The 72089-nt window shown below is 40.2% G+C and overlaps 1 long non-coding RNA gene across 1 annotated transcript; it reads right to left on the bottom strand.

The window, feature by feature from the left end:
* Positions 1–39379: 39379 nt before the first annotated feature.
* Positions 39380–69021, bottom strand: LOC138850458 (uncharacterized). The gene is made up of 2 exons (XR_011390224.1): positions 68540–69021; positions 39380–39637 (listed from the first exon to the last, which is right to left on the bottom strand). It is a non-coding gene; the product is annotated as an uncharacterized lncRNA (long non-coding RNA).
* Between the last annotated feature and the right edge of the window lie 3068 nt (positions 69022–72089).

The following is a 72089-nucleotide window of genomic DNA, read 5'->3' as shown; positions in this document are numbered from 1 at the left end:
ATAAAGTATTACATTGTACATCAACAGTAAGACAAGGGCTGATCAAGTCACTGTTTGTTGTAGTATCCATTTCACTTCACCATGTTTCCCTTTTGGTGCTCGGTTAGTTGTCACCAATCAGGGAGAACATATGATATTTGTCCCTTTGGGACTTGCTTAATTCACTGAGCATGATGTTTTCCAGATTCCTCCATTTTGTTGCAAATGACAAGATTTAGTTTTTTTGACTGCTGGATAGTATTCTATGGAATACATGCCCCATAATTTCTTTATCCAGTCTACTGTTGATGGGCATTTGGGTTGATTCCAGGTTCTAGCTATTGTGAATTGAGCTGAAATAAGAATTCATCTATTTTTAACACATGCCTTTCAAATATGAGTTTGAAACCCTAAAATTTAACCACTAGAGTTCCACTTCATTAGTGTGTGGTTGAAGATGAATTCTTTTGCATCATGCATTTTGTCTTGTGAGTGAAGCGATTACTCAGGAAACATACAAATCATTCCTCTTATTTCTTTTTATATCTCAAAGAAACATTTTATTTAATGAGTACCAATCTCATCAGTACAACTTTAGGAATATAGTGATTCTTCTCACTATGCTGCCCTCCCTCCTCCACTCTCACCCCACTCCTCTTCCCTTGCTCATTCCAAGTTCCATTATCCTTTAAGATACATTTTTATTTAACTTTATACATAGAAGACCAACTTTTACAAAGTAGATTTCAACAATTTACACACACGAACAAACACACACTGACAAACACACACACAAACTGAGAACCAGTTTTACAGTTAATTCTCATAATACAATTCATTGGGACAGAAGTCCTTTATGAAGAGTATGTGCACAGTGACTCCTGTTGTTAATTTAACAAATAACACTCTTATGTATGATATCAGTGATCACCCAAAACTCTTGTCATGAGCTGCCTAGGTTATAGAAGCTACAAAGGCTATAGTAGCCTTTGTATCCAAAATCTGTGTCAGTATCTAGACAAGTCCACAAGCAAAGTTGAAGTACTCTCCACCTGTCAGACAAAAGTACATCCTTCTTTTATGGCCACTTATTTCCACTGGGGTCTCTCTCACAAGATCCTTTATGTAGAACATTTTTTACCACATTGTCTTGGCTTTTCATGCTTGAATTGCTCTCATGCAACTTTAACCTGACCAGAATGCCTTATGGGCTGATTCTGAGGACAGAGTGTTTTTTAATGTGATTCTCATTCTATGTTTCTTCTCTGTGTACTGCTTCCCATGTTGGAATATTCTCTCCTTTTTAATTCTGTTTATTTTGACCAGACATTTCATATTATTTATATGATCCATTTAACATGTAATCCTATCTTTATTATCAATTTACCACTTAATATGTTCACTTTAAAAATTTTTACTATCCAGTTTGATGGGATTTGAGGTCCCATACCAAGATTTTAAACTGTACCTTTAGATGTAATCTGTAGAAAAGTATGCAGGACAATAGAGCTTCACAGTTACAAAATTCCTCCTTCCTGTGTTATTCCAAACATTATGCTTAATGAGATTTATTTTCAATTGACTTTATAACCCTCCACTGTGATACGGCATTGACTAAACAAGTTCAGAGTTGGTGAACTCAAGGGGCTCCCATAGCCTAGACATCACTTTTCAGTTAAAATTTGAACACCTAAGAATAGGTGGTCTTCCCAGGCCAAAGAAAATGAACACACCACCAGTAAGTTGTTTATTTTTGTTTGCATTATATTGTGATATAGCAGATTTATGAGTGTATTTTATTAAAATTGTGAAATAAATATTTGACAACATAAAATTATGATTATAAAGCATTAGAAATATCAAGCCTGATATCAAATTTGTTTCTAGTCTCTGTGCTGCTATAACAGTAACATGTTTATCATGTTATTCAAATTGGAACATAGAATCCCCTAAATTTTTGTAAAACATAAAGTCTGAATTTGTATTTATTGGTCTTATCGATGATATAGTAGAGGTGGTTTAGTACCAACATAGTTATATACACTGAACTAGTAAAAGGTTGGGGCCAGCACTGTGGCACAGTGGGTTAATGCCCTGGCCTCAAGTGCTGGCATCTCAAATGGGTGCCGGTTTGAGACCTGGCTGTTCCACTTCTTTTTGGTTTTTTTTTGTTTGGTTGTTTAAACTTTTATTTAGTAAAAAAGTACAGCTTATGGATTACAATGGCTTCCACCCCCCATAACTTCCCTCCCAAATGCAACTCTCCCATCTCCCGCTCCCTCTCCCATTCCATTCACATCAAGATTCATTTTCAATTCTCTTTATATAGGAGATCAATTTGGCATATATTAAGTAAAGATTTCAACAGTTTGCACCCACATAGAAACACAAAGTGAAAAATACTGTTTGAGTACTAGTTATAGCATTAAATCACAATGTACAGCACATTAAGGACAGAGATCCTACATGGGGAGTAAGTGCACAGTGATTCCTTTTGTTGACTTAACAAATTGACACTCTTGTTTATGGAGTCAGTAATCTCCTTAGGCTCTTGTCATGAGCTGCCAAGGCTATGGAATCGTTTTGAGTTCTTCAACTCCGATCTTATTTAGACAAGGTCATAGTCAAAGTGGAAGTTCACTCCTACCTTAAGAGAAATGTACCTCTTCTTTGATGGCCTGTTCTTTCTACTGGGATCTCACTAGAGGAGATCTTTCATTTAGGTCCTTTTTTTTTTTTGCTAGAGTGTCTTGGCTTTCCATGCCTAAAATACTCTCATGGGCTCTTCAGCCAGATCCAAATGCCTTATGGGCTGATTGTGAGGCCAGAGTGCTATTTAGGACATCTGCCATTCTATGAGTCTGTTGTGTATCCCGCTTCCCATATTGCATCATTCTCTCCCTTTTTTATTCTATCAGTTAGTATTAGCAGACATTATTCTTTTTTTTAACTTTTATTAAATATATATAAAATCCAAAGTTCAGCTTATGGAGTACAATGACTTCCCCCTCAATGACTTCCCTCCCACGCACAATCCTCCCCTTTCCTGCTCCCTCTCCCCTTCCATTCACATTAAGATTCATTTTCAATTCTCTTTATATACAGAAGGTCAGTTTAGCATATATTAAGTAAAGGTTTCAACAGTTTGCACCCACACAGAAACACAAAGTGAAAAATACTGTTTGAGTACTAGTTATAGCATTAAATCCCACTGTACATCACTGTACACACTGTGTGTCTCACTCCCATGTTGGATTGTTCTCTCCCTTTTTTATTCTATCAGCTAGTATTTGCAGACACTAGTCTTGTTTCTGTGATCCCTTGGGCTCTTAGTCCTATCATTATGATCAATTGTGAACTGAAGTTGATCACTTGGACTAGTGAGATGGCATTGGTACATGTCATCTTGATGGGATTGAATTGGAATAACCTGGTATGTTTCTAACTCTACCGTTTGAGGTAAGTCAGCTTGAGCATGTCCCAAATTGCACATCTCTTCCCTCTCTTATTCCCACTCTTATATTTAACAGCAATCACTTTTCAGTTAAGTTTCAACACTTAAGAATAACTGTGTATTGATTACAGTATTCAACCAAAAGTATTAAGTAGAACAAACAAAAAATTACTAAGAAGGATAATGTATTAAGTTGTTCATCAACAGTCAGGGTAAGCGCTGATCAAGTCACCGTTTCTCATAGTGTTCATTTCAGTTTAACAGGTTTCCTTTTTGGTGCTCAGTTAGTTGTCACCAATCAGGGAGAACATATGATATTTGTCCCTTTGGGACTGGCTTATTTCACTCCGCATAATGTTTTCCAAATTCGTAACAGGGATCACTATTCAGTTGAAATTCAAACACCTAAGAATAATTGTGTGTTAATTACAGAGTTCAACCAATTGTACTAGAACAGAAAAATACTAACATGGATAAAGTATTACATTGTACATCAAAAGACAGGACAACAGCTGATCAAGTCACTGTTTCTCATCGTGTCCATTTTACTTCAACAGGTTTCCCCTTTGGTGTTCAGTTATTTGTCGCCAATCAGGGAGAACATATAATATTTGTCCCTTTGGGACTGGCTTAGTTCACTCAGCATAATGTTTTCCAGACTCCTCCATCTTGTTGCAAATGACTGGGTTTCATTGTTTTTGACTGCTGGATAGTATTCTATAGAGTATATGGCCCATAATTTCTTTATCCATTCTACTTTTGATGGGCATTTGGGTTGGTTCCAGGTCTTAGCTATTGTGAATTGATTGAGCTGCAATAAACATTAATGTGCAGACAGCTTGTTTGTTTGCCAATCTCATTTCCTTTGGGTAAATTCCAAGGAGTGGGATGGCTGGGTTGAATGGTAGGGTTATATTCAGGTTTCTGAGGAATCTCCAGACTGACTTCCATAGTGGCTTCACCAGTTTGCATTGCCACCAACAGTGGGTTAGTGTCCCTTTTTACTCACATCCTCTCCAGAATCTTTTGTTGGTAGATTTCTGAATGTGAACCATGCTAACCTGGGTAAGGTGAAACCTCATTGTGGTTTTGATTTGCATTTCCCTGATTGCTAGTGATCTTGAACATTTTTTCATGTGCCTGTTGGCCATTTGGATTTCTCTTTGAAAAATGTCTATTGAGGTCCTGGGCCCATCTCTTAAGTTGGTTGTTTGTTTTGATGTTGTGGCGTTTCTTGATCTCATTGTTGATTCTGGCTATCAACCCTTTATGTGTTGCATAGTTTGCAAATATTTTTCCCATTCTGTCAGTTGGCTCTTCACTCTCCTGACTGTTTCTTTTGAAGTACAAAAACTTCTTAATTTGATGCAATCCCAATAGTTGATTTTGGCTTTGACTACCTGTGCTTCTGGGGTATTTTCCAAGAAGTCTTTGCCAGTACCTATATCTTGCAGGGTTTCTCCAATGCTTTCTAATAATTTGATGGTGTCAGGTCATAGATTTAAGTCTTTAATCCATGTTGAGTGAATTTTTGTGTAAGGTGAAAGGTAGGCGTCTTGATTCATGCTTCTACCTGTGGAAATCCAATTTTCACAGCACCATTTATTGAATAGACTGTCCTTACTCCAGGGATTGGTTTTGGATCCTTGATCAAATATAAGTTTTCTGTAGATGTTGATTGATTTCTAGTGTTTCTATTTTGTTCCATTGCTCTATCTATCTGTTTCTGTATCAGTACCATGCTGTTTTGATAACAACTGCCCTGTGGTATGTCCTTACATCTGGTATTGTGATGCCTCCAGCTTTGTTTTGGTTGTACAAGATTGCTTTAGCTATTTGAGGTCTCCTGTGTCTCCATATGCATTTCAGCATCATTTTTTCCAGATCTGAGAAGAATGTCCTTGGTATCTTGATTGGAATTGCATTGAATGTATAAAGTGCTTTTGGGAGAATGGACATTTTGATGATGTTGATTCTTCTAATCCATGAGCATGGAAGATTTTTCCATTTTTTGGTATCCTCTTCCGTATCTTTCTTTAAGGTTTTGTAATTTTCATCGTAGAGTTCTTTAACGTCCTTGGTTAAGTTTATTCCAAGGTATTTGATTGTTTCTGTAGCTATTGTGAATGGGATTGATCTTAGAAGTTCTTCCTCAGCCGTGTCATTGCTTGTGTATATATAGGCTGTTGATTTTTGTGCATTGAATTTATACCCTGCTACTTTGCCAAACTCTTCTATGAGTTCCAATAGTCTCTTAGTAGAGTTCTTTGGGTCCCCTAAATAAAGAATCATGTCATCTGCAAAGAGGGATAGTTTGAGTTCTTCCTTCCCAATTTGTATCCCTTTAATTTCTTTTTCTTGCCTAATAGCTCTGGCTAGAACCTCCAGAACTATATTGAATAGCAGTGGTGAGAGTGGGCATCCCTGTCTGGTACCAGATCTCAGTGGAAATGCTTCCAACTTTTCCCCATTCAATAGGATGTTGGCTGTGGGTTTTTCATAGATTGCTCTGATTGTATTGAGGAATGTTCCTTCCAAACCCAGTTTGCTTAGAGTTTTCATCATGAACGGGTGTTGTATTTTATCAAATGCTTTCTGGGCATCTAATGAGATAATCATATGGTTTTTCTTCTGCAGTCTGTTAATGTGGTGTATCACATTGATTGTCTAGCACACATTAAACCATCCCTGCATACCAGGGAAAAATCCCACTTGGTCTGGGTGGATGATCTTTCTGATGTGTTGTTGCATTCTATTGGCGAGAATTTTATTGAGGATTTTTGCATCTATGCTCATCAGGGATATTGGTCTGTAATTCTCTTTCAGTGCTGCATCTTTTTCCGGCTTAGGAATTAAGGTGATGCTGGCTTCATAGAAAGAATTTGGGAGGATTCTCTCTTCTTCGATTGTTCTGAATAGTTTGAGAAGAATTGGAGTTAGTTCTTCTTTAAATGTCTGGTAGAATTCAGCAGTGAATCCATCTGGTCCTGGGCTTTTCTTTGTTGGGAGGGCCTTTATTACTGTTTCAATTTCTGTCTCAGTTATGGGTCTGTTTAGGTTTTTGATGTCTTCCTGGTTCAATTTAGGTAGGTTGCATGTGTCCAGGAATCTATCCATTTCTGATAGGTTTCCCTGTTTGCTGGCATACAAGTCCTTGTAGTAATTTCTGATGATTCTTTTTATTTCTGTGGTGTCTGTTGTTACATTTCCTTTTTCATCTCTGATTTTATTGATTTGGGTCTTTTCTCTTCTTTTTTGAGTTAGTTGGGCCAATGGGGTGTCAATTTTGTTTATTTTTTCAAAAAACCAGCTCCTCATTTGGCTGATTTTTTGGAATGTTTTTCTTGATTCAATCCTGTTAATTTCTTCTCTGATTTTAATTATTTCTCTTCTGCTACTAGATTTGGGTCTGGTTTGCTGCAGATTTTCTAGATCCATGAGATGTATTAAATGCTCATCTATTTGGTGCCTTTCCAATTTCTTGATGTAGGCACCTATTGATATAAACTTTCCTCTTAACCCTGCTTTTGCTGCATCCAATAAGTTTTGGTATGTTGTGCTGTTATCCTCATTTACTTCCAGAAAATTTTTGATTTCTCTTTTAATTTCTTCTATGACCCATTGTTCATTCAGGAGCATGTTGTTCAATCTCCCTGTGTTTGCATACGCTCTAGGGATTCCCGAGTTGCTAATTTCCAACTTCATTTCTTTATGGTTTGAGAAACTGCATGGTATGAATCTAATTCTTTTGAATTTGCTGAGACTTGCTTTATGGCCTAGTATGTGGTCAATCCTAGAGAAGGTTCCATGTACTGCTGAGAAGAATGTAAATGCTTTCTGTGTAGGATGAAGAGTTCTGTATATATCTGTTAGATCCATTTGGGCTATGGTGTCGTTTAAACCTACTGTCTCCTTGTTGATCTTCTGTCCTGTTGATCTGTCTATTTCTGAGAGTGGAGTATTGAAGTCCCCCAGTACAATTGTAATGGGGTCTAAATCTCCCTTTAAGTCCCTTAACAAATCTTTTAAATAAACCTGTGCCCAGTAATTAGGTGCATATATGTTGATAATCATTGTATCTTCCCGTTGAATTGATCCCTTGATCATTATTTAGTGCCCTTCTTTGTCTCTCTTAACAGTTTTTGTGGTAAAGTTTACGTTCTCTGATATTAAGATGGCTACATCCACTCTTTTTTCATTTCTGTTGGCACGGTATATCTTTTCCAGCCTTTCACTTTCAGTCTGTATGCATCTTTGCTGGAAAGATGTGTTTTTGTAAGCAGCAAATAGATGGGTTTTATTCCTTTACCCAGTCAGCCAATCGGTGTCTTTTAACTGGACAGTTCAGGTCATTAACGTTCAATGTGACTATTGCTAAGTAGTAACTTTGCCCTGCCATTTGCCAAAGATATTTGAACTTCCTGTGGTCTTTTGCTGTGAAGTTTCCTTCCTTTACCTTCTTTCATATTGATGACCGTGTTTGTGTGTTTCTGTGTGTAACGCATCTTTAAGCATCTGTTGCAGGGCTGGACGAGTGGCGACAAATTCTTTCAATTTCTGTTTGCTATGAAAAGTCTTTATTTCACCTTCATTCACAAATGATAGCTTTGCAGGATATAATATTCTGGGCTGGCAGTTTTTCTCTCTTAGTACCTGGGCTATATCTCGCCATTCCCTCCTAGCTTGTAGGGTTTCTGATGAGAAGTCAGCTGTGAGTCTGATTGGAGATCCTCGGAGAGTAATCTGACATTTCTCTCTTGCACATTTTAGGATCTTTTCTTTATGTTTCACTGTGGTGAGTTCTATTAGCTTCCTGTACTAGGATGTCTCTGTCCTTCTCCAAACCTGGGAAATTTTCTGCTAGTATCTCACTAAAAAGGCCTTCTAATCCTTTCTCCCTCTCCATGTCTTTAGGAACTCTTAGAACTCGAATTTTTGGTTTTTTAATAGTATCTTGAAGATTCCAACAATATTTTTAGATTTCTAATTTCCTCTTCTTTTCTTTGGTCTAACTGTATATTTTCCTGTGCTCTGTCTTCTAAGTCCAATATTCTCTCTTCGCTTCACCCATTCTGTTTTTAAGGCTCTCTAATGTGTTTGTCATTTGATCAATTGTATTCTTCATTTCATTATGATTTCTCATCACTTTTGCAGTTTCATGTTCTACTAGTTGTTTCATTTCATTTTGATTCCTCCTTAATATTTCATTTTCACGAGAGAGATTTTCTATCTTGTCCATTAAGGATTTCTGTAGTTCAAGAATTTGTTTTTGAGAACTTCTTAATGTTGTTATCAATTTTTTGAGATTCGCTTCTTGCATTTCTTCTATCTCATCATCTTCATAATCTTGAATTGGGGTGTCTATTTCATTTGGGGGTGTCATAGTGTCTTCCTTGTTCTTGTTACCTCAGTTTCTGCCTTTGTTGTTTGGCATATTGGAGATATTTGGTTTCTTCTCGTTATACTGTGACTCTAGATTAAGTGGACTGTCTGCTTTTGATGGATCCTTAGAGGCTGTCATGGGTGTGGCCAGAGAGTTCTGTTTGGTTCTTTGGGGATAAAGGTGTGCCAAAGGTGACTCACCCAGATTGTTCTCTCACTTGCTCACTCTCTCTCACTCTCTCTCTCTCTCTTTTTTTTTTCTGACTCAGTTGGGAAGTAATTCCACACAGCTGAGTGGAATTGGGTGTAGTTGATGTATGAAATCTGGCACCTGTGGGTATTTGTCTGGTTACCCCTGGGACCACACAAAGAGTTTATGCAGCCCTCAGTGTGGTCTCAAATTTCTCAATAGTCTCTCCCCAGTTTGCCCAAGTTACCCAGTTTGTGTACTTGGTGAGTTCTCTTGCCCTCCCCTCAGATTTTCAGTCTCAGTTTGTTAGCTCCTCACTTTAACTAACTAGGTCTTAACCTCCTGTTATTTCTCCCCACTAGAGTCAGGTTTTTCTGCTTGGCTAATGGCCAGCGCCGCTTTCCATATGTAAAATGGTGCCAGCTCTTTGTCTTGCTTGGCTTTGTAAGGTGAGTGGAGAGAGAAGTTAATGTCCGTGCCGGTTCCCCTTATTTGCTTGTTTTTTCTCTCCTCCAGTCTGCCTGGTGAGCTTTCCCCAGTGGGGCTTTCATTCCCTGTAGGCTTTTTTTGCCTTTCCCCGAAATGTCTTGGGTTACTGAGGTTTTTATCTCACCTCCCCTTCCAGCGCTAGCACGCAGACTCTGCGGTGTGGCTTCTGCAGCAGTGCGGCTTCTTGGTCTCGGTTTCAGCTTCTGCTTCTGTGGTGGCGCAGCTCCCGTGGCTCAGCTTCCATGTGGTGGGAGACCTTGCTCTCCTCGTAGGTCCTCCGTGTCACCTCCACTGGATCTGGGAGAGTTTCCTCTGCAATTTTTCCCTGAGCCTTTTCCTGTGGCTACAGTAACTCCACTTTTATTAAACTGTCTTTTCCCGGACTATCGGTGCGTGCCCTCACTATTCCACCATCTTGGCTCTGCCTGTTTGTTTTTTTGACAGGCAGAGTTAGACAGTGAGCATGGCTGATTCAAAGCCAGGAGCCAAGTGCCCATATGGGATGCTGGCACTGCAAGCTGGAACTTTAACCCACTGTGCCACAGTGCTAGTCCTGGATCTTTTTAAAATATTTATTTTTCAACATTTTTTCTCCTTACTTGCTAGTATAGCATTCTCCCTTGGTGCTGCTGCTCTCTGTGGACTTGTCCTCCTCAGCCTCTGACTAGAGCACAGCCACCTCTCCAATGCTGACATCCTCTGACACATGTTTCACTCTTCTGTTCTCTCTAAACTGCAGACTCTTGGGCAACCTAACTCTCATGCATAAACTTGCATAGACACACACACCTGAGGACTCCAGAGTCTTGGATTTCAGGTTTTAATTAACTTTCATTTTCAGAGGACTGATGAAAAAAACAAGTCTGGAAGCCAGGGTGTAGCCTTGTGGTTCAGACGCCTGTGTCCCACATTGGAGTTTCTGGGTTTGATTCCTGATCCCAGCCCCTGCCTCCAACTTCCTGATCATGCAGACCCTGGGAGCTAGCAAGTGATGGCTCAGATGATTGGGTTCCCTGCTCCTGGGCAAGCCCTGGCCACTGTGGACATTTCAGCAGTGAACTAGACGGTGAATACCACTTCTCTGTCTACTTGTTCATTTCTTTGCATCTCAAATTAAAAAACAAAACGAGTATGTTTGTATCATCCATTAAAATAACTTCCTCGTTGGAAAAAAGTAGTTTCATTGTTAAATTTGGGGAAAAATAATGCTTCTTGGTTGTAAATGATATTTGAATAATGCATAACTGTAAATCAGACTTCCATAGTGAATAAGGAAGAGAAAGGTGGAAGCAATAATTTTTACTTCTGGGTTTGGTACTTGTCATGTAACCTTCAAAAATTCCTTTAAACTCATGGGACCTGAGTGTCCTTAAAATTACAGGCTCATCTAGTTTAGGCAGGTGGTGTAAGGGGAGGTGGCAAGAAGCTGAGAGCTTTCCTTGTTTCTGTGTCAACAGAGCTAAGTGACATTAGCAAGTCATTTGACCCCTCTGGATCTTCCTCCCTTGTGAGATAAGATTGTCTTTATAGTTAAAGGATTTATTCTACACAGTCCTATCTTATGGTAAGGTTCACATGACTGTGAAGTGTTTTATAAACTGGCAGTGTAATAATCGGGTTGACACTGAAGATGAAATGTTAAATAGCATAGAACTTCTAAGGCTTGTAGTTTTATTAGGAGCTACACAGAAACATTTAAGTTCATGGGCATTTTGAAATTTAAAAACAGAATCATTGAATCATTGTTCAGAATCAGTATAGTTACTAAAATTCTTATTTATAATCACTGAGATTGGTAGTGTAATTACTGATAGCATACTCCTAGTGTTGTATATTTTAGTTTATACAATACTTAGACTATATAAAATATAGGTAGCATGGGAAGTGGGATACACAGCAGTCTCGTAGAATGGCAGATGTCCTAAACAGCACTCTGGACTCAGAATCAGCCCTTAAGGCACTTGGATCTGGCTGAAGAGCCCATGAGAGTATTTTAGGCATGGAAAGCCACTCTGGCAAAAAAGAAAAAAAAAGGACCTAAATAAAAGATCTCTGTGAGTGAGATCCCAGTAGAAAGAATGGGCCATCAAAGAAGGAGGTACCTTTTTCTGAAGGGAGGAGAGAACTTCCACTTTGACTATGACCTTGTCTAAATAAGATCGAAGTCAGTGAACTCAAGAGGCTTCCATAGCCTTGGGAACTCATGACTAGAGCCTAAGGAGATTACTGATGCCATAAACAAGAGTGTCAAATTGTTAAGTCAACAACTGGAATCACTGTGTGCTTGCTCCTTATGTGGGATCTCTGTCCTTAATGTGTTGTCCAATGTGAAGTAATGCTATAACTAGTACTCAAACAGTATTTTACACTTTATGTTCTGTGTGGTGCAAACTGATGAAATCTTTACTTAATATATACTATATCGATCTTCTGTGTATAAAGATAATTGAAAATGAATCTTGATGTGAATGGAATGGGAGAGGGAGTGGGAGTGGGAGATGGGAGGGGTGTGGGTGGGAGGAAAGTTATGGGGGGGAAGCCTTTGTAATCCATAAACTGTACTTTGGAAAATTATATTTACTAAATAAAGTTTTAAAAATTAAAAAATAAAAAATAAATTAAAAATATAGGTAGCAATATTTAATGCTTCTCTTACTTTTACTGGATTGGATTATAGCATACGTTAATAAACCTTTTTTAAAGATTTATTTATTTATTTGAAAGACAGAATTATAGAGAGAGACACATAAATAGACAGAGATGTTCTGTCTGCTGTTTTACTCCCCAAGTGGCTGCAAGCAGCTGGAGCTGGGCTAATCCAAAGCCAGGTGCTTCTTCCAGGTCTCCCACATGGATTCAGGGGCCCAAGTATTTGGGCCATCTCCTGCTGCTTTCCCAGGCACATTAGCAGGTAACTAGATTAGAAGCAGAGCAGCTGGGACATGAACCAGTGCCCATAAGGTATGCCAGCACTGCAGGTGGTGGCTTTACCTTATATGCCACAGCACCAGCTACAGCCTATTCATTTTAAATTAACTAAATATTATCCACTGTTCAGCCTCCAGGGTTTGGCTTGGCCCAGCCTCTGCTGTTGTGGACATTTGGGGAGTGAACCAGAGGTTGAAAGATCTCTCTTCTTATGTCTCTCCCTATCTAACCTTGCCTTTCAAATAAATAAATGAGTCTTTGAAATAAAAATACATACATACACACACACACACACACACACACACACACATGGTACCAACACAGTGGGTAAAGCCATGGCCTGCTGTGCCAGCATCTCATATGGGTGCTGATTCAAGTCCCAGCTGCTCCACTTCCAATCTATCTCCCTGCTAATGTGCCAGGGAAAGCGTCAGAAGGTGGCCCAAGTGCTTGAACAACTACATACATATGGGAGGCCTGGAAGAAGCGCCTGGCTTTAGCTTGGCTCAGCTGAGGCCAATTTGGGAAGTGAACCAGCAGATGGAAGATCTGTCCCTACCCCTTCTCTGTAACTCTGCCTTTCAAATAAATAACAGATTTTAAAATTGGGGGAAAAGGGCAGTTCTGTTGCCTTCCCTTTACCTAGAGTAACATAATCAAAATCTGTTAGGCAAATGAATAAGGGAAATTCTGAGATCATGTATTGACCACAGAAGAGAATGGATTCCCTGTACATTTTCTGGAAGCCCATGCTAGTTGGAACCAAGGGAAGGATAACAAAAAGGGGAGGCCTATATCCCTCTTATTTGTCTTCTTTGTTCATTGGAGCAGTGGAGAGTTGAGTACTGTAACATTGGTGTTTGTCTCCATACATTCACTTCTATTTAGCTGGTTCTTTTTTTGCATTTCTTTTTTATTTATTTTAAGAGATTTATTTGAAAGGCATAGAGACAGGGGTCTTCCATCTGCTGGTTTGATCCCCCAATGTTTGGGTGAGGCTGAAGACCCACGCGCCCCCGCCCAGGTCTCCTACGTGGTGTGGGGTCCAAGCGCCTGTCCATCACCGCTGCACTCATTGGCTGGAGTGGGACAGGAAGTGGGATGGCAGGGACTCGAACTGGCACCCATGATGTGGGCCCTGCAGGCTGTGGTTGCACCCCCATGCCACGGCACCAACCTTGATAAACCTTTCTTTAAAGTGGAATTAGGGGTAAAAATGGTCTGAGGTACACATGCGGTTCCATTGTGAGAGGGGCTGAGGCCCCGTGGGTGCCCGGGGGCCAACAGGAACACCTGCAGCCTTGGCCCGCAGGTCCTGTGCATCTCCCCTCTGCTTCTGCCCCACCCACGGGCCAGGCCCAGGACCCAGTGGTGCCTCAGGGATTTCTGCCCTGAACTGGTCACTTTAGGTCACTTTGTGATCCCTGACCTCTGCCCAAGGAAGGAAGCAGGAAGTGGCCCAGCAGGCTTCCCCTGACCTCTGGAGCCCCGTGTTGCAGTGCCGGCCCATGACCCGGGGAGCCCGCGACCATTCTGGGCCAGCCATTGGGACCTGCGACCCCTGATCCTGGGCCCCAACCCCTTCGACGTCACCACCGCAGCCTGCTATTTAGCTGGTTCTTAATCCTCAAGAAGGGATTTAGGTCAATGTTCCATTCTCATCAAAGACCTTGATGTTTAATAAAAGATTCTGTTAGTAATTTTAACCCTGGGTCATTCTAAAGATGTGCTGTGACTTAGGTTTAGAAAAGAGCATCTTCCTTGCCACCCTCATCTCAGCTCTGGGGGCTGTCAGTTCTCCCTGCACAGATTCAGTAATGCATGCTTCTTCTCTACTACAAAGATCTTATGTTGGTCATATTTCCAGTTACCAAAATCAAATCAACTCACACCTGGACTCTGAGTATTCAATGACATTATTTATCAAAATAAATGTATTCAAATATTCAAAGACCACTTCAAAGCTTAGCTGCCTTCAAAAGTTTTTGGCACTTGGAACAGCCACTGTGGTTTTCTACACACGAGCACTCACTATTTTAAATACCATTTAACAATTCAAACATCACTTCTGGTTCAGCAATACACAACAATAGAATGGATGATTCTACATAATAAACAAGTTACATTAGTTTGGACTTAAAACCTAGAACTAAAACCATGTGGTAACATGGATGGATTTAAGGAAAGATGTAGAGCTAGGTAGCTAAGGCCACAGAATCCCAGACCTATTGATTTTAAGTGAGTCTAGATCAACAGCATTCCATTGCATTATCTTCCATCTCAGAGTCCTGCTTTTCCAGCGAGACCCACCCCACTCAGACCACATATTTCCTGCCTGTGTCTTCACGGTGTTGGAAGCTGTTCTGATACAGGTATCTCCTGGAGAGTCACCAGCTTCCTAATTTACTACCTGAACTGGAATCAACAGTTGTGAGGGATGTTTTTCAAACACCCAGGCTGAATTGAATGTCAGTCTCTGGCAGTCAAAATCTTCTGCCTTAGGAAACAGAACATGTACTCTACTCTGGGGCTCCTTTTTCTTCTCATGGGGTTCTGTGGTGATCTGTGGTTTTCAACACAAGTCCTGGTAGCATTCTGACTCAAAAGAAAGACCAGGGATAAGAGTTCTTTCTGGGGGCTGGTGCTGTGGCATAGCAAGTTACACTGCTGCCTGCAGCACTAACATCCCACATGGATGCCAGTTTGACTCCCAGCTGCTCTACTTCTTCCCCAGCTCTTTGCTGGGTAAAGCAGCAGAGAATGGCCCAAGCACTTGGTCCTCTGCCCCCACATGGGAGACCTGGAGGAAGGGAGTGAACCTCTGTCTTTCCCTCTTTTTTTCTCTCTGTAACTCTGCCTTGCAAATAAATACAACTTCAAAAAGTTATTCTCCATCAAGCAATACACCCTTTTCCAGGCAGCTGTAAAGCTGGGAGTTGTAGTTTCTTGTATATTTTGGATAATAAGAGTTTTGGTTTGAAAGCATGTTCATCTGAAACAAATATCACTCATTATCCTTTGTTAGAGAAGGGGGCTCTGCTCTTTGAAAGTGAAAATCAGAAGCTGTAATGTGTGATGAGCTTCACCTTCCAGGTAGGGGGATACTTATTTGAAAGCCAGGACACCAGGAGAGGAAGCTTTTCAGATTCCCTGGCCCTTGCTTTAGTCTTATGCCTTTACTTCTTCTGTTGCTTCTTGATGTCAAGAGTGTACACTTTATGCTGAAATGAGGAATTGTGTCTTACCTCTTTTGGGCCTTTTTCTAAGAAGAGTGCATATATTTATCTTGGATATAAGGATAGCTTCTGGGGTGAGTGGATTTTTTTGGAAGTTTTCACAAGCCAGCCAGTAGCCTATATTTTCTTCACAGAATTCAGTTTTTAGAAAAGCCTCCAATACAGCCAGACCATCTGTAGGTAGGGAAGAGAAGGTAGGGTAGAAAAAGAAAAAGAAACATGAGGAATATGAGGAAGCTAATGATCAAATAATCCCTGTGCTTTTCTAGTACTAGGATTAGCTATTCTCTAGTTTTTACTCAATCCTGTAATCCTGCGGATTTAGCTCTTTAAAGACAAAGGTGCCAGTAGGCAAAATACTTAAGTTGGTTCCATACTACTAAAACATAAATACTTCAGTTTGTTTTAATGCCAAAAATGTATTTACAGGAGAGGCATAAATCCTCAGGGAACTAAGTCTCTTGCAAACACTGCATGCAATGAAAAGCATCCTCAGCCTCAACCAAGAGCACTGCCATTGCAGAGCTGAAGGGTGATTTATCTTCCCCACCAGGTGTGAATATGCTGAGGAATAAATGGAGATAAACAGAACTTCTAGGTTAAGTCAAATTCTCCTTGGTGAGCTGCTCATTTGAGGACACAGCCTTTCTGCACTCTTGTGATACTTGCAATGGATTAAATTCAAGTCTAATTCACATTTGCTGGCCAGCAGCTCCTGGAATCTTCTGACCACAACAGTGCTTCCTTCAGGGAAGGTCTGCAAGAGCAGTTCTCTAATGAGTTGTGCTCAGAGCAGTTGCCCTCCCAGCTCAGCAGAGAGCTGTTCAGATTGCAAACACAGGAATCTCAACTTACTTGATGAAAGCTTGCTACCTGCTTTTCTTGCCAATTGTGGCCTTCCCAGGAATGGTGGAGTTTTGCCATAGGTAGCTCAACCCAGTCTTCAATACTCCTAATCTTAAAAAAAAAGACAATTCACTAAGTGGTCATCCTTGAATACACTACTGAGCCTGAATGCATTTTTACCAAATAAAGTCACCTAATAGCTATAAACCAAAAGCCAACAACAGGCTTACCCACCTAATATTACACTCAGTCCCAAAGTACTGAGCAGTTTCATCAGTTCCTCAGAATGTAACTACGCTGTGAGGACTAAAGATAGGACTGCCCAAATTTTAATTATCAATACACTGCACAGCTAATAAAGCAGATGCTGTCTCTGGCCCACAAAAGGAGACAGTTTCCCTGCAAGGTTTACCACAATCGGGAGACATTTTGCTCCTGATGGAACCCGCAGCGGGACTGCCTTGAGCTGGCTCCTCTGCTTCCCTTTCCACCTTCAGTCCTGGATGGGCCAGAGACCACTCACAGGAGGTGCCATCAGTCACCCGTGTCCCCCTGTCCACCTGCAACACTCCTGGGAGGCAGATGCCACAGAACAGTGATTTGTTCCATGATTGTCACTGTGTGAGATCAGCCCATCATGAGAAAATGACCATGGACTCGAATGAGATATCAACGGCAGAAGCACTGCCCCCGGCAGCAGTGCAGGAGGGTGGATGATGGAAGCACAGCACAGCCAGGATCTCTAGGGACCCCGCAGGACTCTGCTGCCCTGGATGCCTATAGCAGGCAGCTGCAAAAGGGCCCAGTGCGCCTCCAGAGCCCTCCTACCAAGCCCTTCCCCCTGTTTGCCCATGCAGACCACACAGATGCTGCATCAGTGAGCAAATCAGCACCGCACACTTGGTTTTCCTGCTAAGACTCGGCCTTCATTGCTTCCCGAAGTGCAGCACGTTCTGCAAGCCTCAGCCAGCAGGGCTGGCAGGAGAGGTGGGTGGTCACACTCACCAGGTCTGTCTCTTCTTCTCCTGCCCCTCCTGACTCTTGGGTCACCACCTGCATTCTAGCCCCAAGGTACAAAATGGACAAGAACCTAACACCACCCACGTCACCCGCACACACTGCAACTACCATATGCCCACCAATGACCACCACCTTTATAGCCAGCCCGGCATGGGGCGCATCTGGCAGCCCGGTCCTGCCCCAGGGCAGTGAGGATTGGCCCAAGGCCCCCCGCCAGGTCGAGCCTGAGCTGCCCTGCAGCAGATTCTGGAAGCAAGGGAGCTGCTGATGGCTGAGGCCCTGACTCAGAGCACACTTAGGGAGACCCCATGCCCGGCAAGGGCACTGGGGCCCTGGACTTTCCCAGGCTGCAGTCCTAGGGTGGAGGCTGGCTCGGCCCTTCTTCCCCCAGCCCTGCCTGCAGGTGGAGTGGGGTTCCTATGGGGGCATCTTCCTTTGTGGGAGAGCGGGTGAACCCCAAATGCCATGACTCCCGGTGCTGGGTGCTGGCCTGCAGCCTTCCAGGAGGGAGTAGGAGACAGTGACTTTGTGGGGAGGTGACACTTGAGCTGGGCCTGTATTTTGGTTTAGCTCTGGATGCACATCCCAGTGCGCCTGGACCTGCAGGGCTGCTGCAGGCCTCCTGGAGGCTCTGGGAGCCGGGCGTCCTGGTGGCAAGGGCAGGAGGGCAGGAGGTCAAGGCGCTGAGCTCCTGTTGGGTGCACCAGGCACTTTGGAGCTGTTCAGAGTAAGGAGTCAAGGTCACCTCCTGAACCACTCCTGGTCCCAAACTCCTGGTTTGGGGTTTGCCAGAACCCTGAATTAGGGGTGTGGTGGGGGTGGTAGTGGTTGGCTTCAATGCACTTTATTTGTGAATTCTTCAAATACAGCTTCTCCCTACTCCTGCAGGCTTTCAGGTGATTGACAGGACAGTGTCCCTCAGCTGCAAAGTGACTGAATTTTGGAAACTACGTCCAGAACTTCACAGTGTGTATTCAGTTGGTCATCCTTCAGGCCTGCAGGTGGACAGCAAGAGCAACAGTAAGATATTAATCACTATAGACACTCTCCTTTCTTTCCGGTAGACCCACCAAAAGAGAATGGGAGATGAGTACTTGAACATTGGAACCAGTCACCATGCTAAGGTGAGCTGCCAGTACTTGGAGCTTAGGAGTGGACATGGAGAGCAAAACATGCATTGCTACTAAAGAGGACAGTTAGGTATTTTACTGTGAAAAGGGAAATCATTTAGATGTGAGCAAGACACCTTAAGAAAAGGTTTGCATATTTATTTTTGTTTATTTGCAAGCAGAGAGAGCCCTTCCATTTACTGCTCATTCCTCAAATGTCTGCATCAACCAGAGCTGGGTCAGGCTGAAGCCAGGAACTCAGTGTGGGTCTCCCACATAGGTGGCAGGGACTCAAGTACTTGAGCCATCAGCTGCTGCCTCCCAGGGTTCTGTTAGCAGGAAGCCAGAAGCAGAAGCAGGGCTAGGGCTTGAGCCCTGGGCATTCTGACTGGGATGTGGAAGGCTTTACCACTATGCCAAACACATGCTCCAGTAAGGTGTTTCAACACGTTTGCAAAATTTAAGAATGTGGTTTTAAATATATGCTCTTCATCTTAAAAATTTGCATAATCTTATATTCAGTTTCATATGATTCAATACTTATTATTAAATACAAGTAACATTTAGACACATGCTTTACTCACCAATACAAACCTCAGTAATTTTTTCACTTAGAACCTTGAATATTAGCATTCATTCAGACTGAAGTTCACTCATAGGCTGGGAATTCTGACAAAGAGACAGTAGGGAAAAAAATCTAGATGTGTATCTGATACCTAATAAGATTCTGAACCTGACTGATAGAATCTGAGTAACTGTTCAGAGAGTCACTTCATACCTATCCCCTCAGTAATGAGAAGACTGTGTCCTTTGGCCACTTTCACATGATGTTATGTAAATCTTACCTGAAAAGCCTTTTATAAATTCTGAAGTACCATACAGAAGCATATTATGCATTTCCATATGTGTGAAAAAAGGCAATGTCAAAGGCATAGCTATTCCAGAGAGAAGTTAGGAGGATTAGCTCAGTTTGTAAGTGTGTAAGTACCATTAAATACCAACATATTTGAAACAGATTTATAGAGTGTGAAGTTCATGATAGATATTTAATGAATGCACTCTGGATAATAAGCAAATATCAGAAATAATGCCACACCCTCAGTGTTTAAACTCTTCAGACAGCTCCATGCCAGGGAAGTGCAGTGATCCCTGTAAATTAACAAAAATCAATCTGTGTATACCCATGGAAGCAACTGGTTTATATGCAGCCTATACTAGAGGTTTTTGTGTTTAGTAAAATTACTTGATTTTTTTAATGAATGCTTTCAGACTGATACCTGATACTGAATGGCAGACAATTTTTTCTGAAAAGTATGTGGTTGCAAAATATAAATATAAATCAGTTTATAATTTTTGTGTCTGAATATTTTTATGCATTGAGACAATACCTGCAATAATCAGAAGACTTTTCCTCAAAAAGTTGCTATATGGATGCATTTTCATTTATTTATGTAATGTATGTTTAGGTAAAAGTAAGAGAGAGAGAGAGATATCTCTGTCTTTCATCTGCTGGCTCACTTCCAGATGGCCACAATAGCTGGGGCTGAGCCAGGCCGAAACCAGGACCCTGGAACTCTGTCCCAGTCCCCCATGTGGGTGCAGGAACCCAAACTCTTGGGAAATCTTTGCTGCTTTCCCAAGCAAAGAGCTGGATGAGAAGTGAAGGAGGTGAGTCTCAAAGCAGTGCCATAAGGCATGCTGCTGTTACAGTTGGCAACTTACCCCTTTGTGCCACAATGCTGGCCCTAGGTTGATGACATATTTAAGTGCTGCCACTGGCTTTTGGCTAAATAGGATGACTTAACATGTTTTCCACTCTGTGGAAGAGGAACAAATAAGGCAGTTGGTTGTAAAAGTTGCCCATGGAAACCACAGCCTGAGAAGGATGAATCAACTCACCTTGCATTTTCCACGTTGCATCTACACCACCCTTTTCTGGACAAACATCTGATTGTATGCCCTTGTGATGGAGGTTCTCAGGGTGCTGGAACTTTTTGTAATTTTTTGAAAATATAGATTAAGAAGAAGGCAAATAAACAAAAAAAAAATAAACTGCTGCCAATACCAAGAAGAGATTATTGAGAGTAAAAGGTCACCTGTTGGAGCCAGCACTGTGGCACATCAGGTTAAAGCCCTGGCCTGAAATACAGGCATCCCATATGAGTGCTGGTAGAGTCCCAGATGCTCCACTTCCAGTCCAGCCTCCTGCTAATGCACCTGGGAAAGCAGTAGAGGATGGCCCAAGTCCTTGGGCCTTTTTGCCCAAGCTCCTGGCTCCTGGATTCAGATCAGCTCAGCTCTGTCCATTGTAGCCATTTGGGGAGTGAACCAGCAGACAGAAGATTCTCTCTCTCTCTCTCTCTCTCTTTCTCTCTACCTCACTCTCTACCTCTCTATATAACTTTTTCAAATACATAAAATAATTTTTTTAAAAAAAGGTATCCTGCCATACTTCTTTCTTCCCTGTTAATTACTAGGAATTAAAAATTGTTACAGGGCCAGCACTGTGGCAAAATGGGTTATACCAGCACCTGCAGCACTAGCATCCTCTATGGGCACCAATTGCATGTTCTACTACTGATCCAGCTCCCTGCTAACATACCTGGGAAAGCAGCAGAATATGGTACAAATCCTTGGGTCCTGCACCCAAGTGAGATACCTGGATGAAATTTCCCTGACTCCTGGATTTTTTTAAAGATTTGTTAACTTGAGTTACACACACACATACACACACACAGAGAGAGAGAGAGAGAGAGGGAGGTCTTCCTTCTGATGGTTTACTCCCCAAATGGTTGCAATGGCTGGAGCTGCACTGATCTGAAGCCAGGAACCAGGAGCTTCTTCCATGTCTCCCACTTAGTTGCAGGGGCCCAAGGACTTGGGCCATCTCCTACTGCTTTCCCAGGCCATAAGCTGAAAGCTCAATCAGAAGTGGAGCAGCCGGGTCTTGAACCAGTGCCCTTATGGGATGCCAGTGCTTCAGGCCAGGGTGTTAATCTGCTGTGCCATAGCACTGGCCCCTACTCCTGGCTTTGCCCTGGCCCAGCCCCAGGTTTTCAGTAATTTGGGGAATGAACCAGCAGATGGAATACCTTTCTCAAGTAAATAAAACAAATCTTAAAAATATATAAATATATTTATGTAATAATCATGTTCATGGTTTAGAAATTTAGGGACCAAAATATATGCTTTTCTGTATATTGCTCTTTGCTTTGCTTTTTTCAATCATTAAGATGTTTCAGGTCCTGAATTTATCAGTGATGTAAGCTTCTTTCTTGTATACCTTTGAAAGCTTAAGTGGTTTTTATTTTTATTTTTTAAAGGAAGATTCATGCATGTATTTGAAAATGTAGCAGAGTGGAAGAGAGATTATCTATCTGCTGGTTTACTCCTCAGGTGGCTGCAGTGGCCTGGGCTGGGCCAGACTGAAGACAGGAACTTCATCTGGGTGTCCCATGTGGGTGGCAGGGCCCCAGTTATCTTCTGTTGCTTTTCTGGGACCATTAGCAGGAAGCCAGATTGGAAGGGGAGCTGCAGGGACTCAGCTAGCACCCATATGGAATACCGGCATTACAGGCAGCGTCTTACCTCATGCTACAGCATTGGCACCAAGTGGTCACATTTTACCTAGGGAAAAGAAAAATTAAAACCTAGGAAATTAAATGTCATGGGAAAAGGATGTGGTGAGTGGAAAAAATGAAAACTTTTAGTACCTAGTGGTTGGTCATTTGAAAGAAGTGGGACACTTACCTATATTATTACCTTTAGTCCAGTTTGAGTTTCTTTAATTTTTTTTTTTACTTAATTGGGAGGCAGAGGGAGAGAGAATGAAAATGCACTCTGATTCTCTGCTTTACTCCCCAAAATGCCTGCAACAGTCAGAACTGGGTCAGGCTGAAGCCAGGAGTGTGAACTCAACTTTTTTTATTTATTTGACAGGTAGAGATAAAGATAGTGAGAGAAACAGAAAGAAAGGTCTCCGTCTGCTGGCTCATTCCCCAAATGGCCACTACAGCTGGCACTATGCCAATTCAAAGCCAGGAGCCAGGTGCTTCTTCCTGGTCTCCCATGAAGGTGCAGGAGCCCAAGCACTTGGGCCATCCTCCACTGCCCTCCCAGGCCACAGCAGAGAGCTGGACTGGAAGAATAACCAGGACTAGAACCCGGCACCCAAATGGGATGCCAGTGCTACAGACAGAGGATTAACCAAGTGAGCCATGGCGCCAGCCCATGAACTCAATCTTAATCTCCCATGTGTGGGCAGAAACCTGAATACTTGAGCCATCAGTGCTGCCTTATAGGATCGGTATTTGCAGGAAGCTGGAGTTAGGAACCAGAGCTAGGCACTGAACCCCAGTACTCTGATGTAAGACTTGGACATCTTTTTTTTTTTTTCAAAGATTTATTTATTTATTTGAAAGGCAGAGTTACATAGAGAGAGAGAAGTCTTCCATCTGCTGGTTCACTTTCCAGTTGGCTGCAACGGCTGGAGCTGGGCTCATCCAAAGCTAGGAGCCAGGAGCTTCAAGGTCTCCCATGCATGTGCATGGGCCCAAGCACTTGGGCCATTTTCTACTGCTTTCCCAGACCATAGCAAGGAACTGGATCAGAAGTGGAGCAGCAAGGACTCGAACCAGTGCCCATTTGGGATGCCCATAATGTTTTCTTTAATTGGAGAAATGTTCCTTTGATAGAATGAGCGTATGACCCCACAATATTCTCTACTTACTCATAATAGGGTCTGAGATGTAAAAGTCATGATTAATTTCTTAGAATAAAATTTACATACCCAGAAGCAAAGAGAGAAAATTAACCTTTTATTTTTCTCATGAATGAATCAAAGTTTAAAAACTAACACTTAACTTGTATTTTAGAGGAGTTAATGACTTAACCAACTCTTCTATTAGAAATACTACATTGTGGCCAGTGCTGTGGCACAGCAGGTTAAAGCACTGGCCTGAAGTGCCAGCATCCCATATGGGCTCCAGTCCTAGTCCCTGCTGCTCCTCTTCTGATCCAGCTCTCTGCTATGGCCTGGGAAAGCAGTAGAACATGGCCCAAGTCTTTGTGCTGTTCTGAGGCTCTTAGCGTAGTGAAGATATCTTAGATTCTCATTAGTGAAATCTTTAGAAATGTCAAAAAGCATGTAACTTTCTTTAATGATCTGAAACAGAGATGAGATCCATAAGGGCAGAACTGCTCAGCAGCCACACTTCAGGAATATGTATCTTTCTGATGATATCTTCAACTGCTTCTTGCAGTTGCAGCCAGTCTATGAGCTCTTGGTCTGTTTCCTGCCCTTGGGAGGGCCTAGGGTGCTCTATATTATCTGTAAGGATTCAAAATTTGTCGTATATTAGTATCTAATCATAAAATTTCCAAAGTGACAAGCTGGATGTAATAAACTAAGCCAGAATGCAAAAAAAAAAAAAAAAGAAAAGAAAATACAAACATGGTGTACTGTCTATAAAGTACAGCGGTAAATCTGTATTATAGAGATACACATCTCTACACAATTCTCTGTTTATTTCACTCTGAAAGTCTACATTCAGCTCTTGATGTTATGATTACTTAGGAATAAATTTCATATACTTTCATAATCAGTGAGCTTGGAATTATTATTGTAGTATTGAGGATTGTATTGACTAAAACACTATGTTTATTCCACGTTAAATAACATCATCGTATCTTTGGATTCCATTTGTCCTGCTACTGATGTATTCACAGGAGAGGGGAGGTGGGAGGAAAACCCAAAATCCATCAGGGTGGAGGAGGAATGTCAGAGGCTGTGGTTCTATTGTACTGCAGCTTTGGTTCTGGAAGAACACATTAATGGACCCAGATGGCTTGAAGCTAACTGAGGGCCTATGTACTGTACGCTTGTCTGTGGTACTGCATTTTCATTTATGTAAAATTTATTTTCTTCAAGTAATCTATTAATTTGGATGGAAATGAAGATGTTAAGGAATTTTCAGAATGGGTCTGTTTAACCCTCATTGGCTTTGTTTTTAGTCACTTAACTCAGAAAAGATAGAAAAATACATTTTGGGTTCTCTTCATCTCTACCATGGCACTCTTTGGTTAAGATTTGTCATTTTGTCATATTTGATTCTCTGGACTCCCTGAAAAATCCCCTACTTCATTAGATGGAGTCCGTGTCTCACCATGGCAGTGAAAAGTTTAAAATGTTCCAGCTTTGCATTTAGCTAGGTCATGGACACATGCCATGGCACTTGCCAGCCAATTGTGTCAGGGACATCATCTGAATCAGAATTACTTGCATGAAAAAAAGGAGTTGCAGATTCTTCCAGTGAAAGTGGAGAGGAGCAGGAGCTGCAGAACACTGCCAGGGGTGAGTGTGCCATGGGATTCCATGTGGTGGCTGGTGTCTGGGGTGCTGGTTCTACAGAAGATAGGGCTTATGGGGGCTGGTGCTCTGGCATAGCAGGTAAGGCTGCCACCTGCAGTGCCAGCATCCCATGTGGTCACCGGTTCAAGTCCTGGCTGCTCCACTTCCGATCCAGCTGTGCTATGGCCTGAGAAAGCAGTAGAAGATGGCCCACGTCCTTGGACCCCTGAACCCACATGGGAGACCTGGAAGAAGCTCCTAGCTCCTGGCTTTGGATCAGCTCAGCTCTGGCCATTGCATCCAATTGGGAGTAAACCAGCAGATGGAAGATTCTCTCTCTCTCTCTCTCTCTCTCTCTGCCTCTCCTCTCTCTGTGTAACTCTGACTTTCAAATAAATAAATCTTTTCTTTAAAAGAGCTTATGCTTATGGGTAGTGGTCATGGAAAATGTATGGGACATTTTGCAGCAAGATTTTGGATGAATTTTCCAACTCCTGAACCTCCTAGAGATTAGAATAGACTTCTAATGCATAACTTCCTCTTATGCTTAATTAGGTTTTTGTTTTGAATTGTTTTGATGAAAGAGCAAGGAATTCTGAGTTATAGACTTCCTATTTCAGAGACAGGAAAACACTGATGCCTGCATTATAATTAAATAATGCCTATCACCCTTTCTTAAGCAACAAATGATCACAGATTCTCTCTTTGCTGCTAATTAATGAGCATGGTGATTCTTCCCACCGTAACCACCTTCCCACCTACACTCCCTCCCGTCTTCCTCCTCCCTCTCCTATTGATATAGAATGCCTTACATAGCTAGGGTGAACATTTAACCCGCTTGGCCCTAGGTATTCATACACTTCAACTTTGTGTAATTATTAATATGCCCTTTTTATGACCAAGCTTATGTCAGAACAACAAATTATATATTCACCTAATACTGAGAGTCATCAAATTGATTTCTATTTCTTTCTCTATTAGGCAGTTATTGAGAGGCAGAAATATTTATTTTTATATCATTTATTTACTCAACTAAATGACTGTCAAGATGCTGAGTTTTAGTGTTAAAGCAAATATGTTTCTAGACCCCATGAAGTTTACAGTCTGGCAAGAAAGAGCAATCTACCCAAAGAATATTGTTTAACATAGTGAATGCTGGTGTGAAGTCAGTGGATAAAGATTTAAGCATTCTTAATCTAGCACCAACTCTAATCCCATGATCTCTAATTGAGAGAAGTAATCAGAAACACAGAACTCCATGTTACCCAGTTATCTCTTTGAATTTCTGCTTAAAAAATAAAACATATCAAACAACACAAATACCTAGGAGTGTGTAATATTTATATACTACCTTGATATTAAAAATAAGAAAAAATAACCATGAAATAATAGCAACTTTGAATCTCCTTTGTTTTCTAGACAAGCTATAATCCTATGTGGTTCTTTATTGGAAAATTATTACAGTAAATTATAGTAAATCATTACAGTAAATTATTACAGTAAATAATTACAGTAAATTATTTTTTAGGTACTCTTCATCTCTCTCACATTTTTCAATTTGAGAAATCAGATTTTAAAAACTGAGACCCAAGACAAAAGAAAGATTTTTAAGCTAGTATTATATGTTGATTAGCTCTCTAAAAAAGATTTATTTATTTATTTGAAAGAGTTACACAGAGTAGAAGGGGAGAGAGAGAGAGAGAGAGAGAGAGAGAGAGAGAGAGATCTTCCATCTTTTGGTTCACTCACCAATTGGTCACAATGGCTGGAGCTGTACTGATCTGATGCCAGCAGCCAGGAGCTTCTTCTGGGTCTCCCACACAGGTGCAGCTGCCCAAGGACTTGGGCCATCTTCCACCGCTTTCCCTGGCCATAACAGAGAGTTGGATTGAAAGCAGAGTAGCCGGGACTCAACCTCCACCCATATTGAATGTCAATGCTGGCGGTAGCTTTACCTGCTATGCCACAGTGCTGGCCCCTTGATTGGCCTTTAACTTAGACTTTTTAATGATATTAAAAAACACCATGTTTTTCTAAGCTCTTTCCATTCAGTTTCTACTTTGTAAACTCCAGATAATACTGTCCCCAGAATTAATCTAAGGTATAAATGATATGATATAAGGCATTTAACCCCTTAACCTGTCTCCTTGAATACTCAGCTATGTAAGCTCTGTGTCCATTCTTCTGTCTCTGTACTAGATGAATAAAAAGACAGTGTAAAATGATTTGAAAAGAACTATAAGGGGTCGGCGCTGTGGCGCTGCTGCCAATTGGGGAGTGAACCAGTGGATGGAAAACCTCTCTCTCTCTCTCTCTCTGCATCTCCTTCTCTGTAACTCTGACTTCCAAATAAATAAATAAATCTTAAAAGAACTATAAACATCAATAAAGCACAAATGAAAATTGTATTCTCAAAACTGGATATTAAACTGTGCCTTCTACACCTCTGTTAAAAGTTACATTCTATCATAGCCATTTATGATTTCTAGGGCCAAAGTAGTAAATAAGATTTTTCTGGAAGAGACAGAGGTTATGAGGGAGCCAGGATTTGGGGTCAGTTAGCAGCAGTGTCACTCTTTAAGATTTGATTCAGGAAAGGAAGAACAGCAACTGATCCTTGAGATTTTGGGGTGGGAAGGAAAGGAAGGAGGCACTTAACAAAAGCAAATGCCCTCTGGTTGTGGGCACCCACCCCAGACTGCAGCCCTTGGGGAGGGCCAGCTGGTGTCTCTAGGGATGCTGTGGCCTGGACTCCATTTCCCAGAGTTCCCAGGAGCTCCGATGTATTCTGCCTTCTGAATGCCTTTGCGCATGCGCGTGCTAGTGCCAGTCCGTGGGGCTCTGAGTTGGACCAGAGGGAGTTCATTCCCTGCTCAGGGTCAGCCCTGGGGGCTGTGCTGCTCCTTCTCTGGCATTTACTGCATCTCCTGCTCTGCACATGCGATCCCAGGCAGTTTACGAGTGCTCACCCCAAGCCTGCCTCCTGCTGCTTCTTCCCTCTTCATCCTCCTCCTGTGGGTCCCAAGTGCCAGGGACTCTCTTCCTTGCACTCCCTGCTTCACTCCCCGTGTGTCCGCAAGAAAGGGTACCTGCTCCCAGGACTTTCTGCTGCAGGTTTGGCATGCAGGAAGGGGTGGAGATGCGTGTGGGAGAAGGGTGGGTGCCTGGGCGCCAGAGATCATGGCAGTTTCCCCCAAGGTCAGGGCTGGGACCCGGCTGTTCTGTCTCCCACCTCTGCTTCCCAGGCTCCCAGCGCCCAGACTCTCCCCTGCAGAACCTCACCCAAACTGTCCCTAATGTACTTTATTTAGTGGTTACAGGAGAGAGAGGGCACCGTTCTGGGAACCTGCACATGCAGGGAAGGAAGGCGGAAAGACTCCCGCTCTCCACAGTTAAATAAGCTGAGTTCCCACTGTGGGTGGTCTCAGAATGCAGTCTGGCCAGGTCTCTTGATGTTTCCTGGGCTGGTTCCTGCAGGGTGGGGCTGGATGGCCTTCAGCAGGGAGCCTGGGGCAGCAGAGGGGTGGGAAGGAGGATCTGACTAGGATCTGCCCCATTGCTCTCATCCTGCACCTCATCTTCCTGGTGGGGTCCCCGGGGACACACCTGCTGGGTGTGGCCCTGAGTGTTCAGATTTTTCCTAGAGGGAGCAGTGTGAAGCATGAATAGCTGCTTTGTGCATTGATCCCTCTCAAGTATTAATTATCAGATTTTTCCAATCTGGAATTTGAAGCTGTTACAGAAAACTGGGGTGGGTAAACTCCCTTCTTTCAAACAGGCACAGAGACAGTGGAGAATCCAAGGAGTTTATATTAATGGCCCTAGGCTCAACTGGAATGATTTCCTGAGAATTGAGCATCAAATTCAAGTTTCTTAGCTGTTACAGCATTGGTGAGTTTAAATGGCAGCCTACATGACTTAGGACCACATTTCCAATGGTCAGTGGGTCCAGTATGTTTTTTTTTTTTTACTTTTATTTAATGAATATAAATTTCCAAAGTACGATTTATGGATTACAATGGCTTCCCCCCCATACCGTCCCTCCCACCCACAACCCTCCCCTTTCCCAATCCCTCTCCCCTTCCATTCACATCAAGATTCATTTTCGATTATCTTAATATACAGAAGATCAGCTTAGTATACCTTAAGTAAGGATTTCAACAGTTTGCTCCCACACAGAAACATAAAGTGAACAATAATAGATGATTTTTTTAAAATGATGATGAAATCAGATCAGACCTATTGTCATGTTTAATCCCAGTGAGAGTCAAGTTGGGAGTTGATAATTTCTTTATTTTTTTTTTTTTACAGAGGATCAGTTTAGTATACATTAAGTAAAGATTTCAACAGTCTGCACCCCCATAGAAACACAAGGTGAAATATATTGTTTGAGTATTCATCATAGCATTAAATCTCAATGCACAGCACATTAAGGACAGAGATCCTACATGAGGAGCAAATGCACAGTGACTCCTGCTGTTGACTTCACCAACTGACACTCCTGTCTATGGCATCAGCAATCTCCCTATGCTCCAGTCATGAGTTTCCAAGGCTATGGAAGCCCTCCGAGTTCTCCGATTCTTATCTTGTTTAGACAAGGTCATAGTCAAAGTGGAGGTTCTCTCCTCCCTTCAGAGAAAGGCACCTCCTTTTTGAAGATCTGTTCTTTCCACTGGGATCTCACTCACAGAGATCTTTTGCCAGAGTGTCTTGGCTTTCCATGCCTGAAACACTCTCATGGGCTTTTCAGCCAGATCCGAATGCCTTTAGGACTGATTCTGAAGCCAGAGTGCTATCCAGGACATCTGCCATTCTATGAGTCTGCTGAGTATCTCACTTCCCATGTTGGATCACTCTCCCCTTTATTCTATCGGTTACTGTTAGCAGGTACTAGACTTGTTTATGTGCTCCCTTTGACTCTTAGTCCTTTCATTTTTATGATCAATTGTGAACTGAAATTGATCACTTGGAATAGTGAGATGGCATTGGTACATGCCACCTTGATGGGATTGAATTGGAATCCCCTGGTATGTTTCTAACTCTACCATTTGGGGCAAGTCAACTTGAGCATGTCACAAATTATACATCTCTTCCCTCTCTTTTTCCCACTCTTATGTTTAACAGGGATCACATTTCAGTTAATTTTCAACACTTAAGAATAACTGTGTATTAATTACAGAATTAAACCAGTCATATTAAGTAGAACAGACAAAAAAAACTACTAAGAGGGATAATGTATTAAGTTGTTCATTAACAGTCAGGGCTATGCTGATCAAGTCACCGTTTCCCATAGTGTCCATTTCACTTCAGGAGGTTTCCTTTTTGGTGTTCAGTCAGTTGTCACCGATCAGGGAGAACATATGGTATTTGTCCCTTTGGGATTGGCTTATTTCACTCAGCATGATGTGTTCCACATTCCTCCATGTTGTTGCAAATGACTGGATTTCGTTGTTTCTTACTGTGGTATAGTATTCTAAATAGTACATATCCCATAATTTCTTTATCCAGTCTACCGTTGATGGGCATTTAGGTTGGTTCCAGGTCTTGGCTATTGTGAATTGTACTGCGATAAACATTAGGGTGCAGACCGCTTTTTTGTTTGCCAATTTAAATTCCTTTGGGTAAATTCCAAGGAGTGGGATGGCTGGGTCGAACGGTAGTGCTATATTCAGGTTTCTGAGGAATCTCCAGACTGACTTCCATAGTGGCTTGACCAGTTTGCATTCCCACCAACAGTGGGTTAGTGTCCCTTTTTCCCCACATCCTCACCAGCATCTGTTGTTAGTAGATTTCTGCATGTGAGCCATTCTAACCGGGGTGAGGTGAAACCTCATTGTGGTTTTGATTTGCATTTCCCCAATTGCTAATGACCTTGAACATTTTTTCATGTGCCTGTTGGCCACTTGGATTTCCTCGTTTGAAAAATGTCTATTGAGGTCCTTGGCCCATCTCTTAATTGGATTGTTGCATTTGTTTTTGTGGAGTTTCTTGATCTCTTTGTAGATTCTGGTTATTAACCCTTTATCTGTTGCATAGTTTGCAAATATTTTTTCCCATTCTGTCGGTTGTCTCTTCACTCTCCTGACTGTTTCTTTTGCAGTACAGAAACTTCTCAATTTGATACAATCCCAATAGTTGATTTTGGCTTTGACTGCCTGTGCCTCTCGGGTCTTTTCCAGAAATTCTTTGCCTGTGCCAATATCTTCAAGGGTTTCTCCAATGTTCTCTAGTAACTTGATGGTGTCAGGTCGTAGATTTAGGTCTTTAATCCATGTTGAGTGGATTTTTGTGTAAGGTGTAAGGTAGGGGTCTTGCTTCATGCTTCTGCACATGGAAATCCAATTTTCCCAGCACCATTTATTGAATAGACTGTCCTTGCTCCAGGAATTAGTTTTAGATCCTTGATCAAATATAAGTTGGCTGTAGATGTTTGGGTTGATTTCTGGTGTTTCAATTCTGTTCCATTGGTCTATCTATCTGTTTCTGTATCAGTACCATGCTGTTTTGATTACAACTGCCCTGCAGTATGTCTTGAAATCTGGTATTGTGATGCCTCCAGCTTTGTTTTTGTTGTACAAGATTGCTTTAGCTATTTGAGGTCTCCTGTGTCTCCATATAAATTTCAGCACCATTTTTTCCAGATCTGAGAAGAAGGTCCTTGGTATCTTGATTGGAATTGCATTGAATTTATATATTGCTTTTGGGAGAAGGACATTTTGATGATGTTGATTCTTCCAATCCATGAGCATGGAAGATTTTTCCATTTTTTGGTATCCTCTTCTATTTCTTTCTTTAAGGTTTTGTAATTTTCATCGTAGAGTTCTTTAACGTCCTTGGTTAAGTTTATTCCAAGGTATTTGATTGTTTTTGTAGCTATTGTGAATGGGATTGATCTTAGAAGTTCTTCCTCAGCCATGGCATTGTCTGTGTATACAAAGGCTGTTGATTTTTGTGCATTGATTTTATACCCTGCTACTTTGCCAAACTCTTCTATGAGTTCCAATAGTCTCTTAGTAGAGTTCTTTGGGTCCCCTAAATAAAGAATCATGTCATCTGCAAAGAGGGATAGTTTGAGTTCTTCCTTCCCAATTTGTATCCCTTTAATTTCTTTTTCTTGCCTAATAGCTCTGGCTAGAACTTCCAGAACTATATTGAATAGCAGTGGTGAGAGTGGGCATCCCTGTCTGGTACCAGATCTCAGTGGAAATGCTTCCAACTTTTCTCCATTCAATAGAATGCTGGCTGTGGGTTTTTCATAGATTGCTCTGATTGTATTGAGGAATGTTCCTTCCAAACCCAGTTTGCTTAGAGTTTTCATCATGAACGGGTGTTGTATTTTATCAAATGCTTTTTCGGCATCTATTGAGATAATCATATGGTTTTTCTATTGCAGTCTGTTAATGTGGTGTATCACATTGATTGTCTAGCGCACATTAAACCATCCCTGCATACCAGGGAAAAATCCCACTTGGTCTGGGTGGATGATCTTTCTGATGTGTTGTTGCATTCTATTGGCGAGAATTTTATTGAGGATTTTTGCATCTATGTTGATCAGGGATATTGGTCTGTAATTCTCTTTCAGTGCTGCATCTTTTTCCAGCTTAGGAATTAAGGTGATGCTGGCTTCATAGAAAGAATTTGGGAGGATTCTCTCTTCTTCGATTGTTCTGAATAGTTTGAGAAGAATTGGAGTTAGTTCTTCTTTAAATGTCTGGTAGAATTCAGCAGTGAATCCATCTGGTCCTGGGCTTTTCTTTGTTGGGAGGGCCTTTATTACTGTTTCAATTTCTGTCTCAGTTATGGGTCTGTTTAGGTTTTTGATGTCTTCCTGGTTCAATTTAGGTAGGTTGCATGTGTCCAGGAATCTATCCATTTCTGATAGGTTTCCCTGTTTGCTGGCATACAAGTCCTTGTAGTAATTTCTGATGATTCTTTTTATTTCTGTGGTGTCTGTTGTTACATTTCCTTTTTCATCTCTGATTTTATTGATTTGGGTCTTTTCTCTTCTTTTTTGAGTTAGTTGGGCCAATGGGGTGTCAATTTTGTTTATTTTTTCAAAAAACCAGCTCCTCATTTGGCTGATTTTTTGGAATGTTTTTCTTGATTCAATCCTGTTGATTTCTTCTCTGATTTTAATTATTTCTCTTCTGCTACTAGATTTGGGTCTGGTTTGCTGTAGGTTTTCTAGATCCTTGAGGTGAATTGAAAGCTCATCTATTTGGTGCCTTTCCAATTTCTTGATGTAGGCACCTATTGATATAAACTTTCCTCTTAACCCTGCTTTTGCTGCATCCAATAAGTTTTGGTATGTTGTGCTGTTATCCTCATTTACTTCCAGAAAAATTTTGATTTCTCTTTTAATTTATTCTATGACCCATTGTTCATTCAGGAGCATGTTGTTCAATCTCCATGTGTTTGCATATGCTCTAGGGATTCCTGAGTTGCTAATTTCCAACTTCATTCCTTTATGGTCTGAGAAGCTGCATGGTATGATTCTAATTCTTTTGAATTTGCTGAGACTTGCTCTATGGCCTAGTATGTGGTCAATCCTAGAGAAGGTTCCATGTACTGCTGAGACGAATGTAAAATCTTTAGCTGTAGGATTGAAAGTTCTGTATATATCTGTTAGATCCATTTGGGCTATAGTGTTGTTTAAATCTACTGTATCCTTGTTGATCTTCTGTCCTATTGATCTGTCTATTTCTGAGAGTGGTGTATTGAAGTCCCCCAGTACTATTGTATTGGGGTCTAAGTCTCCCTTTAAGTCCGTTAACAAATCTTTTAGATAAACCGGTGCCCTGTAGTTAGGTGCATATACATTGATAATTGTTATATCTTCCTGTTGAATTGATCCCTTAATCATTATGTAGTGTCCCTCTTTGTCTCTCTTAACAGTTTTTGTGGTAAAGTTTATGTTGTCTGATATTAAGATGGCTATGCCCGCTCTTTTTTCATTTCTGTTGGCATGGTATATCTTTTTCCAGCCTTCCACTTTCAGTCTGTATGGATCTTTGTTGGAAAGATGTGTTTCTTGTAAGCAGCAAATAGATGGGTTTTGTTCCTTAACCCAATCAGCCAATCGGTGTCTTTTAACTGGACAGTTCAGGCCATTCACGTTCAATGTGACTAATGAAAAGTGGTAACTTTGCCCTGCCATTTGCCAAAGATAAGTTCTAATATATGCTTTGAATTCCCTGTGATCTTTTGCTGTGAGGTTTCCTTCCTTTATCTTCTTTCATACTGATGACCGTGTTTCTGTGTTTCTGTGTGTAACACATCTTTAAGCATCTGTTGCAGGGCTGGACAAGTGGTGACAAATTCTTTCAATTTCTGTTTGTTATGAAAAGTCTTTATTTCACCTTCATTCACAAATGATAGCTTTGCAGGATATAATATTCTGGGCTGGCAATTTTTCTCTCTTAGTACCTGAGCTATATCTCGCCATTCCCTCCTAGCTTTTAGAGTTTCTGATGAGAAGTCAGCTGTGAGTCTGATTGGAGATCCTCTGAGAGTAATCTGACGTTTCTCTCTTGCACATTTTAGGATCTTTTCTTTATGTTTCACTGTGGAGAGTTTAATTACAACGTGTCGTGGTGAGGATCTCTTTTGGTCATGTTTATTAGGGGTTCTGTGAGCTTCCTGTACTAGGATTTCTCTGTCCTTCTCCAAACCTGGGAAATTTTCTGCTAATATCTCACTAAAAAGGCCTTCTAATCCTTTCTCCCTCTCCATGCCTTCAGGAACTCCTAGAACCTGAATGTTGGGTTTTTTAATAGTATCCTGCAGATTCCTGACAATATGTTTTAGATTACTAATTTCCTCTTCTTTTCTTTGGTCTGACTGTATCCTTTCCTGTTCTCTGTCTTCTAAGTCCGATATTCTCTCTTCTGCTTCACCCATTCTGTTTGTAAGGCTCTCTATTGTGTTTTTCATTTGATCTATTGAATTCTTCACTTCAGTCACTATCCCAGTTTCCTGTTGTACTAGTTGTTTCGTTTCATTTTGATTCCTCCTTAATATTTCATTTTCACGAGAGAGATTTTCTATCTTGTCCATTAAGGATTTCTGTAGTTCAAGAATTTGTTTTTGAGAACTTCTTAATGTTCTTATCAATTTTTTGAGAGCTGCTTCTTGCATTTCTTCTATGTCATCATCTTCATAATCTTGAATTGGGGTGTCTTTTTCATTTGAGGGCGTCATGGTGACTTCCTTGTTTTTATTACCTTGGGTTTTGCGTTTGTTATTTGGCATATTGGAGATATTTGGTTTCTTCACTGTGGTGCTTTTTCTTGTTATACTATGACTCTAGATTAAGTGGACTATCTGTTTTTGATGGAGCCTTAGGGCTTGAGATGGGTGTGGCCTGAGAGCTCTGTTTGGTGTGCCAAAGGTGACACTCCCAGGTTAGGCGTGGTAAACCTCTCTCTCTCTCTCTCTTTCTTTTTTTTTGATTCAAAAGGGAAGTTATTCTGCACAGCTGAACGAAGTTGGAGGTAGTTAGCAGGCAAATGATATACCCGCAGGAGCCAGAGATCAGAAGCTCTTTCCCAAGGACCACACAGGGAATCTGTTCGGCCCTCAGAGTGGGCTCAAATTCTCCTTCAGTCTCCCACTGGGTTGCCAAAGTTACGGAATTGTAGCGTCTCTGGAGAGTGCTCTCATGAATTCCGTGAGTTCTCTCCCCCACCGTCTCTTTTTTCACAGTCTCAGTTCAGTAGCAGCACAAATTTACTAGGTCCTAATCTCCTGTTAATTCGCCCCGCCCAGAGTCAGGTTTTTCTGCTAAGCTCAGGGCCGGTGCAGACCTGAGGTCGCTCTGCTTATGACGTATGTCCAAGATGGTGCCTGCTCTTTGTCTTGCTCGCCCTTGAGAGGTGAGTGGAGAGAGAGAAACCTGTGTCCGTACCAGTCACCTTTTTTTTTTTCTCTCTCTCTCTCTCTCTTCCAGTTAGCCTGCTGAACTTTCCCCCCCTGGGGGTCGTTCCCTCTAGTCTCCTCTCTCCACTTGCCTGCCGGTGTCTCGGGCTATTGAGGTTCGGCTCACCTCGCATTCCAGCGCTGGTGTGTTGAGTCTGCCGCTGGTGTCCCGAACTGTGGGCTCCCATGCTCTCCACGCAGGTCCGCTCCCCTTCCAGCACTGATGTGTGGACTCGGAGCCCTGGACGTCCCAAGTCTCCCCGCTGTTGTCTGTGTGGCACACACTCCCCTTCGAGCACTGGCGCGCAGACCCTGCGGCTTCCGCGGCTCGGTCCCGCGGTTCGGCTTCCGCGCGGTGGGCGACCTTGTTCTCCCAGTAGGTCCTCCGATTCACGACCACTCGATCCAGAAGAGTTTCCTCTGCAATATTTTCCTGGTTCTTTTTTCTGAGGCTACCGTAACTCCCCTTTTATTAAACTAAATTTTCCTGGACTATCGGTGCGCGCCCTCACTATTCCACCATCTTGGCTCTGCCTCCCGGGTCCAGTATGTTTGTAAAAGAGATGCCAGGGACAGATTTATTAGGACAGATTTATGACTGGAGTTTACAGAAGCAGAACTTAGGACATCTTCCCGCCCTAGAAAAGATTTCAGTGGGCAGCTGTTTCACTCGTTAATTGTGAGCATCCACTTTTAAAGGTTTGTGTTGGATGGGGTCCACTTCTCTTTCTTTGATGATTTATTTGGCTGCTTTTCATTTTTGTCTTCAACTATTTCTTCTCCTATTAGCAAGGCTGTCAACTGTTTTTACCTGCCACTGATCCCTTTGCAAAGTGAGAAGGGAACTAAAATCAATGCAAGTCTACTGTGTTGTCAATAACTGGAGCTACTTTTTTAAAGATTTATTTATTCATTTGAAAGAGTTACACAGGGAGGAGAGAGAGAGAGAGAGAGGTCTTCCATCCGATGGTTCACTCCCCAGTTGGCAGCAACAGCTGGAGCTGTGGCAGTCTGAAGCCAGTAGCCAGGAGCTTCTTCTGGGATGAAGCTGTTTTTTAAAATAATTATTTATTTATTTGAAAGGCAGAGTTACAGAGTGGCAGAAGCAGAGATAGATGGCTGGAGCTGTTTGGATCCAAAACCAGGAGCCAGGAGCTTTTTCCAGGTCTCATAGGTGGGTGCAGGAGATAGGGGATTTGGGCCATCTTCGACTGTTTTCCCAGGGCACAGCAGAGAGCTGGATGGGAAGTGCAGCAGCCAGGATCCCAACCGGCACCCATATGGGATGCTGACACTGCAGGCAGTAGGTTTACCCACTATGCAACAGTGCTGCCCACTAACTGGAGCTCTTTTAATCTGAGTTTGCATAAAGTGGAGAATTACAGCATCATAAATACAGATAAGTAACAGTTTTCCTCTGCCCAGTACTTTACAGTTACCCAGTGAGCCACTGAGAATCTTACATTCCACACTGTGTAATTAAGAAGGCCAGTTACTTGTCTTATTTTGGGTTCTGTGTTTAAACCCATAACATTTTTGACATGGGAGGATATTAGTTCTACAATTTCATAGAGACTTGTCTGTGGAAGCATCTATAGAAGTTATAACTGTGAGAGTGGTAAGAAAGAAGAGGGGAAGAAATAAGTGCCCCTTTCCCCCCACAGAGATGTCCGCAAGTGGAGTAGAAGATGTGCCCTTGAAAACTATGGCTGACTTTCTGGGACAAACTGTGTTTGAATGCTTCACATGTTCTGATAGAAAGGTATTGCCACCAGGTTATTACTATATTTATTTAGTTAGTTTTTAAAGATTTATTTATTTATTTGAAAATCAGAGTTACACAGAGAGAGAAGGAGAGGCAGAGAGAGAGAGAGAGAGAGGTCTTCCATCAGGTTCATTTCCCCAATGGCTTCATCATTGTGAACTTTGCTCAGTTCCTGACCTATACCTTTCCTTTAACCTAGTACTTTGCCATGTAGTAGCCCATGAAAACTGCAGACTGCATAAATGAATGAATACTTTGAGGGTTGTGATTTCTTAGAGGAACATCATGAGACAGAAGGAATAAAACAAAACAAAAGTATCCTCAGTATATAGAAGGTATACTGGTTTTGCAAGCCACAGAGAAGAGGAAGAAGAAGGAAAGTGGTGAGACTGGAAAGTATGTGGCAAAGGTAATAGGCACTGGTCAAGAATTTAACAAGCCCATTAGGAAAACATTAAGGTTTCCTTACTTCCATGTAGACTCTGCCCTCTAATGGTGAACAGGGTCCTCTAAACCCACTTGTTGCACAAATGAAAACCCAAGCATTGTCTTCTCCCACAGATGGAGTCTGCTGTTGGTTTTGGTTTACATTTCCCTAATGGCTAGTGATATTGGGCATGTTCATATATGTCTTGACCATTTAGATTTCTTCTTCTGAGAAACATCTATTCTGATCATTGCCCATTTCTTAACTGTACATTTTGCTTCTTGTTTGGAGTTTTTCCAGTTCTATATATGTATGTTCTGGCTATCAATCGTTTGTCATATTCAGAGTTTTCAATGTTTTCTGCCATTCTGCCCATTGTATCTTCACTCTGTTGATTACTTTGTTGTGAAGATGTATCTTAATTTGATATGCTCAAATTTGTATATTTTATTTTTGTTACTTGTGCTTTTGGAATCTTACCCAAAACTGTTGTCTATGCTAATGTTTTACAGTTTCTCATATGTTTACTTAGTTTTTGGTTTTATATTTAGACTTTTAATTCACCTTGAGTTGCTTTTACATAGTGTATGAGGTGTTGGGGCATATTTTCAGGCTTCTACCTATGGATAATCACTTTCCTTTAAACCATTTGCTAAAGGGATTCTTCTTTCTCCTGTTTGTTTTATTTCCTTTGTTAAATAGGAGTTGCCTGTAGAAAAGTCAGTTTATTTCAGCTGCCTATTCTTTTCCATTGAACTATGTGTCTGTTTTTCCAACAGTGCTAACACTGCTTCTATTTTTTTAAGATTTATTTATTTATTTGAAAGGCCAGATGCTTCTTCCAAGTCTCTCATGTGGGTGCCAGCACCCAAGAACATGGGCCATCTTCCACTGATTTCCCAGGTGCATTAGTAGGGAGCTGGATTGGAAGTGGAGCACCTGGTCTCCTAGCAGCAATATATGGGATGCATGCACAGCAGGTCAAGGCTTTAACCCACTACGCCACAGCACCAAACCCTTCCTTATTTATTTCTGCTGTGATCTTTCATTATTCACTTTTTTCTACTGCCCTGCAACTTGACTCATTCCTGTTTTTTTCTGGGTCCTGGAGGATGGTAGTAGGTTGCTTCTGGGATATCTTTTTTGTGTTAGTAGATACTTGGTAATCTAATATCATAGTTTTTAGTTTCTATGTGTGTCTGCTAATCACGAGGACCTTCTAGATGACAGCAGAACATGCTGGCAGAAATGAGGATATATTAATTTGCTAAGAAAATACCACAGAGAATATGATTTAAATCATGGAATTTTACTTCTCAGAGTTGTGAGGTTGAAAATATCAGATCAAGGTCCTAATAGGCTCAATTTTTCCAGAAGACTTTCTCCGATGAGGAAGACACATCTATCATTTGATCTGCTTAAAAGCACTTTCTTCAGGTAGAGTCATGTTGGTGGTTAGCACTTCAGTGTTTGAGTTTTAGGGAGGCACATTTCAGTCCATAACAGCAAAAGGGGGCCCTGTGGTCAACTTCAATGACAGCCATCTCTGCGGAGGACAGAAAGTATGAAATCAGCGTTAGGATTTCTCACAGTATTACTGTCAGTGCTATCTCCATCAAATGTGCATTCATGTACACACAAACAAAACTGCCTGTACACATAAACACATTCAACAGTGGAAATGCCTGACAGTTGTGTACAGGTAACATCAATATAATAATCCATAAGATGGCCTATTAGCAGACATTAAAAAGAGAATTAGAAAGAATGACAACAAAATCTGCAGTTACCTATATTTATGTATATATGTATGATATTCAGTATTTATAGTTGCTAAAAGATGAATACTGATGTGTGGGAATAAAAGCTAAACCTTACCTTGCAATATTGCAGCCTAGTCTACATGAAAGATGTCTTCCTAAAACCTTTCACTGGGCCCACTCTGTGGCATAGTAGAGTAAGCATCCACCTGCAGCACCAGCATCCCACATGGGCACCAGTTTGAGTCCCTGCTTCTGCACTTCCAATCCAGCTCTTTGCTAATGGCCTAGGAAAGCAGTGGAATATGCCCTGAGTGCTTGGGCCCCAGAACCCATGTGAGAAACCTGGAGGAAGCTGCTGACTCCTGGCTTCTGGCACCTGGCTTCAGATCGGCCCAGCTCCAGCCATTCTGGCCATTTAGGGGTGAACCAGTGGATAGAAGACCTCTCTTTCTCTTCCTCTCTATATCTGTAACTCTGCCTCACAATAAATAAATACATTTTTTAAAAACCTTTCACATTTTAAATTTCTTAATTTTAAAAGATTTATTTATTTATTTATTTATTTACAAGTTGAGTTACAAACAGAGAGGAGAGCCAGAGAGAAAGAGAGAGGTCTTCCATCTAATGTTCACTCCCTAATTGATTGCAACTGCCAGAGCTGTGCTGATCCAAAGCCAGGAGCCAGGAGCTAGTTCCAGGTCTCCCAGATGGGTACAGGGGCCCAAGGACTTGGGCCATTTTCTACTACTTTCCCAGGCCATAGCAGAGAGCAGGATCAGAAGTGGAGCATCTGGGTATTGAACCGGCCCCCATATGGGATGCTGGCGCTTCAGGCCAGGGTGTTAACCTGCTCCACCACAGCAACAGTCCAACATTTTAAATTTCTGATACTCTAAAGTAGCACAGGACTGCATTACATATAGGAAAGATGCATTTAAAAATTATAAATCTAGTGCATTTTAGCAGAAGTTTTAACAAATACTTCTGATTTTCTCAGCATTATGTACTAAATAAATGACATAATGAGTCACTGTCAGATTTTTAGCTCTTTGACAGCCACTTATAATATTTAACAGCATTTTGAAATTTATTGCTAGTGTGTTTTTCTCAACACATGCACTGGATTTTACCAGTTTAGTGAACATGGAGTTGCCTATTATAGGATTTGCATTTTAATGGGTTTTCATGGCACATGTAATCAACATCTGCAAAGCCTCTAAAACACATAAATAATAACATGAATCAGGTTTTTTTTTTCTTAAAGATTTATTTATTTATTTGAAAGAGTTGCACAAATAGAGGAGAGGTAGAGAGAGAGAGACAGACAGACAGACAGACAGAGACAGTGAGGTCTTCCATCTGCTGGTTTACTCCCAGTTGGCCGCAATGGCTGGTCTGTGTCGATCCGAAGGCCAGGAGCTTCTTCCAAGTCTCTCACAAGTGTGCAAGGCCCCAAGGACTTGGGCCACCTTCTACTGCTTTCCCAGGCCATAGCAGAGAGCTGGTTCAGAAGTGGAGCAGCCACGACTTGAACTGGTACCCATATGCCTTGCCAGCACTGCAGGCAGCAACTTTATCTGCTATGCCACAGCGCCAGCCCCGCATTGCATCTTTTTAAGATGATATGGATTTAAGTTCATGAAAAATTATTAGCAGAGTGGGAACTGATAGATATGGATGAAGCAGGATGGACTTGTTAGGAATGGTGATATTAATTTTCTTATAAAATAAATAAGTAAGAAATTAAATATGGTCAGACATAAATGAAGACTAAATTTTATTAGTGGTGATTCAGAAAACATTGATCTCAGGTCTTTGTCTTCTAGTGTTAAGTTTATATTTTTAAATGCATATTAAGTGAACAAATTTCATGTAATTTATATATACAGATTTAAGAGCAAACTGATAACATCCTACCCTATCTTCCCTTGGTCTCATACTTCCAACTCCCTCCTTCTTGTTTTATTTTCTTTTAATTTTTACAGCTGCATGCTTTGATTTTATTTTAGAATCACAAGCTTTAACCCTCTACAAAATAAAGAATTCAGCAAGTAGTAGCAGAAATATCAATGAGTATATGTTGTATACTCTATCAAAGAGTACAGAAAAGTACTATGAACAATATTCAAATCTCAAAATGTCAATTTAACTCCTATGCTACTTTTTGTTGTCTATATATTAATTACCACCAGCCAGAGAAAACATATGGTATTTGTCTTTTGGGGACTGGCTTCTTTCATGAAGCATAATTGTTTCCAGTTCATCCATTTAGTTACAAAAGATAGGATTTCATTCTCAATTGTGGCTGAATAGTATTTTACACTGTATATATAGCTCATATTCTTTTTCCAGTCACCAGTTGATGGACATCTGGGTTGATTCCATGTTAGCTATTGTGAATTGAGCTGTAATAAACAACAGGGTACAGATAACTCATGCCTATGCATATTCTATTTCATTTCATGTGGATAAATTCCCAGGAGTCAGATGGCAGGATCATATGGTATGTTTGTTTTCAGATTTCTGAGGAACTTTTATACTACCTTCCATAATGGCTGTACTAGCTTCATTCCCACCAACAGCAGGTTAGGGTACCTTTTTCTCTACCTCTCCACCAGCCTTTATTGTTTGTTGACTTTTTCAAAAGAATTATTTATTTGAACGGTGGAGCTACAGAGAGGGAGAGGCAGAGGCAGAGGCAGAGAGACATAAGTATTTTCTCTCCTTGTTTATTCTCCATATAGCCCAACAGGTGGTGCTGGTCCAATCAGAAGCCAGAGTAGGAGCATCTCCCTGGTCACCCAAGTGGGTGCAGGGACCCAGGCACTTGGGCCATCCTCCACTGCCCTCCCAGTCCAGAGCAGAAAGCTGGACTGGAAGAGAAGCAACCGGGACCAGAACTGGCACCCATATGGGATGCCAGCTCCACAGGTGGAGGATCAACCCAGTGTGCCACAGCACTGGCCCCCATCAGGGATATTTTTCTATAGTTATCCTTCTCCACTGTATCTTTTTCTAGTTTAAGAATTAAGGTGCTGCAGGGTTAATAGAAGGAGTTTGAGAGTATTGTCTCTCTTTCAATTGCTTTGAATAGTTTGAGAAGAATTGGAATTAGTTCTTTAAAAGTCCTGTAGAATTCAATAGTGAGGCTGTCTGATCCTGGACTTTTCCTTGTTGGGAGGGTCTTTATTACTCATCCAATCTCTGTCTTGGTTTTTGATTTGTTTAGCTTTTCTATGTGTCTTCATGACTCAATTTTGGTATATTGTGTATGTCCAGGAATCTGTTGATTTTTCCTCTAGGTTTTCCAATTTGTTAGCCGTCACAACAGATGCCCACATCCTATATTGCAGTGCTAATCTGAGTTTTGGGTACTCCACTTCCAAATCAGTTTCATGTTAATATCCCTGGGAAGCAATGGATGATAGCTCAAATTCTTTCATTCCTGTCATCTAATTTGGAGAACTGTAACCTAAATGGGGACTTGAGAACCTGGTCTTGCACAGTTGTAGCCATATAGAAAGTGAACCAGCAGATGGGAGATCTCTCTGCTTCTCTTTCCTTCTTGCTTTGTCTCTGTGTCTCTCTGCTTTTTTTATCATATTAAAATATTTAATTACTTATTTGAAAGAGTTACAGAGAGAGGGAGAGGCAGAAATCTTCTACCACCTAATTCATTTTTGAGATGACTTCAATAGCCAGAGTGTGGCCAGGTTGAAGCCAGGAGCTTTCCTCCAATGTGCGTGGCAGCATCCCAGGCACTTGGACCATCTTTCACTGCTTTTTCAGTCCATTGGTAAGGAGCTGGATCAGAAATGGAATAGTTGGTACTTTAACTGGTGCACATACAGGATGCCAATGTAATAGATAGCAGCTTTGTCCACTTCACCACAACCACCAGCTCCTCTTTCTGCCTTTCCAATAAATAAATCTTTTGAAAAAGAACTTAAGGTAGTAAAAGTCATCATGACTGAGCAATGGCAAATTTATTGAAGTGATCTACTTTCTAAAAGATCTATTTAAGAACTTGAAAGGCAGCACTAGAAAGAGAGAGTGGGAGAGATTGATCTTCCTCCTGGTTTGTTCACTCCTCAAATGGCTGCAATGATTGTGGCTAGGTCAGACTGATATCAGGAGCCAGGGGCTTCTTCCAGGTCTCTCACATGGGTGCAGGAGCCCCAATATTTGAGTCATCCTGTGCCGTTTTTCCAGACACGTTAGCAGGGAACTGGATCAGTTTGGACCATTAATGTCTATGATACTCTCCTTGCAGTTAAAGGATTTAGAATCCATTTCGTTTATGGGTGGGCCAAGTACAACAGCTTCCAATTGTCCAAGGTTTGGATTAGATGGGTTCTGAGAAATTTTATTAAAATAGTTATTAATCATAACTCTCAGTTTAAGCTTTTCTTACCAAATTTTCATGTTTGATGATGTTTATATCTATGGGAAAATTGGGTCCTGGATTGCAACCAATGAAAGCATCCAGACTAACAGTAATAAGGTCAACAGTCAGCAGAATGATGTCCAGCTGAACTGAAATAGCATTTCTTATTTGGTAGAGGGGTTACCTCCTGCATTATGCTGACATACAGACATAGACAGTAGATATTGGAGCCTGTCCCTTCTGCCAAATGGAGAATGCCACATTTTGGTCCATCATATATATATATATATGTATATTATAATATATTATATTATATTATATTATATAGTTCTTTATATAATATATTATATTACATTATATATTATAATATAATATATATTATAATATATCATATTATATTATGTGTTTCAATTCTGTTCCATTGGTCTATCCATCTGTTTCTGTAATGTTTTTTTGGATTCAGTCCTGTTAATTTCTCCTCTGATTTTAATTATTTCTCTTCTCCTACTAGATTTGGGTCTGATTTGCTGCAGTTTTTCTAGGTCCTTGAGATGCGCTGAAAGCTCATTTATTTGGTGCCTTTCCAAATTCTTGATATAGGCCCCTATTGCTATAAACTTGCCTCTCAATACTGCTTTTACCGTATCACATAAGTTTTTATATGTTGTGTTGTTATCCTCACTTACTTCCAGAAAGTTTTTGATTTCTCTTTTGATTTCTTGAATGACCCAGTGTTCATTCAGGAGCATATTGCTCAGTCTCCATGTGTTTGCATACTTTCTGGGGTTTCCTGAGTTGCTAATTTCCAGCTTCATTCCGCTGTGGTCTGAGAAGCTGCATGGTATGATTCTAATTCTTTTAAATTTGCTGAGACTTCCTTTATGACCTAGTATGTGATCAGTCCTAGAGAAGGTTCCATGCACTGCTGAGAAGAATGTAAAATCTTTAGATATAGGATTGAAAGTTCTGTAGATATCCGTTAGATCCCTTTGGGCAATAGTGTCGATTAAATCTGCTTTTTCCTTGTTGATCTTCTGGCTGGATGATCTGTCTGTTTCTGAGAGTGGAGTATTGAAGTCCCCCAGTACTATTGTATTGGAATCTAAATTTCCATTTACGTCCCTTAACATATCTTTTAAATAGACCGGTGCCCTGTAATTAGGTGCATATACATTTATAATAGTTATATCTTCCTGTTGAATTGAACCCTTAATCATTATATAGTGCCCTTCTTTGTCTCTCTTAACAGTTTTTGTATTAAAGTTTATTTTGTCTGATATTAATATGGCTACACCTGCTTTTTTTTGGTTTCTGTTGGCATGGAATATCTTTTTCCAACCTTTCACTTTCAGTCTGCATGCCTCTTTGTTAGAGAGATGTGTTTCTTGTAGGCAACAAATAGTTGGGTGTTGTTCCTTAAGCCAACCAGCCAATTGGTGTCTTTTAACTGAAGAGTTAAGTCCATTAAAGTTTAATGTGACTATTGATACACAGTGACTTTGCCCTGCCATTTTCCCAGAGATATTTTCTAGTATATGCTTTGAGCTTCCCATGCTCTTTTACTGGTAGGTGTTCTTCCTTTACCTTCTTTCATATTGATGGCTGTATTTCTGTGTTTCTGAGTGTAGCACATCTTTAAGTATCTTTTGCAGGGCCTGACGACTGGCGGCAAAGTCTTTCAATTTCTGTTTGCTATGAAAGGTCTTTATTTCACCTTCATTCACAAATGAGAGCTTAGCAGGATATAATATTCTGGGCTGGCAATTTTTCTCTCTTAGCACCTGTGCTATGTCTCGCCATTCCCTCCTAGCTTGTAGGGTTTCTGATGAGAAGTCTGCTGTGAGTCTGATTGGAGATCATCTGAAAGTAATTTGATGTTTGTCTCTTGCACATTTTAGGATCTTTTCTTTATGTTTCACTGTGGTGAGTTTAATTACAACGTGTCGTGGTGAGGATCTCTTTTGGTCATGTTTATTGGGGGTTCTATGAGCTTCCTGTACTAGGATGTCTCTGTCCTTCTCCATACCCAGAAAGTTCTCTGCTAGTATCTCACTAAAAAGGCCTTCTAATCCTTTCACTCTCTCCATGCTTTCAGGAACTCCTAGAACTCCAATGTTGGTGTTTTTAATAGTATCCTGTATATTCCCAACAATATTTTTTAGATTTCTAATTTCCTCTTCTTTTCTTTGGTTTGACTGAATCGTTTCCTGTTCTCTGTCTTCTAAGTCCGATATTCTCTCTTCTGCTTCCCCCATTCTGTTTTTAAGGCTCTCTAATGTGTTTGTCATTTGATCTATTGAGCTCTTCATTTCATTTTGATTTCTCTTCACTATCACACTTTCCTGTTCTACTAGTTTCTGCGTTTCATTTTGATTCTTCCTTAAAATTTCATTTTCATGAGAGAGATTTTCAACCCTGTCCAATAAGGATTTCTGTAGTTCAAGGATTTGCTTTTGAAAACTTCTAAATGTTCTTATCATAAATTTTTTGAAATCCGTATCTTGCATTTCTTCTATCTCATCATCTTCATAATCTTGGCTTGGGGTGTTTTGTTTATTTGGAGGCGTCATAGTGTCATTGTTGATCTTGTTCCCTCGATTTCTGTGTTTATTGCTTGGCATGGTTAATTCTTTTTCCCTCACTGTGAGGTTTTTTTTATATATATACTATGTCCGTGTTAAGTGGACTGCCTGCTGTTGGAGGAGCCTTGGAGGCTTGAGATGGGTGTGGCTTGAGAGCTCTGCTTGGTTCTTCAGGGTTACAGGTGTGCAAAGGTGACACCCTCAGGTTATGCATGGTAAATCTCTCTTTATTTATTTATTCATTTATTTATTTTATTTTATTTTATTTTTTATTCAGGACGTAAGTAATACTGCAAGGCTGAGCAGAATGGATGGTATTTAGCTTCCGATCTCTGTCTTCTACCCAAAGAGTCTGTGCAGGCTCCATTTCTCCTGCAGCTCCCACTGGGTTGCCTATGCTACTGAATTGTAGCCTTAACTCTCCTCTTTTATTATGTATATCCCAGCTCTTTGTCTCTTGCTTGCCTTTGCAAGGTTGGGGGAGAGAGGAACTTGTCTGTACCAGTACACCCCCACCTTTTGTTTTTTTTTCCTTCTCTCCTGTAGTCAGTCTGTTGAACTTTCCCTCTTCAAAGCCTGCTTCCCTCTAAAATTCTGTCCGCCGTTTCCCTGCCAATGTCTCCGGTTACTGAGCTCACCTCCGCTTCCAGCGCTGATGTGTGGACTCGGAGCCCTGGGCATCCCTCCTCTCCCCGCTGGTGTCTGTGTCACATTGACCCCCCTTCCCGCACTGGCGCTCAGATTCTGCGGCTCCCACATTTCGGCTTCCGCACGGTGGGTGACCCTGCTGTCCCAGTAGGTCCTCTGAGTCACAACCACTAGCTCCGGAAGAGTTTCCTCTGCAATTTTTTTCCTGATCCTTTTTCTGAGGCTACTGTAACTCTGCTTTTATTAAACTAAATTTTCCCAGACTATCGGTGCACGCCCTCACTATTCCACCATCTTGGATATTATCTGTTTATAATTATTATATATCAAAAGGAAACCTGTTAAAGTGAAATGAACACTATGAGAAACGGTGACTTGATCAGCCCTTGCCCTGACTGTTGCTGAACAACTTAACACGTTATCCCTCTCAGTATTTTTGTTGTTTATTTGTTCTACTTAATATTTTTGGTTGAATACTGTAATCAATACACAGTTATTCTCAAGTGTTGAAACTTAACTGAAAAGTGATCTCTGTTAAATATTAAATATAAGAGTGGGAGTAAGAGAGGGAAGAGATGTGCAATTCGGGACATGCTCAAGCTGACTTACCTCAAAGGATAGAATATATATGAATATATTTATATACATGCAAATATAAATAAATGTACACATATATATAAAGAATTTATTTATTTGACAGGTGTACTTACAGACAGTGAGAGGAAGAGACAGAGAGAAATGTCTTCCATATGTTCATTTACTCACCTAATGACTGCAATGTCTGGAGCTGGGCCAATCTGAGCTAGGAGCTTCCAGGTCTCCCACATTTTGGCAGGGGGCAAAGCACTTGGAACAGCTTCTACGGCTTTCCCAAGCTATTGAGAGAGCTGGATGGGAAAAGGAGAAATGGGGACTAGAACTGGTACACATATGGGGTACCAGCACTGCAGGTAAAGGATTACACCACTGCACCACAGTGCTGGCCCCAATCTATCCTTTATTAAGGAGATCTCAGTAATCATGTTCAGGTATTGCTGTCCTATATTCATGGCCGAAGTCCTAGCAGACAACATGATTTGGAGAATCAAAAGCAAAAGGTGTGTAGGAGACTTCATTTCTCATACAGCACAGTTAATAACAAGGTTCCAAGAGGGGAAATTACTTGCATCTTTGAGAACAAATGGACATCACAGGTGATCTAAAAAATTCAGAAGGTTTGTGAGACCCTAGAGTGAAAAAGTCACTGGGAGCACAAGGACAGTGCCTAGAGTTTATTTTGATGGATTTTAGCCCCTTTCATTGGAGGGAGGCCCACCTGTGGCTCAGGCACACCGAGTTCTAGTCCTGGTGGGAGCACCAGATTCTGTCCCAGTTGCTCCTCTTCTAGTCCAGCTCTCTGCTATGGCCCAGGAGTGCAGTGGAGGATGGCCCAAGTGCTTGGGCCCTGCACCTGCATGGGAGACCAGGAGGAAGCACCTGGCTCCTGGCTTTGGATCAGCACAGTGTGCCAGCTGCAGCACACTGGCCGCAGCAGCCACTTGGGGGGTAAACCAACAGAAAAAGGAAGACCTTCCTCTCTGTCTCTCTCTCTCACTGTCCACTCTGCCTGTCAAAATAAAAAAAATAAGTTTTATAAAAAGACTTATTGGAGCCACTCTAGTGATTATACCCATGAAACTTTGTTAATAAATGCAAATAGAACCTGGGAAAATTGATGTTTATCTTATGCTGTAGAGACTTAGATTGAACATCTTTTTTATCTTTTTTAATTATATAATTTAAAAACAAATTTTAGATTTTTTTTTTGACTTTACTAAGCCACAGCTCTGGCCCCATTAATATGTCTTAACAATGTTTTTTCCTCTCAGACTTATCTCTATTGTTTCAGTTAACTGCATGCTTTTTCTTTACATTCAGATTCTCTCAGCTGTCAAAGCTTATTCATCTTAATTCTGTTGTTCCTATTTCCCTCCCTTTTATTCTGTCCCTAGGCTAATTGAGGTCATGATTCTCCATTCCTTCTGTGTGGTGTCACAGTAGCCTTGAAGTGTTGTTTTTCTCTTCTGATTTCTAAAGAAAGAAATTATGTATTCCCCCAGTTTAGATATTTTAATAATTCATTCTAAAACAAAGGTTAAATGTTCTTAATTTGACAAGAATTTTCAGGGCCAGCAGTGTGGTGTAGTGGGTAGAACCACCACTTGCAGTGCTGGCATCTCATATAGATCCAGATCTCTGCTATAGCCTGGGAAAGCAGTAGAAGGTGGCCCAAGTCCTGGGCCCCTGCACCCATGTGAGAGACCTGGAAGAAGCTCCTTGCTCCTGGCTTTGGATCGGCACAACTCTGGCCATTGCAGCCAACTGGGGAGTGAACCAGTGGATGGAAGACCCCTCTCTCTTCTCTGCCTCTCTCTGTGTAACTCTGACTTTCAAATAAATAAATAAATCTTTAAAAAAAGAATTTTTTCTAATTTTAGATTTGTTCTACTTCATTGCCACTTCAGGATGTGTGTAAAGAGTGCATATCCAGTTATTCTATTTTGGATTTTTGGGATTTTGTATTAGCTCTGCTGTCTATTCATTTTTCTCGAGCATTGGTGATATCTTCTCCTTAGTTGTATTAAGAGAGAGAGCAATAGCCCTCATGTCTTTTTAGGTAAGACATATTAAAAACAGAGCATTCAGTATACATTCATAGTATTTTGACTTGTTCAATTGGTTTTCCTGACCTCCCTTGGATATTCTTGGTCTCTGCTGTACAACTTTCTATACTCATTAATTCTTTGATATTCCCAAATCCAGAAAATGAATGATTCAACAGCTGTGTTCCTGTATTTGCTGGGACTCAGGGTAAGAAGCAAAGTGGAGGTGTTCAGGAATCTAAAGTTACATGCTACATAGCAAAGCAAATCATTTTCTATACAAAGTGACTGGGAAATCCAGAATCTTTTGCACACTATATTGGATCCTGAACTATTACTGAACTATTCAGTAAAATTTTAATGTATTTATTTTCTGTGTGTGTGTTTGTATTTCTAAATAAACTCTGCTGGGCTACTTAACATTAACGTGTATTGCAGAATTCTTTCATCAGTTTTTACTTTTGAAAAGTTTCTCTTTCAGTTTTATGGGGGAGGGTAGAAGTTTTCTGCTATGTAACTGAAAATTCATTCATTCATTAAAGTTAAAAATATTTGTTGGAAATTGGTGGAATACTACTAATTCTCATGTGATTTGCATGAAACTAAATACATTCTCTATTTTGTTTTGCTTAACATTTCTGCATGTGTGGACTTCTTTTTTCCTTATTGCCCCAAATCCCTTTGTGTATTGGGATGGCAAATGGGTTTTACACTGGACAAAACATGTTATTTTGGCAAAGAAGTACTTAGCCTTCCTGCTTCAAGTATTCAAATATTACATTAGAAATCAGTATATTTGTATACTGTACAAATGTCCTTCATACAATTTTGTAATATTCTGGGATGGGAGAGGGAGCAGGAAATAGGAGGGTTATGGGTGGGAGGGAAGTTATGGGGGAGGGGAAGCCACTGTAATCCAAAAGCTGTACTTTGGAAATTTATATTTCTTAAATGAAAGTTAAACAATTTTGTAATCTTCACCTTCCTTTTTATTTAGTCCTTTTTAAAAAAAGATTTATTTATTTTACTTGAAAGTCAGAGTTACACACACAGAGAAGGAGAGAGAGAGAGAGCAGTCTTCCAACCGCTGGTTCACTCCTGATTTGGCCACAATGGCTGGAGCTGTGCCGATCCAAAGCCAGGAGCCAGTAGCTTCTTTTGGGTCTCCTATGCAGGTGCAGGAGCCCAAGGGTCTGGGTCATCCTCTACTGCTGGATAGTAAGTCTTACTTGCCTAAAAAGCTGGATAGTAATTTGAGTAGCCAGGACTTGAACTGGCACCCATGTGGGATGTCGGCACTGCAAGCCACAGCTTTACTTGCTATGCCACAGCATCAGCCCCTTTATTCTTATGACTATTGCTACGCTATTGGAATTTATAATTGATAATGCTGAACAATTGAAACTGTCTTATTTACAATTGTAGTACTGGATATGGCAGTTTTACTTGAAGTAAAGTATGTAGCCTGCTTATTGTATGATTTTTGGTAAAGCATGCATTTATATGTAAAGCAGATCTGTTAATCATTTAAAAGTGAATTATCATGATTACCCAGATATAAAGAATGCAATATGTGCTAATGAGTTAGCAGTCACAGACATTTAGAATTAGAGGGATTTTAGAACCTTTTCAATACTGCAGTTTTTATGAAAAACTAATAATTTTTTTATTTGACAGGTAGAGTTATAGACAGTGAGAAAGACAGAAAGGTCTTCCTTCCGTTGGTTCACTCCCCAAATGGCCACCACAGTTGGAGCTGTGCCTATCCAAAGCCAGGAGTCAGGTGCTTTCTCCTGGTCTTCCATGCGGGTGCAGGGCCCAAGCACTTGGGCCACCCTCCACTGCCTTCCCAGGCCATAGCAGAGAGCTGGACTGAAAGAGGAGCAACCAGGTCTAGAACCCTTTGCCCAGATGGGATACCAGCACCACAGGCAGAGAATTAACCAAGTGAGCCATGGCGCTGGCCCCCGATAAATTTACTCTTAACAAAATATCAAAATATCTTATTCAGTATAAAGTTAGTAGTGAAAAAGAGACTACCTTGTTGAACACAGAAATTTGAGATTATATTTCTTGGTATTAATTTGCATCTTAAGGCTTATTGCCTAGTTTACTTCAATATTTCAATCTAATATTACTAATAATATCTTGTACTTAGTGGTTCACTGTGTGCAAGACAATATTCTTTTGATTTTTTTTAAAAGATTTATTTATTTATTTGGAAGTCAGAGTTACACAGATAGTGAACAAGAGGAAGAGAGAGAGAGAGAGGTCCTCCATCTGCTGGTTCACTCCCCAGATGGCCTAAAAGGTCAGAGATATGCCAATCTGAAGCCAGGAGCCAGGACCTCTTCAGGGTCTCCCATGCAGATTCAGGGGCCCAAGGACTTGGGCCAACTTCCTACTGCTCTCCCAGGCTCTAGCAGAGAGCTGGATGGAAAGTGGAGCAGCCGGGACTTGAACCGGCCTCCATATGGGATGCCCACACTGCATGCAGTGGCTTTACTGGCTACACCACGCCGCTGGCCTCAAGACAATGCTCTAAAATGATGCATTAATTATTCCCAAATATTGAAAAGTGGCATGGTACACATTTGAATGTGTTGTTTTGTACTAGTTGTAGAAACAGTTTAAAATATATTTATATTTAAAAATGTAAGCTTTGATCTAAAGTTTTACTTTCCCTTAAGGTGCCTGTTTGGAAACTGAGAGATCGTTGAAGTCTATCTTGAGTACAACTATCTTGATATTATCCAAGCCTCCTTTATCACATGAGGATGCTAAATGCCAAGGCCCAGAGAAGTAAAGTGAATTGTTCAAGGTCACATAGGTAAGTTGTAGCAGGGATAATTCTGTATTAGAATTAGGTATCCTGATACATAGGCCACTGTTCTGTCAATTTAGTACTCCTTCTGGAGTTAAAGATTCTAAGTTGTGGAAAATTAAGTTTGGAAATTTAGTGGTTGCTATGTTGTTATGGTGAGAAATTTCTGTGTATAGCTTTGAGTTGCTTAAATTTTATTCAATATATTTTTCTAGTATGTTTGCTATTTATTTGAAATGTATAACAAATAGCTTCATCTATTTGCCAAAAGAAGTTTTTAAAGATTTATTTATATTATTTGAAAGTCAGAATTACACAGAGAGAGAAGGAGAGGCAGAGAGAGTGGTCTTCCATTCACTGGTTCACTCCACAGTTGGCCTCCATGGCTGGAGCTGTGCCAACTAGAAGGCAGGAGCCAGGAGCCTCTTCCTGGTCTCCTATGCAGGTTCAGGGGCCCAAGGGCTTGGACCATTTTATAGTGCTTTCCCAGGCCACAGCAGAGAGCTGGATAGGGAGTGGAGCAGCCAGGTCTTGAACTGATGCCCCTATGGAATGCCAGCACTGCAGGTGGCAGCCTCACCCACTATGCCACAGTGCCAGCCCTTGCCAAAAGAATTTATAGAAGCTATTACATATATACACTTAACAATTATTTAGTTACTTGACACGAACTATCCCTGCATATTTGAAAATTTTGAATGGTATCACTTGGGTTTTAAGAATGTTATATTTTAGGTCTCTTAATATTTTTAGTGATGATGTTTTAAAGGCCCTTTCTGTTTTATGAAAAATGATAAGGATTTTGTTTTACAATGGCCATAGTATTACCACTTAAAGCAATAGATTAAATAACACTTTTAAACAAAGTCATTTAATACTGAATTCTAATACACTGGTATATTTTAAAGTGAGAAACCGGATTTCTTTCAGATAGTCTAAATAAGAATGATAATCAAAATTGAAGGCATCTACAGTTTTTAATCACTTGTTTTAAATATTGGTCATAATGGTCCAATTTAGAGTTTTAATTTTAATTACCTTTTAAAAGATTCAATATGGTTTATAGAAAGAATTCAGAGAACATAATTATATACTCAACTTCCCTCCCTTCTTTTTCCTTCTTTGTCATTTTTTTAGCTTATGAAATGACATTTTCAGTTTACATTACATTAAAAAGGGTTGTTGAATCAAGGGCAAGTTTAACAGGCAAAAATCAAAAAGATCCTAATTTAGAGGGAATACAGACAGTGGCTCTAAACAATATTTGAATATCACATCTAAACAATATTTGAAGAAATTGATAAAATAAATATTTTAGTTTCTCCTACTAAAATGCTCAGAGAAAGTCTTTCATTATTTATCAAATATTAGTGCAAAAATATGGATTTAAATGTTCCCCCAAAGTGATCAAGTTTTGTGTAATAAAGTCCAATTTTTGTCAAGGCTTTTTGACAGTCTCACAGAAAACTTGTGTTTGTGAATGGGAAGAATAATATCAAAATGTCCATACTACCAAAAGCAATTTGCAAATTCAATGCAATCCCAATCAACATACCAATGATGTTCTCTCAGAGCTAGAAAAAATGATGCTAAAATTCATATAGAAACATGAGAGATGCTTAACATCTAAAGCAACATAATAAAGCAAAAAAAGCTGGAGACATCACACCATATTTTAAGACATATTACAAGGGTCAGCAATATGACAAAGCAGGTAAAGTCACCGTCTGCAGTGCCGGCATCTCATATGGGTGCCAGTATGTTTCCCAGCTGCTCCACTTCTTATACCCCTCTCTGTTATAGCCTGAGAAAAAAGTAGAAAATGGCCAACGTCTTTGGGCCCCTGCACCTGCATAGAGACCTGTTAGAGGCTCCTGACACTTGGATTCAGATCAACACAGCTCCGGCCATTGTGGCCATTTGGGGAGTAAACCAGTGGATGGAAGACCTCTCTCTCTCTCTGCCTCTACCTCTCTGTAACTCTGCCTTTCAAATAAATAAATAAACTGCAAAAAAAAAAAAAAGAAGAGGTGTTAGCACTGACATAATAACAGACACATAGTTCAATGGACAAGAATAGGTAGCATAGAAATAAACCCAAATTTCTACCAGCAACTCATATTTAACAAAGGAACTAAAATGACCTGGAGAAAGAAGAATCTCTTTCACAAGTGGTGCAGAGGAACTTGATTATCCATATGTAGAAGCCTGAAAATAGACTCCAACATCTCTTACACTATGTGAAAGTGAACTCACAGTGAATTAAAAATCTAATCATAAGACCAAAACCCAAGTAAACATAGGGAAACTCTAAATATTGTCAACAGACAATAGCTTTTGGGTAAGATTCCAATAGCAATAGTAACAAAAATAAAAACAGAGACATTTGAGTATATCAAACTAAGATACTTCTTCACAACAAAGTAAACATCATAGTGTAGATACAGCGAACAGAATGGCAGGAAAACTACAAAAAATACAGTGAAGAAACAGGCAAGGATCTGAATAGACATTTTTCAGAAGAAATGTAAATGGTCAAAACATGTGAATATGCCCGATGTCACTAGCCATTATGTAAATATAAATCAGAACACAATATCAGTCTCCAACACCTGTGGGAGAATACAATGCTCAAGTTTTTGTGTGTGCAGCAAGTGGGTTTAGAGGACCCTGTTCACCTCTGGAGAGCAGAGTCTACAGGGGGGTAAAGAAACCTTACTGCTTTCCTAATGGGCTTATTAAGTTCTTGACCAGTGCCTGTTAGTCTTGCCACAAACTTTCTAGTCTCACTACTTTCCTTCTTCTTCCTCTTCTCTATACACTGTGGATACTTTTGATTTATTTTATTCCTTCTGTCTCTTATGAAGTTCCTCCATGAAAGCACAGACCTCAAAATATTCATTCATTTATGCAGTCTGCAGATTTCATGAGCTACTAAATTCCAAGTAGTATGTTAAAGGCAAGATCTAGGCCTAAGAGAATTCTGAATTCTGTGCCTAGAAGAGGATTTGGGACATAGTAGAACTTCAATGAAGTGCTATGTGAATGACATGCACTCAGTAAATGAGTAATCTAAAGCATACACTGCATTTAAGCAACATAGCAGCCCTACTCACCTCAGGTAGAGCAATTGAGAGGAATAATGTGAACAAAAATAAGACATCAATAAGTTGAATAATAACAGAAAAAATGAGATGGATGCCAACATTACTGACCTATTTTTGGGGAATTAAATTGATAGAGGGGCTGGCATTGTGGCTAAAGTGGGGTAAGCTGCAATCTGTGAGGCCAGCATATCATGTGAGTTCCACTTTGAGTTTAGGAATCTCCACTTCCAATTTAGCTCACTGCTAAATACCTGGGAAACCAGCAGAAGATGGATGAAGGACTTGGGTCCTTGCCACTCACGTGGGAGACTTGGATGAAGCTCCTGACTTCAGCATGCCCCAGGCTCAGCTGTTGAAACTCTGGGGTGTGAGCCAGCAGATGAAAGCTATCTCTGTCTTTCCCTCTCTCTCTAAATCCACCTTTCAAATAAACAAATATTTAATAAACAAATTATCTGATTTAAAAATACACAAAACCATGAACAATACTATATCATCTTTATGCCAAAATGATAAAAAATAACAAATGCTAGAGAGCATATGGGAAAAGAAAACCTTCATATATGGTGGGTGAAAACACAAATTAGTACAGATGTTATGGAGAACAGTATGGTCATTCCTTAAAAAGGATAAAAATTGGGGCCGGCGCTGTTGTGCAGTGGGTTAAAGCCCTGGCCTGAAGGGCCATGGACAGTGCATCTGAAGGGGCAAACCACCTTTCAAAACCTCTCCACTTACAGCTAAAAGGGTTTTTCCTGTATGTGTTGTCCTGGGGACTATCACATGAGAGTTTTTTAAAGATTTATTTATTTATTTGTTTGTTTGAAAGTCAGAATTACAGAAAGCAAGAGTGAGATAGAGATCTTCCATCCACTGGTTCATTTCCTAAATGGCCACAATGGTCAGGGCTGGGCCAGGCTGAAACCAGGAGCCAGGATCTTCATCTGGGTCTCCCATGTGAGTACAGGGGCCCAAGTATGGGGCTATCTTCCACTGATTTTCCAGGTATATTAGCAGGGAGCTGGATCCAAAACAGAGCAGCCAGGACTTGAACTGGCACCCATAGGTGATGCAGGCTATTGCAGACAACACAGCTGTGGTCCCACATGAGAAATTTTAAAGTAGGTCTTGTCACATCCTGGATAACTACAGATGGGACTTCTTATTCTGGAAGAGTCAATCTGAGAAAAGACTTTAGCTGCTAAATGGGAAAACCCAGGAATGGAGGCAGTGGGAGAGCCTGGTATCATCTGAGCTCACCATTGGCATCTATGGGCTTTGTAAAAAGCACTGAGGTACAAGAGATATGACAGCTGCTTTGGGCACCTGAGAACCCATCATCAGCTTTTGTCCTGAGGACATGGGCCAGCTGATATCCATACATGACTGTCTCTGAAGTAGGCACAGAAAAGTGAAAGTGAGCACCCTCTTTTTCATCAACTTCTGCCACTTTTTCACTCACATCTCTGTTTGGTGACCCAGCTGCACAAGGTATGTTTTCCCCGTGCAGTGTTACATTTAGGTGGATTCTTTGAAAGGGGTTGTCCTTAACACTTGGAGATGCTGGCTGCATTTACTGGCAGGATCGGTGGCTACAAAGGTGGGCATCAGCTGCAGGATGCAACACACTGACTACATGAGCCTTGGGCAACTTGGAGGAGAGACATTGGGATGTTTTCTTCCTCTGAATGGTGCAGCAATGTGCAGCTTCACTGGATTGGAAAATGACTTGAGGTATTTTACTTGAAGTAGATGGTGCAATCAGATTGACAATAGGGTTCAAATTCTGAGTGGCTGTAAGGTAGAGTCAACAAAATGTGGAAATGAAAATAGGATGTCCTCAGAGTCAGATTCTCTCCCTCTGATGTGTCAGATACTTATGCAATGAATCTGTTTTCAAGGAATTTTGTAAAATCAGACACCCAGTTGCAAGTCACTGACTTTGAGTGTCTTAAAAGTACTTTGCAGTTTTGCTCCAGAAATTCAAACTCTTCTGACCTTTGAGAAATTGTTTCCTCCATTACTTATTGCTATGCTGCGTGCCATCTGCCCTCTCCTCATTCAGGTAGTTGCTCCACCTGCTCTATGCTGTGGGCACAGGCAGAGCCTGCAGCCAGCCAATCAGTGGAATGTGCGTGTGAGGCACTGGCCACTGAGCTGCTGCTTCCCAACCATGAGAATCTGCATCAGTGGTATGTGCTCCCAATAACCAGCAGCAGTGTGATCCACCAGCCTTGCCCAGAGTAATTCCACAGTCACCTGATTTAGTGCCGCCCTGGTCCTCACCACCCCTCTCCACTCATGCCCCACCATGGGCTAGGGGACTGTGCTGCATGAGGGGGTCTACCCAAGAGGCCTGGGGTCAGTGGTGACCCAGAGTGTTCTAGACAACCAGCCCAGCCTGAGGGAGGGAGACAACTAGTTCCTATAGTTTGACTCACAGTCAAACTTACAAAAAGGATGCAGGTATACCTTTCTTTCTAATGAAGATAACATTGGGAAGGCATTGTGCTTAGCAGTTAAGATGCCATTTGGGGGGGATGGTGCTGCAGTTTGGTAGGTTAAGCCTTCACCTGCAGCCCTGACAACCCATATGGGTGTCAGTTTATGTCCTGATTGCTCCTCTTCTGATCCAGCTATCTGCTTAAGGCCTGGGAAAGTAGTTGAAGATGGCACAAGGATTTGGGCCCCTGCATCCACATGGGAGACCTGAAGGAAGCTCCTGGCTCCTGGCATTTGATTGGCCCAGTTCTGGCCATTGCAGCTATTTGGAGAAAAACCCTGAGGATGGAAGACCTCTCTCTCTCTCTCTCTCTCTCTCTCTCTCTCTCTGCCTCTCTCTGCCTCCTAAATAAAGGAATAAATCTTTTTTAAAAAGATGCCATTTGGGAACAGTGTCCCATGTTGGAGAACTTGGCTTCACATCTTGGCTCCGGATGCTTACTCCACTCTCCTGCCAGCACAGACCCTGAGAGGCAGTGCTGACTGGTCAGGTAGTAGGGTTCCCCACTCATGTGGGAGCCTTGCATTCAGTTCCAGCTCCTAGCTTTAGGCTGACTCAGATCTACGTTGTTGGTGCTTGAGAAGTGAACCAACAGATGAAAGCTCTGCTACAGTCTCTCCCTCTCAAGTAATTTTTTAAATGTTTTTCTCATTGTAAAACAAGGCAGCATGGAAAACAAGAATATTGAAAGTTTCAAGAGAATCTATAATTCTATCATACAATTAACATTATGGGCATTGATTTCTACACATTAAATGATTGTCAGTATAAATTATTGCCCTACACTTTTTATAGACACTATTCAAAGCATATCCTCAACTAATTCAATTAATTTAAAGGATTTATTAAATGATAGACTACATTAAATTTATGGATGAATTTTATCAAGCATCATCCAATGTAAATGATTACCATATGTTTGCACGTTTGGGAATCATTCTATTGTGAATATTTTGGCATCAATATAATTCTGTTTAAAATTTCTTTATGAAAAAATATTTGGACTAGAAATCAATTGAATAGTATTTCATGGTTTTGTTACCTAATGACAAATTGCCTTCATTGAGGTTTATAAGTATTTATTCTTTCAACACTAATGTTATGTGTTTATCAAATACAGTTATATTAAGATACATTTGGGGTTGGCACTGTGGCATAGCGGGTAAAGCTGCAGCCTGGCACTGCTAGCATCCCAAATGGATGCTGGTTCAAGTCTCAGCTGCTCCACTTCTGAGCCAACTCTCTGCTAAGGCCTGGGAAAGCACTGGAAGATGGTCCAAGTCCATGGGCCCCAGAACTCACATGGAGGACCCAGAAGAAGCTCCTGGCTCCTGGCTTTGGGTCAGTGCAGCTCTAGTCATTGCAGCCAATTGGGGAGGGAACCAGCAGATGGAAGACCTCTCTCTCTCCTTTCTGCCTCTTCTTCTCTCTCTGTGTAAATCTGGCTTTCAAATAAATAAATAAATAATTTTTAAAAAGATACATTTGTTTGCAAACAATATGTGACATCAATACAACTACTTAAATTTTCTCATACAAGTAGTTTAATTTGGGGGCCTGAATTATGGCTGATTGGTTCTATAGTCTAATGATATCTTTGAACCCAACCATTTTCCCCTTCTGTATGAATTTCAGTGTTGTATATTACTAGAATTCTGAAAAAAATTCACAGGAGCTTTTTAGGCATCATCTAAACATCATAATCTCCAAAGAGCAAAAATTATTGCAAACCATGATTTTCTAGAATTATTTCTTTGTATAATGCTACAATTTTAGTGTAGCTTTAAATTGAGCACACACACACATACACACACACACACCCATGTACCCTACATACATTCATAAATGCACATACACAATTAGCAAGTCTCCAATGCATTTACCAAAGTGCATCAATATGCTAGTTTAAGATTACTGCCAAAGAATAGTCCCTTTCTTTAAATACCAATTTACTCTATTGATTTATTTTTGACCTAAAATGATGCAGTTTAGTTACTGTTTTGAAAAAGAGGCAGGTATCATCACAAAGCACAAATGAGTGAATAAGTTATATTATCTAGGGAATTAGATAAGAAATGGCTCACTCATCAAATTAAAATGAATTGAATCCAGTTTGAGTTACCATGCCAAGCAAAATATGAAGTTTTACAAAAATTGAATGTATATAATTTCAAATAAATTTTGAGTTGTATCTAAATGTGTACACCACAACATTAAGCATAAAGGCACAGATATTTAAATACCTTTATTTAGGAAAATGTGAATAGATAATAATAATAATTGCTAACATTTATTTTATACCAGGTGATGTTTCCAGAATTTTATGTTTCCAGAAAAATGGAGGTAGCTCCTGTTATCTTAACTTTAAAGAAAATGCAACTGAGGCATGAAGAGGTAAGTAACTGGTTTGCCCAAGGATATATAATCATGAAGTGGCAAAGCCTTAGACTTGGCATGATCTGAATGGCAGCATTTTTTTTCATAAATTCAATGTTTGATCTATTTCATATATTCACTAAAAGGATTTATTATCAAATACTTTCTGATAAAATCTATGAAAACTGAAGATGAGTATTGCTCCAAACCAAATACTTAAGCCTAGCATTAGGTGTAGCAGGTAAAGCCATTGTCTTTAAATTTAGCAAAGATATGCCTTGTTAGATGAGTGTACTTTGTGTAATTCTTCTTGTCAGTGTATACACTTTAGAAATTGAATTCAGGGGCCAGTGCTGTGGCACAGCATGTTAAAACCCCGGCCTATGGTCCCAGCATCCCATATGGGTGCTGGTTTGAGTCCCAGTTGCTCCAATTCTGACCTGGCTCCTTGCTAATGCACCTGGGAAAGCATCAGAGGATGGCTCAAGTCCTTGGGCCCCTGCACCCATGTGGGAGACCTGAGAAAAGCACCCAGCTCTGGGCTTCAGATCAGCTCAGCTCTGGCTTTTGCAGCCAATTGGGAAGTGAACCAGCAGATTGAAGACTTTTCTCTCTGTATCTACCTGTCTATGTAACTCTGTCTTTCAAATAAATAAAAATAAATCTAGAAAAAAAATGATTATATCAGGCAACACATATGAACTTTTTACAGAAAGATTGACCTTTAGAAAAATTTTAGACCTACAGAAAAAAAATTGGTACAAATGTGAACTTTTGAATAAATATCTATTTTTCATGAATGCATGGTGTTATAAAACACAGCAATACATCACTGAGAACCAAAAATAATTGGACTATCTCATTCTGTGATTTGAAATCTATTGACAAATATCCTTTATTTTTCTTACAGAGAATGTAAATAGTGTTGTGATATCAAACTCATTCTAAGTTTAGGTACCCCATGGAAAGTTTGATCTAATGAAAACAAATCTGTTGGATCATTTACCTCATACATTCCACTACCATTAAAATAATAAAGTAACAAAAACATTTTTCACTTCTTGGTTTGCATTTTAAATTTGTATTTTAGCCATCCTTACTGGTTACTTCAAATTACCACATACTAGAATTAATTGCTTCTCAACATTTACAATTTGTTTCTTCACTTTAAAGGAAAATATTTGTGTCTCTTGAGTAAACAAGTAAATATTATGATTTGGCATCATTTTATAAAACTCAAATCTGTAAGAAATCAAAAACCACTGCTGAAATATTCTATAAGAATGTACTCATGCATATTGTTCTTACAATAGATTTGCCTGTGTCATAGGAGAGCAACTCCTTGCTCAACATTCAAAATTTTCACGTTCTTCTAAATATTCCTTTTAACATAGTGACCACAGTTGGACACAAGAGAGTCTTTAAAATTAAAAGAAATAATTTGGGTATGCTGACTTTCCTAGTCTTCTTGTTTTCCTGGGACAGAGTATCTTTTTTGCATGTAGGCTGACAAGGATACAACCCCCTCCACAAAGTAAAATTCCTTATCATTAGAGCACTGCTCCTTACCCCTGCTCACTTGTTCCTCTATGTGGGATTTATGAATGACTTGCATGAATGGAGATATTGGAAAGAGGCAATGAGCTACCACCCCCCCTTTTCTTTATTTAGCACTTTTCTAGGATGCCTATGAGAGAACATGAGTTCTTGTCTGCCCTGTTTTATACTGTAAATTTAGCAAAAAACCTGTACTCTGTAAGTGACTAGGTAAGGATGCAATGTAATGTACTAGGGCAATGGAAGGGAATCTTTGTTGCTAAGCACCAAGACCAACAACTCTGTGGGCTAGAAAGCTTACATTTTGACTTCTTTCCATGTCCAGCTTGAATCATTCAGAATTCAGAGAAAGTAGGAATGTAAGTTATGAACACACTTCACTGCCACAAATGTTATGATACTCATCTGTTTGCAATCAGGAATGATTTAAAATTTAACCAAAAATACCACAGTAAACTATGGCAGATTCATCAACACCTACACTTATAATTAACATCCACATTTATAATTGTATCTTTCTATGAATGATCTGACAGGAATTATTATCTGGGATGGATAATTAACAACTCCTTTTACAATTTTTATAATGTACCAAAAAAGTGAACTTTGAATCCTTTGGGAATTGGATAAGCTAAATATATTTGTATATGATGAGTCCAGGCTGAGAACTTGTAAGCACAATACCAACCATAATACCTACTAAAAAATTAAATACCTTGGAATAAATGTAACTAAGATTTGAAAGATTTTAACAATGAAAATTACAAAACATTAAAGGAAGAAATAGAAGAACACACAAAAAATGGAAAAATATTTCATGTTTGTGCACTGGAAAAATTAATATCATCAAAATGTTTATACTACCCAAGGTGATTTATAGATTCAATGAGATCCCAATCAAAACTCCAAGAACATTCTTCTCAGATCTAGAAAAAAGAATGCTAAAATTTGTGTAGAAACACAAGAGACCCCCAAATAACTAAAGCAACATTAAACAAGAAAAAATTGGAAGTATCAGAAGACCAGATTTCAAGACATACTACAGGGCAGTTACAAACAAAATAGCCTGGGACTGGAAGAAAAAAAGACATGTATACCAATGAAATAAAATATAAACCAAAAAAATTAATCCATGCAGCTACAACCAACTAGTCTTTGACAAACCAGCTAAAATCAATCCCTGGAGAAAGGACAGTCTCTTCAACAAATAGTGTTGGGAAAATTGGATCTCAACATGCAGACATATGAAACAAAACCTGTACTTACACCCATACAAAAATCAACTCACAACTGATCATGAATCTAAATCTATGACCTGATATCAACATATTACTAGAGGAAAACATTGGGAAAACTCTGCAAGATATTGGCATAGGAAAGACTTCTTGGAAAAGACCCCAGAAGCACAGGCAATGAAAGCAGAAAGAGACAAAAGGGATTACATCAGGCTTAGAAGATTTGTGCTGCAAAGGAAACACTAAGCAAAGTGAAGAGTGGTAGAAAATATTTGCAAACTATATAACTGATAAAGGGTTAATATCTTGAAGTAACACCTTAACAGTAGGGACTCCAGTTTGGAGCACTTGAGACTCCATTCTGGAAAGGTGCCCCCCCCACACACCATGAGATTCTGCTCTGAAACTATGATCTAAAACAGTTGAATAATAGCAGTCCACTACATCACACTTGGCAGAGCACAGAAACCCCCTAGCAGGATCGCTCAAGCTTGGAAGCAGATAGACTAAACATAGATTAATGATAAAAATGTAATTTGTCTATGTTCTACGTATGATTAAAATCAATACCTGGATTAATGTCAAGATTATAATTGGAATTGTTAAGATTGTAACTGGTATTGTCAATATTATAATTGATACTAGTTTACTGATACTAGATTATTGATACTAGCTTATAATTGATACCAGTTTCACATAGGTTTTAAGTCAGTAACCAGTAACCAGAACTTGGATTGAGATAGCCACAACACACCAGATATTTCTGCATTCTTCCAGGCATATCCGGACAAAGTGGTGTGGAATTTGGGTGAAATTTAACAAAAAAAATCACCATCACAGTTGTTTTGGAGAAAAGCACAATCTTTCTCTTAGGCAAGTGGAACCACTGACATGTTTACAAACACAAATATCATGTTTCCTCGGGTTTCTGAAGCTTTCTGCCAGGAGAACTTGAATGTGTGGAGGATGTGACTCTATGTGGAATCAATTAGTGTTTGCAGGCAGAAAACAAAAAGTTACATGGTAAAATTCACTCAAAACCTAATGTCCCTATATAATGTCCAGAAAACACATACAAACGCAACGGTTGTAGCAAGACCTAGGATTGACATAGCCACAACTCAACAGATATTTCTGCTTTCCTCCAGGCATATCCAGACAAACTGTTATGGAATTCAGGTGAAATTTAACCCAAAAATCATCATCAAAGTGGTTTTGGGAAAAGCACAATCTTTCTCTTCAGCAAGTAGATCCAATGTCATGTGTACAAACAAAATATCATGCTTATTCAGGTTTCTGAAGCTTTCTGCTAGGAAAACTTGAATGTACAGAGGATTTGAATCCATGTGGAACCAATGAGCCTTTCCTAGCAGAAAACCAAAGGTTACATGCTAATATTCTCTCAAAACTGTAAAGTCGGTAGATAATGTCCAGAAAACACAAACACACACAGAGGCTGTAGCAAGATATGGGATGTATCCACAACAGACCGGATATTTCTGCATTCATCCATGCATATCCGGACAAGGTGTGGAATTTGGGTGAAATTTAAACAAAAAATCACCATCAACATGGTTTTGGAGGAAATTACAAATTTTCTTTTTTGTAAGTGGATGCAATGTAATGTTTACAAAGACATATACCATGTTTTCTCGGATCTCTGAAGTTTTCTGCCTAGAAAACTCAAATGTGTGGAGAATTTGACTCCATGTGGAACCAATTAGAGTTTGCCAGCAGAAAACCAAAACTTACATGCTAAAATTCTGTCAAACCCGTAAAGTCGCAAGATAATGTCCAGAAAAAAAAGAAAAAAAAAAAAAAACAAAAAAACAAAAACAGAGGCTATAGCAAGATTTTCAGACTGAGATAGCCACAACACACCAGATATTTCTGCTTTCATCTAGGCATAGCCGGACAAGGTGGTGTGGAATTCAGGTGAAATTTAACGAAAAAATCACCGTCAAAGTGGTTTTGGAGAAAAGCACAATCTTTCTCTTTCACAAGTGGAACCATTGTCATGTTTACAAACAAAAATATCATATTTACTCAGATTTTTGAACTTTTCTGCCAGGAAAACTCGAATGTGTGGAGGATTTGACTCCATGTGCAAGCAATCAGCGTTTGCCAGCAGAAAACAAAAAGGTTACATGCTAAACTGCATTCAAAACCATAAAGTCCGTAGATAAAGTCCAGAAAACAAAAACAAACACAGAGGCTGTAGCAAGATCTAGGGTTCAGATAGCCACAACACACCAGATATTTCTGCTTACATCCAGGCATATCTGGACAAAGTGTTGTGGAACTCAGGTTAAATTTAACCAAAAAATCACCGTCAAAGTGGTGTTGGAGAAATGCAAATCTTTCTGTCCAGCAAGTGGATCCAATGTCATGTTTACACAGACAAATATTAGGTTTGTTAGGGATTCTGAAGCTTTCTGCCAGGAAAATTCGAATGTGTAGGATTTACCTCCATGTGGAACCAATCAGCATTTGGTAGCAGAAAACAAAAAGTTAGATGATATAATTCATTCAAAACCATAATGTCTGTTGATAATGTCCAGAAAACAGAAACAAACACAGAGGCTGTAGCAAGATCTGGGATTGAGATAGACAAAACACAGCAGATATTTCTGCTTTCCTCCAGGCATATCCAGACAAACTGGAGTAGAATTCGGGTAAAATTTAACCAAGAAATCACCATCAAAATTGTTTTGGAGGAAATTGGAATCTTTCTTTCAGCAAGTGAATCCAGTGTCATGTTTACAAAGGCAAATATCATGTTTGCACAGGTTTCTGAAGCTTTCTGCCTAGATAACTCGAATGTGTGGAGGATTTGACTCCATGTGGAACCAATTTGGGGTTGCTGGCAGAAAAGCAAAAATTACATGCTAAAATTCACTCAAAACCGTAAAGACCATAGATAATGTCCAGAAAACACAAACAAACACAGAGGCTGTAGCAAGATCTGGGATTGAGATAGACAAAACACAGCAGATATTTCTGCTTTCATCAAGGCATATCCAGACAAACTGGTGTAGAATTCGGGTAAATTTTAACCAAAAAATCAAGGTGAAAGCGGTTTTGGAGAAAAGCACAATCTTTCTCTTCAGCAAGTAGATCCCATGTCATGTTTGCAAAAAGAAATATTATGTTTTCTCGTGTTCCTGATTCTTTCTGCCTAGGAAACAAGAATGTGTGGAAGATTTGACTCCATGTGGAAACAGTTAGCTTTTGCGGGAAGAAAACAAAAAGTTACATGGTAAAATTTAATCAAAACCTAATGTCACTAGATAATGCCCAGAATACACAAATGCAGAGGCTATAGGAAGATCAGGATTGACATAGCCACAACTCACCAGATATTTCTGCTTTCCTCCAGGCATATCCTCACAAAATGTGGAATTTGGGTAAACTTTCACCCAAAAATCATCATCAAAGTTGTTTTGGGAAAAGCACAAACTTTCTCTTCGGCTTGTGGATCCAATGTCATGTTTACAAACAAAATATCATGTTTGCTTAGATTTCTGAAGCTTTCTGCCTAGAAAACTTGAATGTGTGGAGGATTTTAGCCCATGTGCAACCAATTAGCATTTGAGCGCAGAAAACAAAAAGTTAGATTATAAAATTCGTTCAAAACTAAACTTCGTAGACAATGTCAAGAAAACAAACAAACACAGAGGCTATAACAAGATCTCGGATTGAGATAGCCACAACACACCAGATATTTCTGCTTTCTTCCAGGCATATCCGGTCAAAGTGGTGTGGAATTCAGGTAAAATTTAACAAAGAAATCACCATCAAAATTGTTTTGGAGGAAATTGGAATCTTTCTTTCAGCAAGTGAATCCAGTGTCATGTTTACAAAAGCAAATATCATGTTTGCACAGGTTTCTGAAACTTTCTGCCTAGATAACTCGAATGTGTGGAGGATTTGACTCCATGAGCAACCAATCAGCGTTTGCCAGCAGAAAACAAAAAGGTTACATGCTAAACTGCATTCAAAACCATAAAGTCCTTAGATAATGTCCAAAAAACACAAACAAACACTGAGGCTGTAGCAAGAACTAGGATTGACATAGCCACAACTCACCAGATATTTCTGCTTACATCCAGGCATATCTGGACAAATTGTTGTGGAATTCGGGTGAAATTTAACCAAAAAATCACTGTCAAAGTGGTTTTGGAGAAAAGCACACTCTTCCTCTTCGGCGAATGGTTCCTAGGTCATGTTTACGAACACAAATAGCATGTTTGCTCAGGTTTCTGGAGCTTTCTGCCAGGAAAACTCGAATGTGTGGAGTATTTGACTCCATGTGGACCAATTAGCATTTGCCAGCAGAAAACTAAAAGATTATAAAATTCACTCAAAACCGTAAAGTCCATAGATAATGTCCAGAAAACACAAACAAACACAGAGGCTGTAGCAAGATATGGATTGTGACAGTCACAACCCACCAGATATTTCTGCTTTCCTCCAGGCATATCCAGACAAACTGGAGTAGAATTCGGGTAAAATTTAACCAAGAAATCACCATCAAAATTGTTTTGGAGGAAATTGGAATCTTTCTTTCAGCAAGTGAATCCAGTGTCATGTTTACAAAGGCAAATATCATGTTTGCACAGGTTTCTGAAGCTTTCTGCCTAGATAACTCGAATGTGTGGAGGATTTGACTCCATGTGGAACCAATTTGGGGTTGCTGGCAGAAAAGCAAAAATTACATGCTAAAATTCACTCAAAACCATAAAGACCATAGATAATGTCCAGAAAACACAAACAAACACAGAGGCTGTAGCAAGATCTAGGATTGAAATAGCGACAACTCACCAGATATTTCTGCTTTCCTCCAGGCATATCTGGACAAAGTGTTGTGGAATTCGGGTGAAATTTATCCAAAAAATCACTGTCAAAGTGGTTTTGGAGAAAAGCACACTCTTCCTTTTCGGCGAATGGGTCCAAGGTCATGTTTACAAACACAAATAGAGTGTTTGCTCAGGTTTCTGGAGCTTTCTGCCAGGAAAACTCGAATATGTGGAGTATTTGACACCTTGTGGAACCAATTAGCGTTCCCCAGCACAAAACTAAAACATTATAACATTCACTCACGACCATAAAGTCCATAGATAATGTCCAGAAAACACAAACAAACACTGAGGCTGTAGCAAGATCTGGGATTTAGACAGTCACAACCCACCAGATATTTCTGCTTTCCTCCAGGCATATCCGGACCAAGTGTTATGGAATTCGGGTGAAATTTAACCCAAAAATCACTGTCAAAGTGGTTTTGGAGAAAAGCACACTCTTCCTCTTCGGCGCATGGATCCAAGGTCATGTTTACGAACACAAATAGCATGTTTGCTCAGGTTTCTGGAGCTTTCTGCCAGGAAAACTCGAATGTGTGGAGTATTTGACTCCGTGTGGACCAATTAGCGTTTGCCAGCAGAAAACTAAAAGATTATAAAATTCACTCAAAACCGTAAAGTCCATAGATAATGTCCAGAAAACACAAACAAACACAGAGGCTGTAGCAAGATATGGATTGTGACAGTCACAACCCACCAGATATTTCTGCTTTCCTCCAGGCATATCCAGACGAACTGGAGTAGAATTTGGGTAAAATTTAACCAAGAAATCACCATCAAACTTGTTTTAGGAAAAGCACAATCATTGTCTTTGGCAAGTGGATCCAAAATCATGTGCACTAACAGAAATATTATGTTTTATTTGGTGTCTGAAGTTTTCTTCCTAGAAAAATTGAATGTGTGGATGATTTGAATCCATGTGCAACCAATTAGTGCTTGCCATCAGAAAAATAAATATGACATGCTTCAATAATCTCAAACCCGTAAAGTCCGTAGATAATGTCTAGAACACCAAACAAACACAGAGGCTGTAGCAAGATCTGGGATTGACATAGCCACAACACACCCGATATTTCTGCATTCCTCCAGACATATCCTGACAAGGTGGAGGTGGAATTTGGGTGAAATTTAACCAAAAAATCACCTTCAAAGTGGTTTTGGAGAAAAGCAAATTCTTTCTATTCAGCAAGTGGATCCAAGGTCATGTTTACACACACAAATATAATGTTTGCTTCAGTTTCTGAAGCTTTCTGTCTAGAAATCACAAACGTGTGGAGGATTGACTCTATGTGGAACCTACTAGTGTTTGCCAGCAGAAAACAAAAAGTTACATTATAAAATTCATTCAAAACCTAAAGTTTGTAGATAATGTCCAGAAAATACAAACAAACACAGAGGCTGTAACAAGATCAGGATTGAGATAGCCACAACACAGAATATATTTCTGCTTTCATATAGGCATATCCAGACAATGTAGTGTGGAATTTGGGTGAAATTTAACCAAAAAATCAAGGTGAAAGCGGTTTTGGAGAAAAGCACAATCTTTCAGTTTGGCAAGTGGATCTAATGTCATGTTTACATACACAAATACCATGTTTCCTAAGTTTCTGAAGCTTTTTGCCAGGAAAACTCGAATGTTTGGAGGATTAGACTCCATGTGCAATCAATTAGCATTTGGCAGCAGAAAACAAAAAGTTACATGCTAAAATGCTATCAAAATAGTAAAGTCCTTATTAATGTCCAGAAAACACAAAAAAACACAGAGGCTGTAGGAAGATCAGGATTGAGATAGCCACAACACACCAGATATTTCAGCTTTCATCCAGGCATATCTGGAAAATGTGGTGTGTAATTCGGGTGAAATTTAACCAAAAATTCACCATCAAAGTGGTTTTGGAGTAAAGCACAATCTTTCTCTTCATAAAGTGAATCTAACGTCATGTTTACAAACAGAAATATCATGTTTGCTCGGGTTTCTGAAGCTTTCAGCCTAGAAAACTCGAATGTATGGAGGTTTTCGCTCTATGTGGTACCAATTAGCGTTTGCCGGCAGAAAACAAAAAGTTACATGCTAAAATGCATTCAAAACTGTCATGTCATTAGATAATGTCCAGAAAAGAGAAATAAACACAGAGCTGTAGCAAGACCTAGGATTGACATAGCCACAACACACCAGATATTTCTGCTTTCATCCAGGCATATATAGAGAAAGTTTTGTGGAATTCAGGTGAAATTTAACCAAAAAATCACCATCAAAGTGGTTTTGGGAAAAGCACAATCTTTCTCTTCAGCAAGTGGATCTAATGTCATGTTTACAAACACAAATATCATGTTTGCTTGGGTTTCTGAAGCTTTCTGCCTAGAAAAATTGAATGTGTGCATGATTTGAATCTATGTGCAACCAATTAGTGCTTGCCAGCAGAAAAACAAAAGTTACATGGTAAAATAATCTCCAACCCGTAAAGTCCGCAGATAATGTCCAGAACACACAAACAAACACAGAGGCTGCAGCAAGATTGACATAGCCACAACACACCAGATGTTTCTGCTTTCATCCAGGCATATCTAAACAAAGTTTGTGGAATTCGGGTGAAATTTAACCAAAAAATCACCATCAAAGAGGTTTTGGGGAAAAGCAAAATCTTTCTCTTCAGCAAGTGGATGCAATGTCATGTTTACAAACACAAATGTCATATTTTCACAGGTTTCTGAAGCTTTCTTCTAGAAAAACTTGAATGTGTGGAGGATTTGACTCCATGTGGAACCAATTAGTATTTGCCAGCAGAAAACTAAAAGTTAGATTATAAAATTCACTCAAAAACTTAAAGTCCGTAGATGATGTCCAGAAAACACAAACACAGAGGCTGCAGCAAGATCTGTGGTTCACATAGCCACAACACACCAGACATTTCTGTTTTCATCCAGGCATATCTAGACAAAGTGTTGTGGAATTTGGGTGAAATTTAACCAAAAAATCACCTTCAAAGTGGTTTTGGAGAAAAGCAAATTATTTCTATTCGGCAAGTGGATCCAATGTCATGTTCACGCATACAAATATAATGTTTGCTTGGGTTTCTGAAGTTTTCTTCCTAGAGAACCCAAATGTGTGGAGGATTGACTCCATGTATAACCTACTAGTGTTTGACAGTAGAAAACAGAAAGTAACATTATAAAATTCATCAAAACCTAAAGTTCATAATAATGTCAAGAAAACACAAAGAAACACAGAGGCTGTAGCAAGATCAGGATTGAGATAGCCACAACAAACAAGATATTTCTCCTTTCATCCAGGCATATCTGGACAATGTAGTGTGGAATTCAGTGAAATTAAACCAAAAAATCACCGTCAAAGTGGTTTTGGAGAAAAGCACAATTATCTCTTCAGCAAGTGGATCTAATGTCATGTTTACAAACACAAATATCATGTTTTCTCAGGTTTCTGAAGCTCTCTGCCTAGAAAACTTGAATGTGTGGAGGATTTGACTGCATGTGGAACCAATTAGTGTTGGCCAGCA

The sequence above is a fragment of the Oryctolagus cuniculus genome, chromosome 7 (assembly GCF_964237555.1).
Source record: "Oryctolagus cuniculus chromosome 7, mOryCun1.1, whole genome shotgun sequence".
Taxonomy (NCBI): Eukaryota; Metazoa; Chordata; class Mammalia; order Lagomorpha; family Leporidae; genus Oryctolagus; species Oryctolagus cuniculus.
This window is presented reverse-complemented; position numbering and strand designations above follow the sequence as displayed.